The sequence below is a fragment of the Oncorhynchus masou genome, chromosome 23 (assembly GCF_036934945.1).
Source record: "Oncorhynchus masou masou isolate Uvic2021 chromosome 23, UVic_Omas_1.1, whole genome shotgun sequence".
NCBI lineage: Eukaryota > Metazoa > Chordata > Actinopteri > Salmoniformes > Salmonidae > Oncorhynchus > Oncorhynchus masou.
The window spans coordinates 6180766-6252167 of NC_088234.1; the positions used below are offsets into that span (position 1 = coordinate 6180766).

The 71402-nt window shown below is 47.8% G+C and overlaps 3 protein-coding genes across 3 annotated transcripts in view; all 3 read left to right on the forward strand.

Moving 5' to 3' along the window:
* cnpy3 (canopy FGF signaling regulator 3) overlaps window positions 1–4898 on the forward strand; it is a 9686-nt gene extending 4788 nt beyond the window's left edge. Inside the window, exon 6 of the mRNA XM_064931014.1 lies at window positions 4331–4898. Within this exon, the coding sequence (XP_064787086.1) occupies window positions 4331–4638 (308 nt within the window). The 3' untranslated portion in view covers window positions 4639–4898. The remainder of the gene's footprint in view (window positions 1–4330) is intronic.
* Window positions 4899–14014: 9116 nt separating this feature from the next.
* Window positions 14015–53947, forward strand: znf638 (zinc finger protein 638). The gene is given in 27 exon segments (XM_064932861.1): window positions 14015–14376; window positions 19770–21663; window positions 23014–23075; window positions 23376–23414; window positions 23967–24263; window positions 25634–25755; window positions 27559–27797; window positions 31301–31453; window positions 31842–31976; window positions 33505–33662; window positions 34728–34896; window positions 35353–35496; window positions 38780–38908; window positions 39014–39052; window positions 39236–39322; window positions 39324–39365; window positions 43873–44030; window positions 44335–45337; window positions 45740–45967; window positions 46086–46136; window positions 46326–48068; window positions 49380–49485; window positions 49932–50093; window positions 50418–50765; window positions 52098–52214; window positions 52299–52420; window positions 53674–53947. Coding segments are annotated over 26 exon segments (7569 nt in total). The 5' UTR covers window positions 14015–14376; window positions 19770–20013; the 3' UTR covers window positions 53740–53947.
* A 12302-nt stretch (window positions 53948–66249) lies between these two features.
* Window positions 66250–71402, forward strand: part of dysf (dysferlin, limb girdle muscular dystrophy 2B (autosomal recessive)) — a 272132-nt gene continuing 266979 nt past the window's right edge. Inside the window, 1 exon segment of the mRNA XM_064931015.1 lies at window positions 66250–66474. Within this exon segment, the coding sequence (XP_064787087.1) occupies window positions 66387–66474 (88 nt within the window). The 5' untranslated portion in view covers window positions 66250–66386.

Sequence of the window (71402 nt, forward strand, 5' to 3'; positions counted from 1 at the left end):
CAGATAACACACACACACAGAGATAACACACACACACACACACACAGATAACACACACACACACACAGATAACACACACACACACATATAATACACACATACACACACACACACAGATAATACACACATACACACACACACAGATAATACACACACACTCACACTCACAGATAACACACGCACGCACACACACTCACACTCACAGATAACACACGCACACACACACTCACAGATAACACACGCACACACTCACAGATAACACACACACACACTCACAGATAACACACGCACACACACTCACACTCACAGATAACACACGCACACACACACTCACAGATAACACACGCACACACACACTCACATATCACACACGCACACACACACTCACATATCACACACACACACTCACAGATATCACACACACACATTGTAACTTATTTGATCGTTTTGAATGTCTTAGTTATTAGAATGCTGGTTTAATTCCTCTTGTTCTCTGCCTCCCATCCCCTTCCTCTCCCCCTCCCATCCCCTTCCTCTCCCCCTCCCATCCCCTTCCTCTCCCCTCCCATCCTCTTCAGATCCCCCTCCCATCCCCTTCCTCTACCCCTCCCATCCCCTTCCTCTCCCCTCCCATCCCCTTCCTCTCCCCCTCCCATCCCCTTCCTCTCCCCCTCCCATCCTCTTCCTCTCCCCTCCCATCCCCTTTCTACCCCTCCCATCCCTTCCTTAGTTCCCCCTCCCATCCCCTTCCTCTCCCCTCCCATCCTCTTCCTCTCCCCCTCCCATCCTCTTCCTCTCCCCCTCCCATCCCCTTCCTCTCCCCCTCCCATCCCCTTCCTCTCCCCCTCCCATCCCCTTCCTCTCCCCCTCCCATCCCCTTCCTCTCCCCCTCCCATCCCCTTCCTCTCCCCCTCCCATCCCCTTCCTCTCCCCCTCCCATCCCCTTCCTCTCCCCCTCCCATCCCCTTCCTCTCCCCCCCCCCTCCCATCCCCTTCCTCTCCCCCTCCCATCCCCTTCCTCTCCCCCTCCCATCCTCTTCCTCTCCCCCTCCCATCCCCTTCCTCTCCCCCTTCCTCTCCCCCTCCCATCCCCTTCCTCTCCCCCTCCCATCCTCTTCCTCTCCCCCTCCCATCCCCTTCCTCTCCCCCTCCCATCCCCTTCCTCTCCCCCTCCCATCCTCTTCCTCTCCCCCTCCCATCCCCTTCCTCTCCCCCTTCCATCCTCTTCCTCTCCCCCTCCCATCCTCTTCCTCTCCCCTCCCATCCTCTTCCCATCCCCTTCCTCTCCCCCTCCCATCCCCTTCCTCTCCCCCTCCCATCCTCTTCCTCTCCCCCTCCCATCCCCTTCCTCTCCCCCTCCCATCCCCTTCCTCTCCCCCTCCCATCCCCTTCCTCTCCCCCTCCCATCCCCTTCCTCTCCCCCTCCCATCCTCTTCCTCTCCCCCTCCCATCCCCTTCCTCCCCCCTCCCATCCCCTTCCTCTCCCCCTCCCATCCCCTTCCCTCCCCCTCCCATCCCCTTCCTCTCCCCCTCCCATCCTCTTCCTCTCCCCCTCCCATCCCCTTCCTCTCCCCCTCCCATCCCTTCCCTCCCCCTTCCTCTCCCCCTCCCATCCCCTTCCTCTCCCCTCCCATCCCCTTCCTCTCCCCCTCCCCTCCCATCCCCCTTCCCCTCCCATCCCTTCCTCTCCCCCTCCCATCCCCTTCCTCTCCCCCTCCCATCCCCTTCCTCTCCCCCTCCCATCCCCTTCCTCTCCCCCTCCCATCCCCTTCCTCTCCTCCTCCCATCCCCTTCCTCTCCCCCTCCCATCCTCTTCCTCTCCCCCTCCCATCCTCTTCCTCTCCCCCTCCCATCCCCTTCCTCTCCCCCTCCCATCCTCTTCCTCTCCCCCTCCCATCCCCTTCCTCTCCCCCTCCCATCCCCTTCCTCTCCCCCTCCCATCCCCTTCCTCTCCCCCCCTCCCATCCCCTTCCTCCTCCCCCTCCCATCCCATCCCTCCTCCCTTCTCCCATCCTCTTCCCTCCCCCTCCCATCCCCTTCCTCTCCCCTCCCATCCCCTTCCTCTCCCCCTCCCATCCTCTTCCTCTCCCCCTCCCATCCCCTTCCTCTCCCCCTCCCATCCCCTTCCTCTCCCCTCCCATCCTCTTCCTCTCCCCCTCCCATCCTCTTCCTCTCCCCCTCCCATCCCCTTCCTCTCCCCCTCCCATCCCCTTCCCTCCCCCTCCCATCCCCTTCCTCTCCCCCTCCCATCCCCTTCCTCTCCCCCTCCCATCCCCTTCCTCTCCCCCTCCCATCCCCTCCTCTCCCCCTCCCATCCCCTCCCCCTCCCATCCCCTTCCTCTCCCCCTCCCATCCCCTTCCTCTCCCCCTCCCATCCCCTTCCTCTCCCCCTCCCATCCCCTTCTTCCTCCCCCTCCCATCCCCTTCCTCTCCCCTCCCATCCCCTTCCTCTCCCCCTCCCATCCTCTTCCTCTCCCCCTCCCATCCCCTTCCTCTCCCCCTCCCATCCTCTTCCTCTCCTCCTCTTCTCCCATCCTCTTCCTCTCCCCCTCCCATCCCCTTCCTCTCCCCCTCCCATCCCCTTCCTCTCCCCCTCCCATCCCCTTCCTCTCCCCCTCCCATCCTCTTCCTCTCCCCCTCCCATCCCCTTCCTCTCCCCCTCCCATCCCCTTCCTCTCCCCCTCCCATCCTCTTCCTTCCTCTCCCCCTCCCATCCTCTTCCTCTCCCCCTCCCATCCCCTTCCTCTCCCCCTCCCATCCCCTTCCTCTCCCCCTCCCATCCCCCTTCCCCCTCTCCCCCTCCCATCCCCCTTCCTCTCCCCCCTCCCATCCCCTTCCTCTCCCCCTCCCATCCCCTTCCTCTCCCCCTCCCATCCCCTTCCTCTCCCCCTCCCATCCCCTTCCTCTCCCCCTCCCATCCCTTCCTCTCCCCCTCCCATCCCCTTCCTCTCCCCCTCCCATCCCCTTCCTCTCCCCCTCCCATCCCCTTCCTCTCCCCCTCCCATCCCCTTCCTCTCCCCTCCCATCCCCTTCCTCTCCCCTCCCATCCTCTTCCTCTCCCCCTCCCATCCCCTTCCTCTCCCCCTCCCATCCCCTTCCTCTCCCCCTCCCATCCCCTTCCCTCCCCCTCCCATCCCTTCCTCTCCCCTCCCATCCCTCCTCTCCCCTCCCATCCTCTTCCCTCCCCTCCCATCCTCTTCCTCTCCCCCTCCCATCCTCTTCCTCTCCCCCTCCCATCCCCTTCCTCTCCCCCTCCCATCCCCTTCCTCTCCCCCTCCCATCCCCTTCCTCTCCCCCTCCCATCCTCTTCCTCTCCCCCTCCCATCCCCCTTCCTCTCCCCCTCCCATCCCCTTCCTCTCCCCCTCCCATCCTCTTCCTCTCCCCCTCCCATCCCCTTCCTCTCCCCCTCCCATCCTCTTCCTCTCCCCCTCCCATCCCCTTCCTCTCCCCTCCCATCCCTCTTCCCTCCCCCTCCCATCCCTTCCTTCCCCCCTCTCCCCCTCCCATCCCCTTCCTCTCCCCCTCCCATCCTCTTCCTCTCCCCTCCCATCCCCTTCCTCTCCCCCTCCCATCCCTTCCTCTCCCCCTCCCATCCCCTTCCTCTCCCCCTCCCATCCTCTTCCTCTCCCCCTCCCATCCCCTTCCTCTCCCCCTCCCATCCCCTTCCTCTCCCCCTCCCATCCCTCTTCCTCTCCCCCTCCCATCCCCTTCCTCTCCCCCTCCCATCCCCTTCCTCTCCCCTCCCATCCCCTTCCTCTCCCCCTCCCATCCCCTTCCTCTCCCCCTCCCCTCCCCTTCCTCTCCCCCTTCCCCCTTCCTCCCCCTCCCATCCTCTTCCTCTCCCCCTCCCATCCCCTTCCTCTCCCCCTCCCATCCCCCCTCTCCCCTTCCTCTCCCCCTTCCTCTCCCCTCCCTTCCTCTCCCCCTCCCATCCCCTTCCTCTCCCCCTCCCATCCCCCTTCCTCTCCCCCTCCCATCCCCCTTCCTCTCCCCCTCCCATCCTCTTCCTCTCCCCCTCCCATCCCCTTCCTCTCCCCCTCCCATCCCCTTCCTCTCCCCTCCCATCCCCCTTCCTCTCCCCCTCCCATCCCCTTCCCTCCCCCTCCCATCCCCTTCCTCTCCCCCTCCCATCCCCTTCCTCTCCCCCTCCCATCCTTCCTCTCCCCCTCCCATCCCCTTCCTCTCCCCCTCCCATCCCCTTCCTCTCCCCCTCCCATCCCCTTCCTCTCCCCTCCCATCCCCTTCCTCTCCCCTCCCATCCTCTTCCTCTCCCCCTCCCATCCCCTTCCTCTCCCCCTCCCATCCTCTTCCTCTCCTCCTCTTCTCCAGCCTGTCTGAAAGAGGAGTACTCTAAGAAGAAGGGAGATGCGGCAGCCATCGCCGAGGACAAGAAGAAGAAAAAGAAGAAGGGAACGAAGAGCAAAGACCTGGGAGGAGGAGGAGGAGGAGGAGGGAGTGAGGGCGGCAGGCAGGAAGGAGAGAAGACGATGAAGAAGAAGAAGAAGGAGAAGGTGAAGAAGAAGAAGAAGAAGGGGAAGGGAAAGGCCCTATCAGCTGAGAAGGAGAGGGATGGGGTCTCGTCAGATGAAGACATTCAGAAGAAGATGGCTCTGCCTGGGAAGAACACAGAGCTGTGAGACCCTGGTGGAATGGAGCCCTGGGCCAATTCCCCAAATGGCACACTATTCCCTACATAGCGCACTACTCCCTTGGTCAAAAGTAGTTCACCTAATAGGGAATAGGGTGCCGTTTTGGGACGCAGGCCAGGGGACTGGGATGACTGATCAGGGGCATAAAGGAGACATATGCAGCTCTGTCTCTTTCCACTTTCCTCCTAATTTTCCCCCAGTAATTATTTGATTTGGAGTCCCCCCCCCCCCCCCAGTGATTATTTGATTTGGAGTCCCCCCCCCCCCCCCAGTGATTATTTGATTTGGAGCCCCCCCCAGTGATTATTTGATTTGGAGTCCCCCCCCCCCCCCCCAGTGATTATTTGATTTGGAGTCCCCCCCCCCCAGTGATTATTTGATTTGGAGCCCCCCCCCCCCCCCCCCCCAGTGATTATTTGATTTGGAGTCCCCCCCCCAGTGATTATTTTATTTGGAGCCCCCCCCCCCCCCCCCCAGTGATTATTTGATTTGGAGCCCCCCCCCCCCTCAAGTGATTATTTGTTGAGCCCCGGAGTCCCCCCCAGTGATTATTTGATTTGAAGTCCCCCCCCCCCAGTGATTATTTGATTTGGAGCCCCCCCCCCTCAAGTGATTATTTGATTTGGAGCCCCGCCCCCCTCAAGTGATTATTTGATTTGGAGCCCCCCCCCCCCAGTGATTATTTGATTTGGAGCCCCCCCCCCCCAGTGATTATTTGATTTGGAGCCCCCCCCCCAGTGATTATTTGATTTGGAGCCCCCCTCAAGTGATTATTTGATTTGGAGCCCCCCCCCAGTGATTATTTGATTTGGAGCCCCCCCCCCAGAACCCTTTACTCTTGGTAGTTATGAATGGTTTTATTGACAATACTACTGAATCTATGGTCTCGTGTGTGTGTGTGTGTGTGTGTGTGTGTGTGTGTGTGTGTGTGTGTGTGTGTGTGTGTGTGTGTGTGTGTGTGTGTGTGTGTGTGTGCTGTTCTCAGACACATTCTTGTTGCTTTTACGTGTTTTTGCCTCATGCTTTGGTTACACGTGTTCAACAGATTTTTTTTGATACAAATAATAATAATAATATTGTTTTCTAATGGGGAGGAACATTACAAGGCCTCTATCGGCAAGCTCTCGACTGACTAGCTCTCAACTGACTGGCCTCTATCGGCAAGCTCTCAACTGACAAGCTCTCGACTGACAAGCTCTCGACTGACAAGCTCTCGACTGACTGGCCTCTATCGGCAAACTCTCACCTGACTGGCCTCTATCGGCAAGCTCTCAACTGACAAGCTCTCGACTGACAAGCTCTCACCTGACTGGCCTCTATCGGCAAGCTCTCACCTGACTGGCCTCTATCGGCAAGCTCTCAACTGACAAGCTCTCGACTGACAAGCTCTCAACTGACTGGCCTCTATCGGCAAGCTCTCAACTGACTGGCCTCTATCGGCAAGCTCTCACCTGACTGGCCTCTATCGGCAAGCTCTCACCTGACTGGCCTCTATCGGCAAGCTCTCACCTGACTGGCCTCTATCGGCAAGCTCTCAACTGACAAGCTCTCGACTGACTAGCTCTCGACTGACTGGCCTCTATCGGCAAGCTCTCGACTGACTAGCTCTCGACTGACTAGCTCTCGACTGACAAGCTCTCGACTGACTAGCTCTCGACTGACTAGCTCTCGACTGACTAGCTCTCGACTGACTAGCTCTCGACTGACAAGCTCTCGACTGACTAGCTCTCAACTGACTAGCTCTCGACTGACTAGCTCTCAACTGACTAGCTCTCGACTGACTAGCTCTCAACTGACTAGCTCTCGACTGACTAGCTCTCGACTGACTAGCTCTCAACTGACTAGCTCTCGACTGACAAGCTCTCGACTGACTAGCTCTCGACTGACTGGCTCTCAACTGACTAGCTCTCGACTGACTAGCTCTCGACTGACTAGCTCTCGACTGACTAGCTCTCGACTGACTAGCTCTCAACTGACTAGCTCTCGACTGACTAGCTCTCAACTGACTAGCTCTCGACTGACTAGCTCTCAACTGACTAGCTCTCGACTGACTAGCTCTCGACTGACTAGCTCTCGACTGACTAGCTCTCAACTGACTAGCTCTCGACTGACAAGCTCTCGACTGACTAGCTCTCGACTGACTGGCTCTCAACTGACTAGCTCTCGACTGACTAGCTCTCGACTGACTAGCTCTCGACTGACAGAAGGAGTTTTACTTTAGGTTAATCATTTTTTACAGACAACCGGTCATGAAGTGAAGCAACAGATTGGTATCTTCTTTTTTCCTTTTCAATATAAATATACTGTATATCAAAGAAAATGAGACTTTTTACGAAAACGGTATATTTATTTTAAATGTAGAATAACCCTTATGATTTATTCAAGCCTCATTGATTTGTCTTTAGTTTGTCCTTTTAATTTTTGTTGTAGTAGTCGGCTGAATTTTTGTTTCTTTTTGTAGTGTTTAAGATTGTTGTTATTCTCGGTCAGTGACTCAGCTGAGACTATTTATACTGAACAAAAATATAAACGCAACATAAAACAATTTAAAACACTTTACTGAGTTACAGTTCATATATGGAAATCAGTCAATTGAAATAAATGAATGAGGCACTAATCAGGGGATTTCACGTGACTGAGCAGGGGCACAGCCATGGCTGGGCCTGGGAGAGCATAGGCCCACCCACTTGGGAGCCAGGCCCACCCACTTGGGAGCCAGGCCCACCCACTTGGGAGCCAGGCCCACCCACTTGGGAGCCAGGCCCACCCACTTGGGAGCCAGGCCCACCCACTTGGGAGCCAGGCCCAGCCAATCAATTTGCTTTTCCCCACAAAAGTGCTTTATTCCAGACAGAAATACTCCTCAGTTTCATCAGCTTTCCAGGTGGCTGGTCAGATGATCCCTCAGGTGAAGAAGCCAGACGTGGAGGTCCTGGGCCTGCGTGGTTACACGTAGTCTGCAGTTGTGAGGCCTGTTGGAAGTACTGCCAAATTCTCTAAAACGACATTGGAGGATCCTTATAATAGAGAAATGGACGTTAAATTATCTGGCAACAGCTCTGGTGGACATTCCTGGAGTCAGCATCCCAATTGATGGCTCTTTCAAAACTTGAGACGTCTGTGGCATTGTGTTGTGTGACAAAACATTTCAGAGTGGCCATTTATTGTCCCCCAGCACAAGGTGCACCTATGTAATGATCATGCTGTTTAATCAGTTTCTTGATATGCAACACCTATCAGGTGGATGGATTATCTTGGCAATGGAGAAATGTTAACTAACAGGGATATAAACAAATTTGTGATGAAAAAAAAATACACTTTTTGTGCGTATGGAACATTTCTGGAATCTTCTATTTCAGGAACATGGGACCAACACTTTACATTTTATATTTAGTTTATATTTTTGTTTAGTATATATACTGCTTACTGTGTGTGTGTGCGTGTGTTTGTATGCGTGTGTGTGTGTGTGTGTGTGTGTGTGTGTGTGTTTTTAAGACCTTGTGAGGTGATGTTGTCAGGATTGTTGAGTGAGGGAAAGATGTTAGCTGTGGGTCTTGGTGAAACAGCAAGGTGTGTTAATAAAATCACTGCTGTTGAAATCCTGTCTTTCAATTACCAGTCAAGTCTCATTAATAAATGGTTCTAAAAAAAATATATTTTAATGAACTGGGTAGTTTGAGCTCCTGATTGGCTGACAGCTGTGATTTATCAGACCGTATATCACAGGTATGACAAAACATGTATTCTTACTGCTCTAATTACGGTGGTAACCAGTTTATAATAGCAGTAAGGCACCTCGGGGGTTTGTGGTGAATGGACAATATAAGGGCTGAGGTGAGAGGGGGTGTGGTTTATGGACAATATAAGGGCTGAGGTGAGAGGGGGTGTGGTTTATGGCCAGTATAAGTGCTGAGGCCAGAGGGGGTGTGGTTTATGGACAATATAAGGGCTGAGGTGAGAGGGTGTGTGGTTTATGGACAATATAAGGGCTGAGGTGAGAGGGTGTGTGGTTTATGGACAATATAAGGGCTGAGGTGAGAGGGGGTGTGGTTTATGGACAATATAAGGGCTGAGGTGAGAGGGGGTGTGGTTTATGGCCAGTATAAGGGCTGAGACCAGAGGGGGTGTGGTTTATGGACAATATAAGGGCTGAGGTGAGAGGGGGTGTGGTTTATGGCCAGTATAAGGGCTGAGACCAGAGGGGGTGTGGTTTATGGCTAATATAAGGGCTGAGACCAGAGGGGGTGTGGTTTATGGCTAATATAAGGGCTGAGACCAAAGGGGGTGTGGTTTATGGCTAATATAAGGGCTGAGACCAGAGGGGGTGTGGTTTATGGCTAATATAAGGGCTGAGACCAGAGGGGGTGTGGTTTATGGCTAATATAAGGGCTGAGACCAGAGGGGGTGTGGTTTATGGCTAATATAAGGGCTGAGACCAGAGGGGGTGTGGTTTATGGCTAATATAAGGGCTGAGACCAGAGGGGGTGTGGTTTATGGCTAATATAAGGGCTGAGACCAGAGGGGGTGTGGTTTATGGCTAATATAAGGGCTGAGACCAGTGGGGGTGTGGTTTATGGCTAATATAAGGGCTGAGAACAGAGGGGGTGTGGTTTATGGCTAATATAAGGGCTGAGGCCAGAGGGGGTGTGGTTTATGGCTAATATAAGGGATGAGACCAGAGGGGGTGTGGTTTATGGACAATATAAGGGCTGAGACCAGAGGGGGTGTGGTTTATGGCTAATATAAGGGCTGAGACCAGAGGGGGTGTGGTTTATGGCTAATATAAGGGCTGAGACCAGAGGGGGTGTGGTTTATGGCTAATATAAGGGCTGAGACCAGTGGGGGTGTGGTTTATGGCTAATATAAGGGCTGAGACCAGAGGGGGTGTGGTTTATGGCTAATATAAGGGCTGAGACCAGAGGGGGTGTGGTTTATGGCTAATATAAGGGCTGAGACCAGAGGGGGTGTGGTTTATGGCTAATATAAGGGCTGAGGCCAGAGGGGGTGTGGTTTATGGCTAATATAAGGGCTGAGACCAGAGGGGGTGTGGTTTATGGCTAATATAAGGGCTGAGACCAGAGGGGGTGTGGTTTATGGCTAATATAAGGGCTGAGACCAGAGGGGGTGTGGTTTATGGCTAATATAAGGGCTGAGGCCAGAGGGGGTGTGGTTTATGGCTAATATAAGGGCTGAGGCCAGATAAGGGCTGAGGGGGTGTGGTTTATGGCTAATATAAGGGCTGAGACCAGAGGGGGTGTGGTTTATGGCTAATATAAGGGCTGAGACCAGAGGGGGTGTGGTTTATTGCTAATATAAGGGCTGAGACCAGAGGGGGTGTGGTTTATGGCTAATATAAGGGCTTAGACCAGAGGGGGTGTGGTTTATTGCTAATATAAGGGCTGAGACCAGAGGGGGTGTGGTTTATGGCTAATATAAGGGCTGAGGCCAGAGGGGGTGTGGTTTATGGCTAATATAAGGGCTGAGGCCAGAGGGGGTGTGGTTTATGGCTAATATAGCCATCACTCTGATTGTAATTCCGATGGTGTCCACAAGAGGGCAGCAGTGTATGTGCAAAGTTTCAGACTGATCCAAGGAACCATTCTGTTCGAAATGCTTGGTTGGCAGGTAGCCGAGTGGTTAGAGTGTTGGGCCACTAACCGAAAGATATATAGATCAAATCCCTGAGCTGACAAGATAAAAATCTGTCGTTCTGCCTCAAACACGGCAGTTAACCCACTGTTCCTAGGCTGTCATTGTAAAAAATAATTTGTTCTTAACTGACTTGCCTAGTTAAATAAAAGACTGCCTAATTGGATCAATTAAATTGTGCACTCTCCTCAAACAATAGCATGGTAATCTTTCACTCTAATAGCTATTGTAAATTGGACAGTGCAGTTAGATTAACAAGAATTTAAGTTTTCTGCCCAAATAAGACATGTGTATGTCCTGGGAAATGTTCTTGTTACTTACAACCTCGTTCTAATCACATTAGCCTACGTTAGCTCAACCATCCCATGGGGGACTCTGATCCTGTAGAGGTTTAAGCTTTATTTTGGTGTATTGCACTTGTGATTTGATGAAAGTTAAATATTTCTAATAATTTAATTTGAATTTTGCGCTCTGCAATTTCACCGAATGTTGGCCAGGTGGGACGCTAATGTCCCACCTATTCATTGGGATGAGTTGGACCGCAGAGTGAAGGAAAAGCAGCCAACAGTGCTCAGCAAAGGTGGGAACTCCTTCAAGACTAGAAGAAAAGCATTCCAGGTGAAGCTGATTGAGACAAAGCCAAGAATGTGCAATGCTGTCAAGGCAAAGGGTACCTTTGAAGAATCTCAAATATATTTTGATTTGTTTAATATTTTTTTGGTTACTACATGATTCCATATGTGTTATTTCATATTTTAGATGTCTTGACTATTATTCTACAATGTAGAAAATAGTAAAAATAAAGCTTCAGCTTCACCTGGAATGCTTTTCTAACAGCCTTGAAGGAGTTCCCACATATGCTGAGCATTTGTTGGCTGCTTTACCTTCACTCTGCGGTCCAACTCATCCCAAACCATCTCAATTTGGTTGAGGTCAGGTGATTGTGGAGGACAAGTCATCTAATGCAGCACTCCACCACGCTCCTTCTTGGTAAAATAGCCCTTACCCAGCCTGGAGGTGTGTTGGGTCATTGTCCCACTTAGCCAGATGGGATGGCGTATCGCTGTAGGAATTTTTCTGTAAATATCCGAGACACGATTGTGTCGAGGCACAGATCTGGGAAGGGTACCAAAACATTTCTGTAGCATTGAAGGTCCCCAAGAACACAATGGCCTCCATCATTCTTAAATGGAAGAAGTTAAGAACCACCAAGACTCTTCCGAGAGCTGGCCGCCCAGCCAAACGGAGCAATCGGGAAAAGGGCTTTGGTCAGGGAGGTGACCAAAGAACCTGATGGTCCCTTTGACAGAGCTCCAGAGTTCTTCTGTCGAGGTGGGAGAACCTTCCAGAAGGACAACCATCTCTGCAGCACTCTACCAATCAGGCCTTTATGGTAGGGTGGCCAGATGGTAGCCACTCCTCAGTAAAAGGCACATGACAGCCCTCTTGGATTCTCTGGTCTGATGAAACTGAGATTGAACTCTTTGGCCTAAATGCCAAGCGTCACGTCTGGAGGAACCTGGCACCCTCCCTACGGGATGCAGGAGTGGCTTCAGGGCACGTCTCTAAATGTCCTTGAGTGGCCCAGCCAGACCCGGACTTGAACCCAATCTAACATCTCGGGAGAGACCTGAAAATAGCTGTGCAGCGATGCTCCCCATCCAACCTGACAGAGTTTGAGAGGATCTGCAGAGAAGAAATGGAGAAACTCCTCAAATACAGGTGTGCCAAGCTTGTAGCATCACACCCAAGAAGACTTGAGGCTGTAATTGCTGGAGAAGGTGCTGAAGTACTGAGTGAAGGGTTTGAATACTAATGTAAATGTGATATTTCAGTTTTTATTAATTTATAAATTAGCTTTGTTTTTACTCTGTCATTTGTTATTATTTGTGTTGAATAGCTTTGCTTTATCTTGGCCAGGTCGCAGTTGTAAATGAGAACATGTTCTCAACTGGCCTACCTGGTTAAATAAAGGTGAAATAAAAATAAATAAAAATGATGGGGCATTGTGTGTAGATTGATAAAAATTTTAAAAACATCTTAAATTTAGAATAAGGCTGTAACCTAATAAAACGTGGGAAAAGTCATGGGGTCTGAATACTTTCCTAATGAAACTAAGTCAGAAATACATTATTTAATTATTTGACATTTGAGTTTCTCAAAAAAATGCTACTTCCTCTTTTTTCCTCAGAGTGAGGTGGATATTTAGCGTTTTGCAACAAAACCTGATTATTTGTCTCTGAAATTAAACCCATGTAGTGATAGATTATAACACATATAATTTAACAACTATAACAAAAACACACCAATCATACGTTTTTTAAATTAAACAATAGCTAATTTCCCAAAATGTATAGCGTTTTGGAATGAAACTCATATAAATATATAAATATACATTCACCCACCTGTGGTGCTGTGCACCTTGCATATGACTTGTCCCATAGCTGTTTAAGTTCTTAACTGACTTGCCTAGTTTAAATAAACTAAATAAAGATTAAATAAATAAATAAATGATGTTAAACTTGGTAAATTATTCTGTGAATTTGGTGTTGATGTAGGACTAGGGTTCCCCCATCTGGCGAAAAATAGCTACTACAAGTGCCTCCAATCAACTCCTCTGTTTTCAGTGGGTCTATGACGTATTTCGGATGAGATAGTCAAATGCGCATGCGCAAATCATTTGGCGTCCGTGGAGCCGCCTGGAGAGAAAGTTCAATCAACAACTCTTGTTTTTTGTTTTTGTTTAAAAAAATAATGTTTTATTCATAATACAAAATCAGCTTACATTGATTGCTACATCAAACATGTCTAACAAAACAAAACACAGGTATTAACAAGAAAATACTCAAACTTAATAATAAATACAAAATAAATTATAAATAATACAAAAAATAAACAATTTTAGTGCATTTATATTCACTTTGAAAAGATCGTATTATAATGACTCAGGAAGATGTTATTCTTGGGTTAATGTTTTAACAAGATAATTCAAAATAATTAGAAAAATATGTCATTTTGGTATAGAGTGTATATGGAATTTTTGTTGGTGTATGTAGTATTTGGCAACAAGAATAAACAAATGAACAATCATTTCAATGGTCTTGTTATCATTGCAATAGTAAAATATTATATCTTTCATGTCAAACACATGGGCAGTGTTCATAATGGTAAATAAGTACTTTGTAAGGTTTTCCCAAAATTCAGACACAAATTTACATTCAAAGAACAAGTGAGTCAGATTCTCACCTTCTTTTATACAGAAAACGCAAATATCATCAATAGCCACAAATTTGGACATCATAGAATTACATGGATATATCTTATGCAAAATGTTGAAGTGCACTTCCTTAACTTTGTTTGTTATACAGTATTTGTAAGGCCTTAACCAGGCATTTTTCCAGACAAGGCCAGGAATGAGCATGTTCCAGAAAAACTTTCCTCTCGGTGTAAGTTGGTTTTGTGAATGAAGAATTTGTCTTATATATTTATTACAACAAGATCTCTCAAGTAAGCCCACGCCTTCCAATCTGAGTTCTGGATAAACTTTGTGATCATTCCCAAAATGAAGATGACTTTTCACAAGTGTAGTTAGATCGCTTTGATCACAGAAATAAACTCTCTGAAAGGTATTGGAAACTCAATGAATGCTAGAATATTACCCCTGTTGTCGAAAATATCAAGAACCAAAGTCAATATTCCTCTCATGCCAGCTGGTGAAGAACAATGACTGATTCCTTTCAGTTATGTCTGAATTATTCCACAGAAGAGCTTTATGTGGGGAAAAATTGTGCAGGAAACATATTTTCCAGGCCATTAAAGCTTGTTGGTGAAACCTAGCTAATTTAGCAGGTCATATTTCAGGAATATAATTATATTTCAGTAAAAATTGAAGACCCAATTTATTAAATACATTATCCAATCAACTGCTCTGTTTTCATTGGGTTAGGTCTATGACGTTGTTCGGGTGAGATAGTCGAATGCGCATGCGCAAATTGCCAGTCAAGCGTCCGTGGATTCGCTTGGAGAGAAAGACAAGTACGAGATTTCTCCATAGAAAATAACCGAAAATAACAGAAGGTATGTAACAAAAACCCTATTTCACAAGACAGAAGAGATGAGTTGTTGTTCATATGTGATTTAAAACGGGACAATACCGCTGGCTGGAAGTAGAAACTCGGGTTTATGTCCTCTGTCGCATGCGGCGCTTAATGCAACACGATACAGGAAATACAAAATGGAGGGCTGATGTTTTTCGGAAAGTCGAAGACGCAAAAGGCAGCTGTGATCTATCACGTCTTAGGGTGACCACATTTAACATGCCCAAATGCGGCACATTCCGTAGGACAGTGTAGCCTAGATACATATATATATATTTTGTGTGAAGCACCCCTCCCCCCTAAAATACAGCCCCTGCTCATGGTGTAACTCAAGAGAAAGAGGTGACGCGAGATGTTTCTCCACAGATAGAAGAATGAGACAGATATTTCACCGGATGTAATGTGAAGCATCCGCTTGGCGTTTTTTCACTCTTACCAAATATGGTAGTGAGAGGAAGCCCAGTGACCCCGCGGTGGGAGAAGAAGGAACCAGGTGGATTTGGGCCGATATTCTGCACATTTTGGCATCGGTGAAACATTTCATCTCAACACAGTTTTCTGTTACGAACAGACTAAGTTTTGTAAACGTTTTTTAACCTTTTGTCAAAGGTTTAAATGTTTCATTGTTAACTTTCCTGATCCAAATGCTAATTTGTTCCCGATGTAGAGAATTGAAATGAAATTCGACGTGAGGTTTCCGGGCCAGGCGGCGCTGGCTGTGTCTTTACCCGGATACTGAATCATCTGTCGATGACACTGTTTTCCCCACCTAAGAACCACATTGCGTTAGTCCCCGTCCCCGTGGTAACCAACAAACAATCTATTTAGACAACCAGGGCGGCGGCGTAGCCTAGTGGTTAGAGCGTTGGACTAGTAACTGAAAGGGTGCAAGTTCAAATCCCAGAGCTGACAAGGTAAAAATCTGTCGTTCTGCCGCTGAACAGGCAGTTTACCCACTGTTCCCAGGCCGTCATTGAAAATAAGAATCTGTTCTTAACTGACTTGCCTAGTTAAATAAAGGTAGAAATTTAAATGTAAAAAAAAATCTGTTGGTAAAATTAGAAATTTCAATAAAAATACGAATCTGTCGGCCAGGAAGACCAAGTCCAAACGCTGTTTTTTCCCCCTAAGAACATTTATCAAATGACACACATCTTTTAGCTCCACGTTTGTTTTGTTTTTTTGCCTTTTTATATTTAGTAGACAATTCAATGTTAGTCCCCGTCCCCGTGGTAACATGGCGTTAGTCCCCGTGGTAACATGGCGTTAGTCCCCGTCCCCGTGGTAACATGGCGTAGGTCCCCATGGTAACATGGCGTTAGTCCCGTCCCCGTGGTAACATGGCGTTAGTCCCCATCCCCGTGGTAACATGGCGTTAGTCCCCGTGGTAACATGGCGTTAGTCCCCGTGGTAACATGGCGTTGGTCCCCGTGGTAACATGGCGTTAGTCCCCGTCCCCGTGGTAACATGGCGTTAGTCCCCGTCCCCGTGGTAACATGGCGTTAGTCCCCGTCCCCGTGGTAACATGGCGTTGGTCCCCGTGGTAACATGGCGTTAGTCCCGTGGTAACATGGCGTTAGTCCCCGTGGTAACATGGCGTTAGTCCCCGTGGTAACATGGCGTTAGTCCCGTCCCCGTGGTAACATGGCGTTAGTCCCGTGGTAACATGGCGTTAGTCCCCGTGGTAACATGGCGTTAGTCCCGTCCCCGTGGTAACATGGCGTTAGTCCCGTCCCCGTGGTAACATGGCGTTAGTCCCGTCCCCGTGGTAACATGGCGTTAGTCCCGTCCCCGTGGTAACATGGCGTTAGTCCCCGTCCCCGTGGTAAGATGGCGTTAGTCCCCGTGGTAACATGGCGTTAGTCCCCGTGGTAACATGGCGTTAGTCCCCGTGGTAAGATGGCGTTAGTCCCCGTGGTAACATGGCGTTGGTCCCCGTGGTAACATGGCGTTAGTCCCGTCCCCGTGGTAACATGGCGTTAGTCCCCATGGTAACATGGCGTTAGTCCCAGTCCCCGTGGTAACATGGCGTTGGTCCCCGTGGTAACATGGCGTTAGTCCCCGTGGTAACATGGCGTTAGTCCCGTCCCCGTGGTAACATGGCGTTAGTCCCCATGGTAACATGGTGTTGGTCCCAGTGGTAACATGGCATTAGTCCCGTCCCCGTGGTAACATGGCGTTAGTCCCCATGGTAACATGGCGTTAGTCCCGTCCCCGTGGTAACATGGCGTTAGTCCCCATGGTAACATGGCGTTAGTCCCCTTCCCCGTGGTAACATGGCATTAGTCCCCGTCCCCGTGGTAACATGGCGTTAGTCCCCGTCCCCGTGGTAACATGGCGTTAGTCCCCGTGGTAACATGGCGTTAGTCCCCGTGGTAGCATGGCGTTAGTCCCGTCCCCGTGGTAACATGGCGTTGGTCCCCGTGGTAACATGGCGTTAGTCCCCGTCCCCGTGGTAACATGGCGTTAGTCCCCGTCCCCGTGGTAACATGGCGTAGGTCCCCATGGTAACATGGCGTTAGTCCCCGTCCCCGTGGTAACATGGCGTTAGTCCCCGTCCCCGTGGTAACATGGCGTTAGTCCCCGTCCCCGTGGTAACATGGCGTTAGTCCCCGTGGTAACATGGCGTTAGTCCCCGTGGTAACATGGCGTTAGTCCCGTCCCCGTGGTAACATGGCGTTAGTCCCGTCCCCGTGGTAACATGGCGTTAGTCCCGTCCCCGTGGTAACATGGCGTTAGTCCCGTCCCCGTGGTAACATGGCGTTAGTCCCCGTGGTAACATGGCGTTAGTCCCGTCCCCGTGGTAACATGGCGTTAGGTCCCGTGGTAAGATGGCGTTAGTCCCCGTGGTAAGATGGCGTTAGTCCCCGTGGTAACATGGCGTTAGTCCCCGTGGTAACATGGCGTTAGTCCCCGTGGTAACATGGCGTTAGTCCCCGTGGTAACATGGCGTTAGTCCCCGTGGTAACATGGCGTTAGTCCCGTCCCCGTGGTAACATGGCGTTAGTCCCGTCCCCGTGGTAACATGGCGTTAGTCCCGTCCCCGTGGTAACATGGCGTTAGTCCCGTCCCCGTGGTAACATGGCGTTAGTCCCGTCCCCGTGGTAACATGGCGTTAGTCCCGTCCCCGTGGTAACATGGCGTTAGTCCCGTCCCCGTGGTAACATGGCGTTAGTCCCGTCCCCGTGGTAACATGGCGTTAGTCCCCGTGGTAACATGGCGTTAGTCCCCGTGGTAACATGGCGTTAGTCCCCGTGGTAGTCCCCGTGGTAACATGGCGTTGGTCCCCGTGGTAACATGGCGTTAGTCCCCATGGTAACATGGCGTTAGTCCCAGTCCCCGTGGTAACATGGCGTTGGTCCCCGTGGTAACATGGCGTTAGTCCCCGTGGTAACATGGCGTTAGTCCCGTCCCCGTGGTAACATGGCGTTAGTCCCCATGGTAACATGGCGTTGGTCCCAGTGGTAACATGGCATTAGTCCCGTCCCCGTGGTAACATGGCGTTAGTCCCCATGGTAACATGGCGTTAGTCCCGTCCCCGTGGTAACATGGCGTTAGTCCCCATGGTAACATGGTAACATGGCATTAGTCCCCGTGGTAACATGGCGTCCCCGTGGTAACATGGCGTTAGTCCCCGTGGTAGCATTGCGTTAGTCCCGTCCCCGAGGTAACATGGCGTTGGTCCCCGTGGTAACATGGCGTTAGTCCCGTCCCCGTGGTAACATGGCGTTAGTCCCGTCCCCGTGGTAACATGGCGTTAGTCCCCATGGTAACATGGCGTTAGTCCCCGTCCCCGTGGTAACATGGCGTTAGTCCCCTTCCCCGTGGTAACATGGCATTAGTCCCCGTCCCCGTGGTAACATGGCGTTAGTCCCGTCCCCGAGGTAACCTTGCAGACAATCCGTTGAGACCAGGTGTTTGAAATGTGTGCTCTTTCCCAGCTATTAAAATGTTATTTAAGAGACGTTTCATTGGAAGTTTGACGGTTTTCCAACATTTGAATATGTTGCTGTTACAGAAGTTGTTGGTTTCATTGCTTAATGATGATGATGATGATAATAATAAAATGTTTGCTGCTGAAATATTTAGGTTTTCCATCAGGTCTTACAGGCCTTGTTCCACTCGTGATCACTGCAACGTTATAGAATAATCTATTGACATTAACTGCAAAAACATTATTTTCTTCTTTAAAAAAATCTTAGGTTGGCCTTCTTTTTTTTTTTACATTGTTATGCCAGTATTGGACTTGTTTTTGGTTTTGTCAAATGCAGTAGTTTGGGGCATGTGGTCAGCTCTGTTATCAGTTGATCTCTCTGTGTTTAATCACACGTGAAAACTCTACTGCCTTCATATCAGTATAGACTATTTTGTTGCAAAGATACATGAACATGATTTATATATACGAAGCCAATCAAAGTAGTAAACTGCTTAAAATTCAGGCTCGGGTACGTACGGGTTCTCCTTGCACCTATTTTACCCACTGTCTTTCTCTGCGGGTGGTGGTGATGGGTTCCCTTCTCTCAACTGGTTTTTATGAAGCAGGTTTTGAAGTTCAGCTTTCATGCCTCAACTCTTTGCACCATGACGTTAACGACTTTGAAAATAAACTGTTAAGAACATTATCTCGGCAATATTGTCGTAAAGTGTATTAGTGTGGGTTAGAGACATGAATTGGTTTAGTTGACTCTCAAGTGCAGTGTTCTGTTTGGTTATACGACTTGCAGATCGTTGTCTTGGGAAGTTCCGTTACAACTAACTAACCCTGACACCGTTTATTGATTTATGCATCCACGTAACCTTTCACATTTTGATTCCGTCTTCATTCGATAATCAATAGCTTACACTTAACCGTACTATAACTGATCTTTAGCGAAACTAGTAAGCCCCTTTTCATTACTGAATAAACTATTTCCCTTGGCAGTCTATCATCTTAAAAGTATGACTGTAAACCTTTTGTTTAAAAAAAAAAGCTGCTTGCAATCTTGCAAATTTCACTAAAGCAGTGCATGGAGTTTGTAAAATAATGTTGTATGTTTTTCACGATGACTACTTCTCCCCCTCCTGTCTGTTCCCTGTTTGCTTGCTGTTTTTCTTTCCTCCAGTGAAGATGCAGGAACTGTCTTCTTCTGCTCTGACCTAACCAACAGAACCCTGATGATGTTCTAGAAGCTGTTCTAGAACAGTTTGACACACAACTGATGTGAAAAGTGTTTCAGTGTGGAATTGACTGGAAACTGACCAAACCGATCAATCGCAGAAATCCAGTCTGCTTTCCTGTTTGATTACTACTGTCCATAGACCTGTCCCAGGGCGAGCCAGAGAGAAGACCAACCAGTAACCCTCCTGTGTGTTTCTCCTCTCCAACTCTTTCAGCTTTGCGTTGCTATTGGATCGTTGCGCTGCTCCCCTTTCCAGCCCGCTGAATCCGATTGGAGGGCTGGGAGTTGGAATCCCGCCCCTGCAGCTCCTCTTAGGCCACGCCTCCCTGCAGCTGGCCCAGCTCGTTACCGCTGCATCCGCCACTTCTGCCGCCAACCCCCCCCCCCCCACCACCCTACACTCACCTCCTCTCGCCCCCTTCATCAACCTCCTCACAGCAGCAGCGACCGTCAATAACATGTCCCGTCCCCTATATGACCCCTTAGGGGATCAGTACTCTTCACAGGCCCAGAGATCTGCCGCCCTGATGGGGCAGTACGGACTCACACAATCCCAGGCCGGAAGGGACCCTCTGGGGGCCTCCCGCCTTGGTCTGGGGTCTGGTGGTGGTGGTGGTGGTGGTGGTTCCTCCGGCCAGGGAGGCATGATGTCCTCGATGGTGGCCCAGCAGATGGGGTATGACCCGGGGCAGAGATCGACCGGGATGACCCCTGAGATGGAGACCTCCATAGACCACCACATCCGCGGGGCCAGAGAGGAGGTGAGGCTGCTCAGCCAGTTGATGCAGCAGAATAAGAAGCAGCAGGTCTCACTGGACGCCCAAGACCTTCGCCTAAGTCGTGACCCCATGGACGAGCTCTCGTCTGGGGGAGGGCTGGGAGGTTACACCCCTGGCCGGACCTCCAGCGACCAGCAAAGTTCCATGGACCCCTGGTCTGGCTTCCTGACCCAGTCTGCTTCCTCCAAACTCTTCTCCTCCACCCTTCCTGAGTACCAAAGCCAAACCTCTGGGTTTGGAGGTGCGGGAGTGCTGGGGTCCACCTCCAGGGGTTCCGAGGCACCCATGAGGGCCTCGTCCGCAGCCGCTCGTCCAGCACGGTACACGTCTGAGTCCGCCAGCAGCATCCTGGCGAGTTTCGGCTTGTCCAACGAAGACCTGGAGCTCCTCAGCCACTACCCAGACGATCAACTGACCCCAGACAACCTGCCCTTCATCCTCAGAGACATCCGCATCCGTAAGGCCAATAGAACTATGGATGTGGACCCTCGGCCCAAGGTAGGCGGTGGACCTGGCCCAGGGTCCGACCACGGTGGTGGAGGACAGAGCAAAGTGATCGATTACGAACATTCTCGTGCTACTAAATACGACAGTTATGATGATGGCGATAATAGCCAACCCGATAATTACAGCTCGCGCAATCCGCTCCCGAAAGAGAAGCCAAAATATGACATGGTCAGAGACTCGCTGAGCGGGTACGCCGGCCATTCCATGACCTCCGACCTTTCCAAGCAGCGTACCCAACAGCAGCACATCCACAGCCCTGCGGTCCAGAGCCCCATCCCCATGACAGACACAGGCTCTCGCATCGGCCTTCCTCCGCCTTCCAGCCAACCCCAGCAGACCCTCAAAACCCACGGCTCATCCTCTAAAGCAACATCCAAGCCCATGAACATCCCTGTCCGCAGCGGAGACCAAGGACTCAACCGACTCCTGGCGTCCCAGAATCAAGGCAACGCTCGGGGCCACGCTCAGCCCCGGTCCGGCCTGGTGGTTCTTGGTGGTGGAGCTGGGGTCGGAATTCCAGGACTCAGGGTTGGAGGTGTCCCGGTCGGGGTTCCTCCTCCCACGACACCCCCCATTTGGCCTTCCCTATTCCCCATCATGAACCCGTCAATCCCACCTCCTGGTCATGTCCCGGTGACATTTCCTCCGCCCCGGATTGGTCCGATGCCTTCCATGCACCAGCAGATGAACCTACCTCCCCCGTTGATGATGATGACGAAGAGGTTACCGACCCCGACCATGATGAGCGATTACTCCGCAGCTTCTCCCAGATTCTTTCCTCATACCTGTTCTCTCTGTAACATAGAATGTGCCCAGCTAAAGGTGAGTTTTTTTTTGCCATTCCTGTCTTGACCTGGATTCTAAATACTGTTTGAGATTGTTATACTTTGAGCACTGGTTGGTTTTTCTTTCCTGGAAGGCCAAAATACTCCTTTTATTTGTATGTTTCTACCTGGTATCCCATGTCTGTTTCAGTCCCGGATAATAGACCAGGTTTTTTAGCCCTCCAGAAACGGCTCCGACTGTTTCAATTTCAGGGGTTCAATCAAGTACATATAAAGTATTTGAAATCTCAAATAGTATTTGAACCCAGTTCTGAACCTCTCCAGACTGATTGTGTGCCTTTAAAAAAAAATATATATATATTGTTGAACCTCATGTTGTAACTCAAGACTTTTGCTTCTTGTTGAATCCGTTTTTGTTTATTCAAACACTTGATTGTCTCATGTATTTCACGGTGAGTTGAGACGTTCTAAAATGGATGAAAATCATTAAATAAAACAGAAAAGCTTATTTTTTTTAGTATAAAAAATGTTTTCTCCTCTGGATATGAAGACATCGAATCCTGGACTGAATTCAACATTATTCTATTGTCGTTATGGAAAATTGTGTAATGTCATGAGATTTTTTTTAAATTGACTTTTTTTTATTTTTACCTTGAAATATTGTCATTTGTTTGTAAAAATTTAAGACATTCCGTTATAAAATGCAGTTTTATTTGTGACTTTCGATGACCGGGATTTGTCTTGAGGAGGACGGAGTGCTCGAAGACGATACAACCAATGACAAGATGAGAAGCTGCCAGAGAACAACCATCAATCAATCAATCAAATGTATTTATAAAGCCCTTCATGTCCAGAAACAAGGAAGTTTAGGCTCCATCTCTAGACATCGACCGTTGTGAATTAATGGACTATTTACGCCACCTATTTTTTTAATATTTTTTTTACTCAAACCCTGATATCATTGTATTATACCCTTGTGTTTAAACCAGTGACACAACACACTACTTACTGCGTTTAATTTTACAATTGATTTAGTCACTTTGGGAAGTACGTTGTTTTTTGGGAAGAAGATGGCTGCTGAGAGGATCCGTTCCAGAGAAGAACCCCGGAATATTCCAGATGCTGCCTTTTTTTTCCAGCATCAGACTTTTGCCGTTAATCTTTTTCTTGGTAGAACAGAGAGACTATTTTTACCATGTTATTTTTTCCCCTACATTGTATAAATCAACTCCTGTTATGAAAGCAGAAAGAAATTGGACTCAAATTGTATTGAAAGTGCTTGATTTAGAGGAGTTTGGGGGTTATTGGTGATGTTGAGAGGTGAGGAGGAGGAGGAGGATGATGAAGACCCAGACTGATTGTCTCTGTTTGCTGTTTTGATCAACAGAACTGGATCGAGCATCAAAACACCGGTCTCCACGTTGAGAATTGCCGTCTACTCAGGAAAACGTGAGTCTTCTTCTCTCTCTTTTTATATATCACTTCTCCCTTTCTCTTTTCTCAGCCTCCCCCCCTCATCTCCTCCCCTCAGTCCCTTGTATCCTCTCCCCTCATCTCCTCCTCAAAAAACCCACTGGAGGAAAAAGTCTGGAGTGGGGAGGGCGTTGATATCTTGTCCAATACAGTTGAGAATAATGAGCGGAGATTTGGATGCGAGGAAAATCGCGGAAATAGGAATTGAAATCTACGTCCACTGATGACCTCACGTTGTAGCTTGTACCAGTCACCTGTTCCATTTCCTCCTTCCAGGTATCCCGACTGGAAAGTAGAAACTGTCGCTGTATCAAGGTGAGTCCCCTACCTGTACTGTGCTCTATAATAGAAGGTAATTAAATGTCCCTTCGATTTAGGTCACTGCTGACTGAATGGTTTTATAAGTTGAGTCTTAGCGTCTGTTGGAAGTATGTAAACACTCCCCTTTCCATCCTTTACGTTACCAACCAGAATAACTTCATCAGCCTGACCCTCTTCCTTCTCTCATCCTCCCCCTCTCTCTCCTTTCGTCCCCCTCTCTCTCTTTTCCTCCCCCTCTCTCTCCTTTCCTCCCCCTCTCTCTCTCCTTTCCTCCCCCTCTCTCTCTCCTTTCCTCTCCCCCTCTCTCTCTCCTTTCCTCCCCCCCTCTCTCTCTCCTTTCCTCCCTCTACCTCTCTCTCTCTCCTTTCCTCCCTCTACCTCTCTCTCTCCTTTCCTCCCTCTACCTCTCTCTCTCTCCTTTCCTCCCTCTCTCTCTCCTTTCCTCCCTCTCTCTCTCTCCTTTCCTCCCTCCCTCTCTCTCTCTCTCTCTCTCTCTCCTTTCCTCCCCCCCTCTCTCTCTCTCCTTTCCTCCCCTGCTCCTAGTAGAAATGAAAGCAGCCAGCTGTCCAAGCGCCGTCGGACAACACGCTCCGCCTCCCGTTCTTCATCCTGGTCTCGCTCTCCTTCTCCTCCTCGCCCCTTCTCCTACTACACCCCTTCCTCCTCTACTCGCCGACCTCGATCCAGGGAACGATCCCGCGAACGTCGACACGACACCACCACCCGGCGTTCCCGGTCTCCGGGTTCACTTCGGGGCAGGGAGAGAGAACGTGACCCTCCGACCTCGTCGTCTTCCCACCGGGATCAGGAACGTCGACCTCAGACAGCCTCTTCATCCCGGAGGTAAGATAACAGACTTTTAAATTAGTTAATATGTTTGAATATTCCTCTTTTAAATTAGTTAATATATAAATATACAAGTATTTTACACCATTTTAAAGATACTCTTGTTGTAAATCCAGCCACACTTTCCGATTTCAAAAAGGCTTTACTGCGAAAGCACACCAAACAATTATGTTAGGTCACCACCTAGTCACAGAAAAACACAACCATTTTTCCAGCCAAAGAGAGGAGTCACAAAAAGCAGAAATAAAGATAAAATGAATCACTAACCTTTGATGATCTTCATCAGATGACACTCATAGGACTTCATGTTACACAACACATGCATGTTTTGTTCGATAAAGTTCATATTTATATCCAAACATTTCAGTTTACATTAAAGCGTTATGTTCAGTAGTTCCAAAACATCCGGTGATTTGATCCGCCACATCAATTTACAGAAATACTTATAAATATATAATATTCATAAACACTGATAAACTCCCAGGAATCCCAGTTCCACAATAAATGTTTGTTTTTGTTCGATAATGTCCATGTCCAAATGCCTCCCTTTTGTTCGCATTTAGTACACAAAAGTTCTGTTACAGTTTGTAGAAACATGTCAAACGATGTATAGAATCCATCTTTAGGATGTTTTTAACATAAATCTTCTAACGTTTTCAACCGGAGAATTCCTTCGTCTGTAGAATTGCAGTGAAACGCAGGTCCCTCTCACATGAACGCGCGTGACACTTTGGCAGACCTCTGACTCGGTCCCCCTCTCATTCGCCCTTCACAGTAGAAGCCTGAAACAAGGTTTGAAAGACGGTTGACATCTAGTGGAAGCCTTAGGAAGTGCAATTTGACACCATAGCCACTGTGCATTCGATAGGGAATGTGCCTATGACCTGATAGAAACTGTATATTCGATAGGCAATGAGTTGGAAAAACTACAAACCTCAGATGTCCCACTTCCTGGTTGGATTTCTTCTCAGGTTTTCGCCATATGAGTTCTGTTATACTCATATACATCATTCAAACAGTTTTAGAAACTTCAGAGTGTCCCCCCCCCCTCAAATCTACTAATTATATGCATATTCTAGCTTTTATGACTGAGGTAGTTTACTCTGGGTACTCTGGTTCATCCAAGCTACTCAATAATGCCCCCCAGTGCCAAAGAAGTTAAATGAGTTAATATGTATGAATATTCCTCTCTTTAATGAGTTAATATGTATGAATATTCCTCTCTTTAATGAGTTAATATGTATGAATATTCCTCTCTTTAATGAGTTAATATGTATGAATATTCCTCTCTTTAATGAGTTAATATGTATGAATATTCCTCTCTTTAATGAGTTAATATGTTTTAATATTCCTATTCCTTCATCCAGGTCGCGCTCTAGGAGCTATGAGCGGGAGAGAGCGAGGGAACGTCGGGAGACGACGAGGAGGAGCAGCCTGCCGAAGTCTAACAGTGCTGAGAGACTGGCCAAGAAACTACTGGAGTCATCTGGTGAGACACACACACACACTGGAGTCATTTTTCATTTTAAGAAAAATAAAATAACAAATAATTACAGAGCAGTAAATAACAACAGTGAGGCTATATACAGGGTATTACGGTACAGAGTCAATGTGGAGGCTATATACAGGGTATTACGGTACAGAGTCAATGTGGAGGCTATATACTGGGGGTACGAGGTAATTGAGGTAATACTGGAGTATGACAGTATGTGGGATTGGAGTTGGAGGCTATATACAGGGTATTACGGCAACAGAGTCAATGTGGATCTATATTCAGGGTGGGCCAAAATTACAGCAACAGAGTGAAAATGTGGAGGCTATATACAGGTGGTACCGGTACAGAGTCAAAGTGGAGGCTCTATACAGGGTATTACGGTACAGAGTCAATGTGGAGGCTATATACAGGGGGTACCGATACAGAGTCAATGTGCTGTGGCATCGGTTAGTCGAGGTAATTGAGGTAATACAGTATTGACAGTACTGTCATTGGAGTTGAAATTCCATGTTGCCCAGCAACAGCCCCAAAACATCACTGCTCTAGAGGAGATCTGTATTGAGGAATGGGCCAAAATACCAGCAACAGTGTGAAAACCTTGTGAAGACTTACAGAAAACGTTTGACCTCTGTCATTGCCAACAAAGGGTATATAACAAAGTATTGAGTCACTTTTGTTATTGACCAAATACTTATTTTCCACCATAAATTGCAAATAAATTCATTAAAAACCTACAATGGGATTTTCTGGATTTTTTTTCTTCTCATTTTGTCTGTCACAGTTGAAGTGTACCTATGATGAAAATTACAGTCCTCTCTCATCTTTTTAAGTGGGAGAACCTGCACAATTGGTGGCTGACTAAATACGTTTTTGCCCCACTGTGTGTGTGTGTGTGTGTGTGTGTGTGTGTATATACACACACACACACACACACAAGTGACTATGCAGAGATAATAACAGGGTAGCAATGCAAATAGCCATTTTGACGAGATGTTCATTAATCTTATGTCTTGGGGGTAGAAGATGTTTAGACGCCTCTTGGACCTCGACGTGGTGCTTCTGTAGAGAGAACAGGCTGTGACTGGGTCACCCACACAGTGGTTTGTTAGGGTAATATTAGTTTTGTAGGCCCAAACCATTCTGACGCTACAGATATTTTTGCGAGTGGATGGATTTTCGGGATGTTCTCCTGGACTGGACAAACAGCTGTGTAGTTCTGCCACAGGTGCAGAAGGCTGCAAACAAAATTGGCTCATGCCTAAACAGACCGATGTTGATGGGGATTTTTTTAATGTTCATTTTAGTGTTTTCCCCTCCCGTTCCAGCTGGCCTCTCTCTGTAACCCATGTCTCCCCCTCCCGTTCCAGCTGGCCTCTCTCTGTAACCCATGTCTCCCGTTCCAGCTGGCCTCTCTCTGTAACCCATGTCTCCCCTTCCAGCTGGTCTCTCTCTGTAACCCATGTCTCCCCTTCCAGCTGGCCTCTCTCTGTAACCCATGTCTCCCGTTCCAGCTGGCCTCTCTCTGTAACCCATGTCTCCCCTTCCAGCTGGCCTCTCTCTGTAACCCATGTCTCCCCTTCCAGCTGGTCTCTCTCTGTAACCCATGTCTCCCCTTCCAGCTGGTCTCTCTCTGTAACCCATGTCTCCCCTTCCAGCTGGTCTCTCTGTTACCCATGTCTCCCGTTCCAGCTGGTCTCTCTCTGTAACCCATGTCTCCCCTTCCAGCTGGCCTCTCTCTGTTACCCATGTCTCCCGTTCCAGCTGGCCTCTCTCTGTAACCCATGTCTCCCGTTCCAGCTGGCCTCTCCCTGACGGAGAACACCAGTCTGGAAGTTATGATGCAGTCCCTCGCCCCCGCCCTCCTGGCAGAGCTCGCCAAGAAGAAGGGAGCCGCCTCCTCTTCCTCCTCGAAGGGAGGTGCCTCTCGGAAAACTGAAACGGGAATGTCCAAGTCGGGAAGCAAGCTCGGATCTGGAAGGTCATCAACCAGGAAGTCGTCCTCTCCCTCCAAGTCATCCAGCTCCACTTCTACCAAGGTGTGTATTTTGTCTTCCAGACGTTTAAATGAAACTGTTAAAACCTCTTGAAGCTAGGGGGCACTATTTGTATGTTTGGAAAAATAACGTTCCCAAAGTAAACGGCCTATTTCTCAGGACCAGATGCTAGAATATGCATATAATTGTCAAATTAGGATAGAAAACACTCTATAAAGTTTCCAAAACTGTCAAAATATTGTCTGTGAGTATAACAGAACTGATATTGCCGGCGAAACCCTGAGGAAAATCCAATCAGGAAGTGCTTCTTATTTTGAAACCCTTCTGTTCCTATGCATGCCTATCCTCCATTTAAAGGGATATCAACCAGATTCCTTTTTCTATGGCTTCCCTAAGGTGTCAACAGTTTTTAGACATAGTTTCAGGCTTTTATTTTGAAAAATGAGCATGAAAGATCACATTGCGTAAGTGGATAGGAGGGGGCTCTCAGAGTGAGTTGTCGTGACCGCTCTTTCCTGTGGATTTCTAAACATAAGCAACAAACAGAGGTATTTTGGATATAAAAATTATCTTTATGGAACAAAAGGAACATTTGTTGTGTAACTGGGAGTCTCGTGAGTGAAAACATCCGAAGATCATCAAAGGTAAACGATTAATTTGATTGCTTTTCTGATTTTTCGTGACCAAGCTTCCTGATGCTTAGTGTACATAATGCTATGCTAGGCTATCGATAATCTTACACAAACGCTTGGATTGCTTTCGCTGTAAAGCATAATTTCAAAATCTGAGACGACAGGTGGATTAACAAAAGGCTTAACTGTGTTTTGCAATATTGCACTTGCATATGAATATTTTTTAGTAATATTATTTGACTGTTGTGCTCTGCTATTCAGCGGTTGCTGACAAATGATCCCGCGACACGGTTGGGTAGCGTCAAGAAGTTAAGAACACTGGCAGGGACAGTAGAGAGCTGATGATAATCTGCTACGTTCGCTCCCCCAAACCGTAGAATGGCCAGTATTTTCTTCACTCCCCCAAACCATAGAATGGCCAATATTTTCTTCACTCCCCCAAACCATAGAATGGCCAATATTGTCTTCCCTCCCCCAAACCATAGAATGGCCAATATTGTCTTCCCTCCCCCAAACGCTCTGTTCTGCAGCTCTAAACATGATCATCTACTAACATAACTGAAGCCCCTTGTTGATGCGGTGAAGGTCTGTTGTTGCTTTTGTTTTCAGATGTGCTTTGTCACAAGTCCAACACCAGATTACGATTCCCAGTTCACCTGGGGGGTGGGGTTAGTACCTTTGGGGGTGGGGTTAGTACCTTTGGTGGTGGGGTTAGTAACTTTGGGGATGGGGGTTAGTACCTTTGGGGATGGGGGTTAGTACCTCTGGGGGGTATTAGTACCTGGGGGGGTGGGGTTAGTACCTGGGGGGTTGGGGTTAGTACCTGGGGGGGTGGGGTTAGTACCTGGGGGGCGTGGGTTAGTACCTGGCGGGCGGGGTTACTTCCTTGGGGGTGGGGGTTAGTACCTGGGGGGCGTGGGTTAGTACCTGGCGGGCGGGGTTACTTCCTTGGGGGTGGGGGTTAGTACCTGGGGGGTGGGGTTAGTACCTTTGGGGGTGGGGTTAGTAACTTTGGGGATGGGGGTTAGTACCTTTGGGGATGGGGGTTAGTACCTTTGGGGATGGGGGTTAGTAACTTTGGGGATGGGGGTTAGTACCTTTGGGGATGGGGGTTAGTACCTTTGGGGATGGGGGTTAGTACCTCTGGGGGGGTGTTAGTACTTCCTTGGGGGTGGGGGTTAGTACCTGGCGGGCGGGGTTACTTCCTTGGGGGTGGGGGTTAGTACCTGGGGGTGGGGGTTAGTACCTGGGGGCGTGGGTTAGTACCTGGCGGGGGGGGTTACTTCCTTGGGGGTGGGGGTTAGTACCTGGGGGGTGGGGGTTAGTACCTGGGGGGTGGGGGTTAGTACGCGGGGGGGTTACTACCTGGCTCCTCGTGATATTTCCCCACGGGATCTACGCTCAGCTGCCATTCGTTCGTGATACTGTCATCACCTGCTGTCTGTTGGACTCAATGCCAAAGAAGAAGAAGCAAGGCAAGCAGGGAGAAATATCTATGGCAACATCGCATGTCTGTGTGAATGTTTCTTCTCATTAATCATTACTAGTGAGGAGTGACTGCTTCTCTGACATTCTTCTGTTCTTACCCCCAAACTGTCAAATGTACTCATGTATTTATATATTTATTTATTATTATGTATTTATATATTTATTTATTATTATGTATTTATATATTTGTTTATTATTATGTATTTATATATTTATTTATTATTATGTATTTATATATTTATTTATTATTATGTATTTATATATTTATTTATTATTATGTATTTATATATTTATTTATTATTATGTATTTATATATTTATTTATTATTATGTATTTATATATTTATTTATTATTTATTTATATATTTATTTATTATTATGTATTTATATATTTATTTATTATTATGTATTTATTTATTTATTTATTATGTATTTATTATTATGTATTTATATATTTATTTATTATTATGTATTTATATATTTATTTATTATTATGTATTTATATATTTATTTATTATTATGTATTTATATATTTATTTATTATTATGTATTTATATATTTATTTATTATTATGTATTTATATATTTATTTATTATTATGTATTTATGTATGTATTTATTATTATTTATTTATTTATTATGTATTTATTATTATGTATTTATATATTTATTATTATGTATTTATATATTTATTTAATATTATGTATTTATATATTTATTTATTATTATGTATTTATATATTTATTTATTATGTATTTATTTATTATGTATTTATTTATTATTATGTATTTATATATTTATTTATTATGTATTTATTATATTTAGCTCTTTTTTTACGTCAGCAGATGTCCAACCCTCATAACATGTTCAATAATATGTTTCGCCTGAGACACTCAAGGACACTCAGTGTCCTCTCTCCTCCTCTGTCCTCTCTCTCTCTCTTCCTCTGTCCTCTCCCTCTCTCTTCCTCTGTCCTCTCCCTCTCTCTTCCTCTGTCCTCTCCCTCTCTCTTCCTCTGTCCTCTCCCTCTCTCTTCCTCTGTCCTCTCCCTCTCTCTTCCTCTGTCCTCTCCCTCTCTCTTCCTCTGTCCTCTCTCTCTCTTCCTCTGTCCTCTCTCTCTCTCTTCCTCTGTCCTCTCTCTCCCTCTTCCTCTGTCCTCTCTCTCCCTCTTCCTCTGTCCTCTCTCTCTCTCTTCCTCTGTCCTCTCTCTCTCTCTCTTCCTCTGTCCTCTCTCTCTCTCTCTTCCTCTCTCTCTCTCTCTTCCTCTCTCTCTCTCTCTTCCTCTCTCTCTCTCTCTTCCTCTGTCCTCTCTCTCTCTCTTCCTCTGTCCTCTCTCTCTCTCTTCCTCTGTCCTCTCTCTCTCTCTTCCTCTGTCCTCTCTCTCTCTCTTCCTCTGTCCTCTCTCTCTCTCTTCCTATTTTCTCTAGACTAAGAAGAAACGAGGCCCAGGGACCCCAGCTCTGTTAAGACTAAAGAATATACCCTACACACAGCTAATTAACAGTACCTCTCTCTCCTCTCTCTCTCTCTCTCTCTCTCTCTCTCTCTCTCCTCCTCCTCTGTCCTCTCTCTCTCCTGCTGTTTTCTCTAGACGAAGAAGAAACGAGGCCCAGGGACCCCAGCTCTGTTAAGACTAAAGAATATACCCTACACACAGCTAATTAACAGTACCTCTCTCTCCTCTGTCTCTCTCTCTCTCTCTCTCTCTCTCTCTCTCTCTGTCTCTCTCTCTCTCTCTCCTCCTCTGTCCTCTCTCTCTCTCCTCCTATTTTCTCTAGACTAAGAAGAAACGAGGCCCAGGGACCCCAGCTCTGTTAAGACTAAAGAATATACCCTACACACAGCTAATTAACAGTACCTCTCTCTCTCTCTCTCCTGCTTTCTCTCTCTCTCTCCTGCTTTCTCTCTCTCTCTCTCTCTCTCTCTCTCCTCCTCTGTCCTCTCTCTCTCTCCTCCTGTTTTCTCTAGACTAAGAAGAAACGAGGCCCAGCTCTGTTAAAACTGATGAATATCCCTCAGCACACAGCTCATGATGAGGTGATGAAGGCCGTGGAACCCTTCGGAAAGATCAACAACATCATCCTGCTCAAGTCCATACAGCAGGTACATTAGATGTAGAGTACCCCATTCCACCTGTTAGTACCCCTTATTGTCTCTATTTCAATGTAGAGTACCCCATTCCACCTGTTAGTACCCCTTATTGTCTCTATTTCAATGTAGAGTACCTCTTATTGTCTCTATTTCAATGTAGAGTACCCCATTCCACCTGTTAGTACCCCTTATTGTCTCTATTTCAATGTAGAGTACCCCATTCCACCTGTTAGTACCCCTTATTGTCTCTATTTCAATGTAGAGTACCCCATTCCACCTGTTAGTACCCCTTATTGTCTCTATTTCAATGTAGAGTACCCCATTCCACCTGTTAGCACCCCTTATTGTCTCTATTTCAATGTAGAGTACCCCATTCCACCTGTTAGTACCCCTTATTGTCTCTATTTCAATGTAGAGTACCCCATTCCACCTGTTAGTACCCCTTATTGTCTCTATTTCAATGTAGAGTACCCCATTCCACCTGTTAGTACCCCTTATTGTCTCTATTTCAATGTAGAGTACCCCATTCCACCTGTTAGTACCCCTTATTGTCTCTATTTCAATGTAGAGTACCCCATTCCACCTGTTAGTACCCCTTATTGTCTCTATTTCAATGTAGAGTACCCCATTCCACCTGTTAGTACCCCTTATTGTCTCTATTTCAATGTAGAGTACCCCATTCCACCTGTTAGTACCCCTTATTGTCTCTATTTCAATGTAGAGTACCTCTTATTGTCTCTATTTCAATGTAGAGTGCCTCTTATTGTCTCTATTTCAATGTAGAGTACCCCATTCCACCTGTTAGTACCCCTTATTGTCTCTATATCAATGTAGAGTACCCCTTATTGTCTCTATTTCAATGTAGAGTGCCTCTTATTGTCTCTATTTCAATGTAGAGTACCCCATTCCACCTGTTAGTACCCCTTATTGTCTCTATTTCAATGTAGAGTACCTCTTATTGTCTCTATTTCAATGTAGAGTACCCCTTATTGTCTCTATTTCAATGTAGAGTACCCCTTATTGTCTCTATTTCAATGTAGAGTACCCCATTCCACCTGTTAGTACCCCTTATTGTCTCTATTTCAATGTAGAGCACCTCTTATTGTCTCTATTTCAATGCAGAGTACCCCTTATTGTCTCTATTTCAATGTAGAGTACTCCATTCCACCTGTTAGTACCTCTTATTGTCTCTATTTCAATGTAGAGTACCTCTTATTGTCTCTATTTCAATGTAGAGTATCTCTTATTGTCTCTATTTCAATGTAGAGTACCCCTTATTGTCTCTATTTCAATGTAGAGTACCCCTTATTGTCTCTATTTCAATGTAGAGTACCCCGTTCACCTGTTATTACCCCTTATTGTCTCTTTATCATGATGTCCCAGTCCTTCCCCTTGTTGGTGGACCCCCCCCCAGTCCCCACAAGGAGGTTAAAACTGGACACTTACATAGACACAACTAATCAACCACAAATACATCTCTCTCTCTGTCCCTCTCTGGCCTGGTCCCTCCCTCTCTCCACCCCCACCCCCCCCCCCATAGGCGTCAGTAATGTTTGAGAAAGAGGAGGATGCCAGACTGCTGGCTAGCTGTAAGACCCTGACCATCAGAGGCCAGGTCGTTATCATACGGATGGAGGAAGAGACTCTGCTGGAGGACTCAAAGGAACTGGACCGGGCCAAGAAGTCTTCTTCTGAAAGGTAACAGAATTAGTTAACTCTATACATCCACTATGACATCATTAGTTAACTCTATACATCCACTATGACATCATTAGTTAACTCTATACATCCACTATGACATCATTAGTTAACTCTATACATCCACTATGACATCATTAGTTAACTCTATACATCCACTATGACATCATTAGTTAACTCTATACATCCACTATGACATCATTAGTTAACTCTATACATCCACTATGACATCATTAGTTAACTCTATACATCCACTATGACATCATTAGTTAACTCTATACATTCACTATGACATCATTAGTTAACTCTATACATCCACTATGACATCATTAACTCTATACATCCACTATGACATCATTAACTCTATACATCCACTATGACATCATTAACTCTATACATTCACTATGACATCATTAACTCTATACATCCACTATGACATCATTAACTCTATACATCCACTATGACATCATTAGTTAACTCTATACATTCACTATGACATCATTAACTAACTCTATACATTAACTATGACATCATTCACTCTAAAATATATATATATATATATATATATACACATAGTGCCTTGCGAAAGTATTCGGCCCCCTTGAACTTTGCGACCTTTTGCCACATTTCAGGCTTCAAATATAAAGATATAAAACTATATTTTTTTGTGAAGAATCAACAACAAGTGGGACACAATCATGAAGTGGAACAACATTTATTGGATATTTCAAACTTTTTTAACAAATCAAAAACTGAACAATTAAGCTCTTTCCCTCCCCCTCTCTTTCCCTCCCCTCTCTCTTTCCCTTCCCCTCTCTCTTTCCCTCCCCCTCTCTCTTTCCCTCCCCCTCTCTCTTTCCCTCCCCCTCTCTCTTTCCCTCCCCCTCTCTCTTTCCCTTCCCCCCCCTCTCTCTTTCCCTTCCCCCCCCTCTCTCTTTCCCTTCCCCTTCCCTCTCTCTTTCCCCTCTCTCTCTCTCTCTCTTTCCCTTCCCCTGCCTCTCTCTTTCCCTCTTCCTCTCTCTCTCTCTCTCTTTCCCCTCTCTCTTTCCCCTCTCTCTCCCTCAGGAAAGCGACAGCAGCCCAGTCCCAGACCAGCACCACCAAGTCAACTAAAACATCTACCAAGTCTTCAACGACCGCAACTAAACCGCAAACTGCCGGTACCAAGAACGCGCCCAAGGTGTGTGGATCTAATACCAAGTCCAAGGGGAAGAGTCCCCTCGGTCCTCAGCAGGTACGTTTTGGGCTTCTTCTTCTCTATTCTTTACACAAGAGCGCTGGTGTCTCTCCAGGGAGTGTTTGTGAGCTCCAGATCTCTAGACACTAAGGACTTGTAGCGAGCAGGTAGGAGGAGTAAACGAGCCAAAGTCCCAGCAGCCTTTGTCAGGGCGTGTTCAGCGAGGCAATATGCCAGGTCACTGGAGCAGGGCCCAGGAGGTGTTTAGGTCGCGCACCGGGCCAGATCTCTATTTGAAACGTGCCCTATGTTTTCAGTTGCCTGGCCCTAAATAAAGTCATATTTGTCCGTGTAATTAGAATTATAAAAACGTCATTAGGAAATATGTCTTTCGGCTTCACGACATTAAAAACAGAGAAACATGAATCACATTATCGGTGACTCTGAACCTGGGTCTATGGGGTCAGAAACTAACTGATCCGTCCTCCTCCCTCTCCTCTTTTCCGTGTTTAGCCTGACATTGCGAATAATAGGTTTGTGAAGATCGAAGGTTTACCAGAAACTGGATATACAGAGGAAGATGTTCTGGCTCTGGTGAAGCCTTACGGATATAAACCTGGACTCTACAACTGTTTCATTCTGCCCAACCAGAGATGGGTAGGTTGGCTGTTTGTCTCTCTGTCCCTGTCTGTCTCTCTGTGTCTGTCTCTCGTGTCTGTCTCTCTCTGTGTGTCTGTGTCTGTTTCTCTGTCTGTGTGTCTGTGTCTGTCTCTGTGTGTGTGTGTGTGTGTGTGTGTGTGTCTCTCTCTCTGTGTGTCTGTAATGTTTTCATGGCTCAAAAAGGGGGGGCGTGGCACAGTCGCCATGGCTGGAGTTGGAGAGAATTTATAGTCCCTCAACTTGGCAGTGTTGAGGAATTCTTTCATTTTAAGCCAATTTCTCCATGGAGCTGAACCATTTCAGTTGTTTTAAAGCTAATTTGTGGTTATTTTACTATACATAATAACAAAATCAAGACGGCTAAATAGTTGTTGATGCAGTACCATAACGGGGGTGTCTGTTGTTGATGCAGTACCATAACGTGGGTTGTTGTTGTTGTTGATGCAGTACCGTAACGTAGGTGTCTGTTGTTGTTGTTGATGCAGTACCATAACGGGGGTGTCTGTTGTTGATGCAGTACCATAACGTGGGTGTTTGTTGTTGTTGTTGATGCAGTACCGTAACGTAGGTGTCTGTTGTTGTTGTTGATGCAGTACCGTAACGTGGGTGTTTGTTGTTGATGCAGTACCGTAACGTAGGTGTTTGTTGTTGTTGTTGATGCAGTACCGTAACGTAGGTGTCTGTTGTTGTTGTTGATGCAGTACCGTAACGTGGGTGTTTGTTGTTGTTGTTGATGCAGTACCGTAACGTAGGTGTCTGTTGTTGTTGTTGATGCAGTACCGTAACGTGGGTGTCTGTTGTTGATGCAGTACCGTAACGTGGGTGTTTGTTGTTGATGCAGTACCGTAACGTGGGTGTTTGTTGTTGATGCAGTACCGTAACGTGGGTGTTTGTTGTTGATGCAGTACCGTAACGTGGGTGTTTGTTGTTGATGCAGTACCGTAACGTAGGTTGTTGTTGTTGTTGTTGATGCAGTACCATAACGTGGGTTGTTGTTGTTGTTGATGCAGTACCGTAACGTGGGTGTCTGTTGTTGTTGATGCAGTACCGTAACGTGGGTTGTTGTTGTTGTTGATGCAGTACCGTAACGGGGGTGTTGTTGTTGATGCAGTACCGTAACGTAGGTGTCTGTTGTTGTTGATGCAGTACCGTAACGCGGGTTGTTGTTGTTGTTGTTGTTGATGCAGTACCATAACGTAGGTGTCTGTTGTTGTTGTTGTTGATGCAGTACCGTAACGTAGGTGTCTGTTGTTGTTGTTGATGCAGTACCGTAACGTGGGTGTTTGTTGTTGTTGATGCAGTACCATAACGTGGGTGTCTGTTGTTGTTGTTGATGCAGTACCGTAACGTGGGTTGTTGTTGATGCAGTACCGTAACGGGGGTGTCTGTTGTTGTTGTTGATGCAGTACCGTAACGTGGGTGTCTGTGGTTGTTGTTGATGCAGTACCGTAACGTGGGTTGTTGTTGTTGTTGATGCAGTACCGTAACGGGGGTGTCTGTTGTTGTTGATGCAGTACCGTAACGCGGGTTGTTGTTGTTGTTGTTGATGCAGTACCGTAACGTAGGTGTCTGTTGTTGTTGTTGTTGATGCAGTACCGTAACGTAGGTGTCTGTTGTTGTTGATGCAGTACCGTAACGCGGGTTGTTGTTGTTGTTGTTGTTGATGCAGTACCATAACGTAGGTGTCTGTTCTTGTTGTTGTTGATGCAGTACCGTAACGTAGGTGTCTGTTGTTGTTGTTGATGCAGTACCGTAACGTGGGTGTTTGTTGTTGTTGATGCAGTACCATAACGTGGGTGTCTGTTGTTGTTGTTGATGCAGTACCGTAACGTGGGTGTTTGTTGTTGTTGATGCAGTACCATAACGTGGGTGTCTGTTGTTGTTGTTGATGCAGTACCGTAACGTGGGTGTTTGTTGTTGTTGATGCAGTACCGTAACGTGGGTGTCTGTTGTTGTTGTTGATGCAGTACCGTAACGTGGGTTGTTGTTGTTGTTTTTGTTGTTGTTGATGCAGTACCGTAACGTAGGTGTCTGTTGTTGTTGTTGATGCAGTACCGTAACGCGGGTTGTTGTTGTTGTTGTTGATGCAGTACCATAACGTAGGTGTCTGTTGTTGTTGTTGTTGATGCAGTACCGTAACGTAGGTGTCTGTTGTTGTTGTTGATGCAGTACCGTAACGTAGGTGTTTGTTGTTGATGCAGTACCGTAACGTAGGTGTTTGTTGTTGATGCAGTACCGTAACGTAGGTGTCTGTTGTTGTTGTTGATGCAGTAACGTAGGTGTCTGTTGTTGTTGTTGATGCAGTACCGTAACGTGGGTGTTTGTTGTTGTTGATGCAGTACCGTAACGTGGGTTGTTGTTGTTGATGCAGTACCGTAACGTGGGTTGTTGTTGTTGATGCAGTACCGTAACGTGGGTTGTTGTTGTTGATGCAGTACCGTAACGTGGGTGTCTGTTGTTGTTGTTGATGCAGTACCGTAACGTGGGTGTCTGTTGTTGTTGTTGATGCAGTACCGTAACGTGGGTTGTTGTTGTTGATGCAGTACCGTAACGTGGGTTGTTGTTGTTGATGCAGTACCATAACGTGGGTGTCTGTTGTTGTTGATGCAGTACCGTAACGTGGGTGTCTGTTGTTGTTGATGCAGTACCGTAACGTGGGTGTTGTTGTTGTTGATGCAGTACCGTAACGTGGGTGTTGTTGTTGTTGATGCAGTACCGTAACGTAGGTGTTTGTTGTTGTTGATGCAGTACCATAACGTGGGTGTTTGTTGTTGTTGATGCAGTACCGTAACGTGGGTGTTTGTTGTTGTTGATGCAGTACCGTAACGTGGGTGTTTGTTGTTGTTGATGCAGTACCGTAACGTGTGTGTTTGTTGTTGTTGTTGATGCAGTACCGTAACGTGGGTGTTTGTTGTTGTTGATGCAGTACCGTAACGTGGGTGTTTGTTGTTGTTGTTGATGCAGTACTGTAACGTGGGTGTTTGTTGTTGTTGTTGATGCAGTACCGTAACTTAGGTGTCTGTTGTTGTTGTTGATGCAGTACCGTAACGTGGGTTGTTGTTGTTGTTGTTGATGCAGTACCATAACGTGGGTTGTTGTTGTTGTTGTTGATGCAGTACCGTAACGTGGGTTGTTGTTGTTGATGCAGTACCATAACGTGGGTTGTTGTTGTTGTTGTTGTTGATGCAGTACCGTAACGTGGGTTGTTGTTGTTGTTGATGCAGTACCGTAACGTGGGTGTTTGTTGTTGTCGTGATAATGAGTGTATTTGACCCAACAGGCCATAATCCGTATGGAGAGAGAACAGAAGAGCTTTGCTATGTTGACCAACTACACAAAGTCTCCTCCTAAACTACTAGACTGTCCCCTCACCTTCACGCTGACCCGCCCTGATACAAACCTCCTCCAGGTAACACACACACACACACACACACACACACACACACACACACACACACACACACACACACACAGACAGTCCAGTCATCATAGGTGTCTGTTGTTTCTGTTTCAGGAGGGTGTGTACACCACTCTGAAGGGCCTCACCACTACGGTAAGTTCATAGATTTAACTAGAAAGGTGACGTTGTTGTGTCCCCCAAACCAGTTATCTTCACTGCTCTCATTACGTTGGTAACCAGATTAGAAAAGCATTGAGGCACCTCGGGGGGTTTGTGGTGTATGTAACCCCGTTATAACCTGTTAATAACCCTTTATAACCCTCTGTCTGTTAACAGGATCCAACGTTGAAGGAACGTCTTCTGATTGTCAGTAACGTCCCCGCAGGGACTGCAGCAGCCCAGGAGGTTCACGACCTTGTTGTCAAACGTCGGCTCCTACCTCGACTCGCTGTCTCTGATCAACAGGGTAGGGACAGACACCGGGAGGCCTTAGGCAGCTGTTTGAAAGTAGCCTGTTGACTTTTGTTCCGATGTTGAAAATCAAGTCACCTACCTGGGTTGGAAAGATAGGTATTTCTCAGAATGAGAATGAATTAACCAATTCCTTTTTATAAATGTATTTTTTTGTTGTTGTTGTTGCTTCTTCCACGTTTATTAGACAGCTAGCACGTGACGTGACGCTGCTAGCAGTACGTAGTACCACAAAAGATGGACAAGTGGACACAGCTCAGAAGGAAACGAGACCATAAAGAGACATAAAGTATCGTTTATTTAAAATAACTGGATTCGTACCATAAAAGGGCATTTGGGAACGTCGCGCCAAAAGCTGAATAGATCCATGGTGATATCCAGAGGTGAAGATACGAAATGAACCGAGCAGTTTGTCACGTACGCCGCTGATGGGTGCTGTGAAATGTGTTGTTTTACGGGGTCAACCGTAGATGGTACGATACACGTCAAATACCTTCCTTATTTCTTTCAATACCGTGATATATTTAACTTCTTGAAACTCCCCATACCGGATCCGGGTTTGTGACTAAAGCCTCAGGCTCATTAGCATAACGCAACGTTAACGATTTCTGAAAATCGCAAATAAAATGAAAATAATGCGTCTGCTCTCAAGCTTAGCCTTTTCTTAACAACACTGTCATCTCAGATTTTCAAAATATGCTTTTGAACCATAGAAATTGACTAATTTGTGTAAGAGTATGCAAAGCTAGCATAGCATTTTGAGTAGCATGTAGCACGCAACATTTTCACAAAAACCAGATAACCAAATAAATAAAATCATTTACCTTTGAAGAGCTTCTGATGTTTTCAATGAGGAGACTCTCAGTTACATACCAAATGCGCAGTGTTTCCTGAAAGCGTCTGTGTGTAGGAAAAATTGTTCCGTTTTCTACATTGCGTCTGGCTACCGAAACGAACCGAAAATTCAGTCACCTACAACGTAAAACCTTTTCCGGATTAACTACATAATATCGACCGAAACATGGCAAACGTTGTTTGGAATCAATCCTCAAGGTGTTTTTTCACATATCTCTTCATTGACATGCAGTTCGTGGAAGCTTGCTTTCCTCTCTGTATCGCATGGAAAAATACTGGCAGGTGACTTTTGCGCACCAATTTCGGCGCAGGACACCGGGCGGACACCTGGTAAATGTGGTCTCTTATGGTCAATCTTCCAATGATCTGCCCACAAATACGTCACAATGCTGCAGACACCTTGGGGAAACGACAGAAAGGGTTGACTCACTCCTCTCGCATTCACAGCCATATAAGGAGACAATGGAAAACAGAGCCTCAAAAATCCTTGTCATTTCCTGGATGCCATCTCATCTTGGTTTTGCCTGAAGCTCACGTTCTAGGGCACGCACAGAGAATATCTTTGTATTTCTGGACACGTCAGAGTGTTTTCTTTCGAATGGTAGCAATTATATGCATAGTCGAGCATCTTTTTGTGACAAAATATCTTGTTTAAAACGGGAACGTTTTTCATCCAAAAATGAAATAGCGCCCCCATAGATGTAAGAGGTTAAGCCATATCGCCCTACTTTGATACTCATCAGTGGGGATTTAAGAAATAAGTTTCCCAATGCAAAGAATACCACAACAACAACAAAAGCACAACAAATTTCCCTTGACAAACAAGCTGGTTATTATTGAAATGCTGCCCCCTATCCCTAAGAGGTTTTAATTAACCTCCACAGCTTGATGAAAGACAGTCATGTTTTAGTTCAATCACATTGCATCATTTAACACAACACAGAATACCACAACAACAAAAACACAATACATTTCCTTTGACAAACAAGCTGGTTATTATTGCCAAGTAGGCAGCGCAGTGTGAAACTACACAACCGCTGACGACAACAACCGCTGAACGAATCCAGTTTACGAGTTATTAAACGAATCCCGTCTCTTTATGGTCTCGTCTCCTTCTGAGCTGTGTCCACTTGTCCATCGTTTGTGGTACTACGCACTGCTAGCAGCATTTTAGCCACATCACGTGCTAGCTGTCTAATCTGTTTAACCTCCACAGCTTGATGAAAGACAGTCATGTTTTAGTTCAATCACATTGCATCATTTAAAACACAGAATACCACAACAACAACAAAAACAAAAACACAACAAATTTGTGTAAAACTACACAACTGCTGACGACAACAACCGCTGAACGAAACGGGTCTATACCATCGGACAGATTCCTCAGCAGCAGGCGAGTGATAATATGGGAACGAATCTGTCACAGAGAGAATGGATGAAGTGTTGAGTCCCACAGTCCGACTGGCTCCCACTCAAAGGATGCAAGTCCCAAGTGGATTCAAGACCGTGGTCAGCGCATCGGCCCGGACTCCAAAGGATGCAATCTGCAGTCCCAAGTGGATTCAAGACCGTGGTCAGCGCATCGGCCCGGACTCCAAAGGATGCAATCTGCAGTCCCAAGTGGATTCAAGACCGTGGTCAGCACATCGGCCCGGACGCCAGTTTGACGCTGGATTGGAATATGCGATAAACAGCTTTATTGGACAAAGACACGTAGAAGAATAGAAAGCCTGTTCAGGGACAGAAAGACAGATTTGTACCTTGTCAGCTCAGGGATTCGAACTTGCAACCTTTCGGTTACTAGCCCGACGCTCTAACCACTAGGCTACCCTGCCGCCCCATTATAGTCCACCTGTGGTAAATTCAGTTTATTGGACATGATGATGAAGAAGAAGAAGAATAGAAATCCCAGCAAGTTTCTTTAAACTTTTTGCCACGTAAACAGCCACACACGATACAAAACACTGTGATTATAACCAATTAGATCCCTGGCTTGTACCATGTGATTATAACCAATTAGATCCCTGGAACCAACCACTCTAGGCTTGTACCATGTGATTATAACCAATTAGATCCCTGGAACTTTTTTTTATGTTTGCTAATTTATTGAAATATTAAAAACAGATACATACATTATTTACATAAGTGTCCAGACCTCTGCTATGAGACTTGAAATTGAGCTCAGGTTAATCTTGTTTCCATGAATCATCCTTGATGTTTCTCCAACTTGATTGGAGTCCACCTGTGGTAATTCAATTGATTTGAACATGATTTGGAAAGGCACACACCTGTCTATATAAGGTCCCACAGTTGACAGTGCATGTCAGAGCAAAAACCAAGCCATGAGGTCGAAGGAATTGTCTGTAGAGCTCCGAGACAGGATTGTGTCGAGGCACAGATCTGGAGAAGGGTAAGATAAAAATGTCTGCAGTATTGATGGTCCCCAAGAACACAGTGGCCTCAATCATTCTTAAATGGAAGAAGTTTGGAACCACCAAGACTCTTCCTATAGCAATCGGGTAAAGGGCTTTGGTCAGGGAGGTGACCAAGAACCGGATGGTCACTCTGACAGAGCTCCTTTGTGCCGATGGTTGTCCTTCTGGAAGGTTCTCCCGTCTCTGCAGCACTCCACCAATCAGGCCTTTATGGTAGAGTGGCCAGACGGAAGCCACTCCTCAGTAAAAGGCACATGACAGCCTGCTTGGAGTTTGCCAAAAGACACCTAAAGACTATCAGACCATAAGAATCAAGATTCTCTGGTTTGATGAAACCAAGATTGAACTATATGGCCTGAATGCCAAGTGTCACGTCTGGAGGAAACCTGGCACAATCCCTACGGTGAAGCATGGTGGTGGCACATTATGCTGTGGGGATGTTTTTCAGCAGTAGGGACTGGGAGACTAGTCAGTATCGAGGCAAAGATGAACGGAGCCAAGTACAGAGTGATCCTTGATGAAAACCTGTTCCAGAGCGCTAAGGACTTCACAGTGGGGCAAAGGTTCACCTTCCAACAGGACAACGACCCTAAGAACACAGCCAAGACAAGGTAGGGGTGGCTTCGGGACAATCTCTGAATGTCCTTGAGTGGACCAGCCAGAGCCCGGACTTGAACCCGATCGAACATCTCTGGAGAGACCTGAAAATAGCTGTGCAGCGACGCTCCCCATCCAACCTGACAGAGTTTGAGAGGATCTGCAGAGAAGAAATGGAGAAACTCCCCAAATACAGGTGTGCCAAGCTTGTAGCATCACACCCAAGAAGACTGGCAGCAATTACATCCTAGAAAGGTTCTTCAACAAAGTACTGAGTAAAGGGTCTGAATTCTTATGTACATGTAAAATTTCATTTTTTCATTTTTTTTTTGGTAAATTTGCAACAACAAAATTCTGTTTTTGGTTTGTCATTACTGGGTATCGTTTGTAGATTGATGTTGGGGAAAAAACAACATTTTTATAATAAGGCTGTAACAAAACAAAATCTGTTTAAAAATCAAGAGGTTCGGCTTTCTGAAGGCTCCGTGTAACCAATTAGAACCCTGGAACCTCCGACTGCATTTTTTAAAAAACATTTCTGATTCGTCAGAAGACACAGATAACAAATCAGATGAATTGATTTGTTTAATATATATGTTTCTCTCTCTGTCTCAGATCTATTTTGAGATGGAGTCGTCGTCGGTGGCGATGACCGTGTGTCTTCATTTCCAGAAGTCCCCCAGTGTAGTTCAGAACATCCCTCTGAAGTTCAACTTGCTGGACAAGGATCAACAGGCACCGCAGCCCCCAGCCCAGAAGACATCTGTTGTCAGGTAAATATCTTAACTCAACCTTTCATTAACTTCCTAGATTTTATCCATCAGTCCATCCAATCCAATCATTGTATTAACCTCTAGCGACGAGCAATCCCGTACCCGATATCCAACTAAAATACCGCCCCCTAACTACCGCCCCCTAACTAGTTAACGTCCTGTTTTCTAAGGACACAGGGTACAATTAGTTGTTTTTCCTCGTCAGGGAACAACTCCTGTCCCATGTGTTCCTCTGGAGACCTTTCAGACTGATCTGGGCATGTAAACATCACTTATTTTATAATCTACATGTTTGTTATTTCAGCACCAAAAGGAGAAGAAGAAAACCAATCAAAGGCAAGAAGCCTGTTGCAAAAGATATCACAACCCCAGTTAAACCTGTTACTCCCACTACTACCAGCACCAATGCTACGGTCTCATCCTCTCAGCCTGTTGCTGTGGCGACCAAGCAACCAGGAAGTGACGTCGTGGTGATGAATTCCGACGGAAAGGCAACGGTGGCGGAGTCTGGAGGGAAAGAGGGTGGGATTTCCTCGCCAAAAGATGGGAAGAAGAAGAACGCTCATCCTCCCAAAGAGGATGGAGGGATGGAAACTGAGGAGGAGGCAAAAGGAAACCAGGAAGACACTGCGACCGTCGACACCGTCGTTTCCGCCTTGTTACCTACGGTTGCCGTGTCTGCTCCCGAGGAAGAGGTCGCCATGGAAACCCAGAGCACCGACGGCGTCGCCTCGACCAATGAGGTTGCAGCAGAACCCGAACAGGTTCTCGCTGCGGTCCCACAACAGGGCGGTGATGTCATTGCGTTGGCTAGTGAAACCGTGACGACTGTGGCCACAACAGAACCTCGTCTGATCTCCGCTGTGGAGGGAGCTGATAACGTGGCCAATCCCGTCGACTCTGACACCGTTGCTGCCTTGGTACCGGCACAAACACCGGCTCCCGTCCCGGTAGCGTTCAATGTTGAAGACAAACCTCAGGACTATCCTCCGGTCACCGAGGAGATCCTCAAGGCCCTGGAGGCAGCGGTGCACCAACACCGTATGGGGAGACTGGCGGAGGAACAGGCTAAACAGGAACACAACCAGGGAGAGGGGATCCAGGCCAAGCCTCTACCCAACCAGGAGAGCCCTGCAGCTGGGGAGACGGCGGAGAGAAGGACCACGGCTGAGTCAGAAGAGAAGACTGGGGAGAAAGAGACGACGAAGAAAGAGGAGCCACGACCAGAGAAGAAGTCACAGCCGGACAAGAAGACCACCGACACGAAGAAGACACCTTCAGGATCTGGCCAACCAGACCACAAGAATGTACGTATCATAATAATAATGTGAATTTAAGGGACAGATATCATTTAAACCTTGACAGATTTGAATCGCTGACAGTCTGATTCATTGCACCTTAGTGTAACCGGTGTGAAATGGCTAGCTAGTTAGCGGTGGTGCGCGCTAATAGCGTTTCAGTCGGTGACGTCACTCGCTCTGAGACTTGGAGTAGTTGTTCCCCTCTGCAAGGGCTGCGGCTTTTGGGGAGCGATGGGAAACGATGTGTCCAGGGGGGCTGCTTCGAGGGAGCCCATGTCGGGCCGAGGAGAGGGATGGAAGCAATACTGTTACGTTAGCTTCTGCTAATATTTGAACGTATGTACTGGACTCTAATGACTGAGGCAACTCATTATGTGTTTAAATGTCTAATAAAATGAATTCATCCAGGGGAAGACCGAGGCTTCCGGAGGGAGAGGCCGGCGCCCTTCCCCAGAAAGGAGAGACTCTTCAAGGCATAGAAGCAGCCGGGCTCCTTCCGAGGAGGAGCAGGATCCTTCCACGTCTAGACAGGGTAACTCCTCCGGCTCCTCTTCTGGCTCCCGCAGGAGCAGCAGACCCGACGGCAGCCCCGCCAAGAAGAAGGGGAGGAAAGAAGAGGAAGAGGAGAGAACCAAGGTATGAGAAGGAGAGAAGCAAGGCGTGATGCTGAATGACAATTCTATCTTTTTTTTATGATTTGATTCTATTTCTGAGCGAGAAATGATCCTGGTAAATGTTTCTGTTGGTTCCACAGAGCCTCGGCAGTAAAACGACCCCCTCCTCTAGGAGCAGGTCTAAAGACACGGTGAGCCAACGATGCTTTCCAAACGCGAACATTTCTTTAAAAAGAATCTATAACCTCTACAGTCTGTTGTAGCAAACTCTCATACATCTGATTTCAAACTACAGAACTTCTGTTGAACTTGTGGACGATTTGATTTTGATTAATTAATTCTTTGGATTCATCCTTCTCTCCCTCTCTCTTTACCTCTAGTTAAAGCAAATAGTTAGTTGCTACGCGGGAGATGAGTTTACATCTGACGTCATCCCTGATGAAGCCAACTCCTTCGATCTGGACCAGTTCAACATGGACCAGTTTGTTACTGTGGACGAGGTGGAAGGGGATGAGGCTGAGAACACCGACCCACCGCAGTCATCCTCATCTTCGTCACACAAGACACAAGATAAGGCCTCGGAAAGGTCAAAACGATCGTCCAAACGCAGGAGGGGTACCCCAGATACCCCATCTCCGAAATCTAGCCTGGAGCACAAGGAGACACCCACGGCCTCCTCCTCTACCCCGCCTGCTCAGAAGACTCCACGAAAAGCCGCAGCAAAAAAGGCAGCAACTAAACCTCAACCACCTGCCACCTCTGGACGCAAGACCAGGTCATCAGCAGCTGTTGTTGTAGCAACCGAAGCCGCAGAAACCCAGGAAGCTGCCGACGACAACACCAGCATAGCCGATACGGAGGCGGAGCCTGTTCCCTTGGAGACTCGGTCTCAGTCGGAAGAGGAAGTCGTAGTGGTCACTAAGGGATGTGACACAGATGATGTAGTACCGTCATCCCACCACAAGATGTCAGTGTTGGACACTGCAGTGACCGACAACAAGGAAGAGAAAAGTGCTGTGTCAGAAAGCGATATGGAGACGACCGCTGAAAAACCTCCAGAGCTAGAGGGGAGCGAGGAGACGACCCAGGCTGAAAACGGTTCCTCGATTCTGGGTACCGAGGCACAGAGTGGAGCCTGTCCCCTGGAGCTTGGTCTGACCCATCCGTCTGCCTCAGCCAAGGAGCAAAACCTTCAGAAGGCCCTGCGACTACAAGAGGTGGAGACGGTGTCGGGTCACCAGGTGCCCCAATCACTTATTGATAAAGTACCTGATGATGATGGTGAATTCCAGATACTCGACGAAGCTGTGGACGATGACACACCTAGAGACGGAGAAGAGGGCAGTCAAGAACAGTCCGGATCTCTATCTCTGGGTGACCAGGCGCCTGCAGCCTCCAAATCTACAGGTTCCCAGGTGCCTCAAGCTACACTAGAGGAACACGAAGAGATCTCCAACGACGAAGATTCTGCTTTCCAGATCCTCGACTCTCTAGAAGACACTGAAGACAACATGGCCGACTCCTCTCTCGCAGGCCAAGGGGGCCGAAGAGATTCTCTACCTGGAGAGATGGAGGGGTTCCAGATACTAGATTCAGTCGACGATCAGACGGAAACGACCCAAGTTCTGGACAACCATACGACTGACTCGAAATGTCAGGGGGGCTCCAAGCCTCTCAAGGGGGGTAAGAAGACACCCCAAAAGAAGGGGAAAAAGGAGATTAAGAAGGGATCCAAAACTCAAGAGGAGACCAAGACCCCAACAGGAGAGTCCGAGGGGGGTACACCGAAAAAGAGTAACCTTGTCACCTTGGATGAGGTGAGCGAGGAGGAGGAGGATTACCCAGATGACGCCGCCGAAGAGGAAGAACTTATTAAGAAACAAAAACTGGTGAAGGAGAAGCAGCAAGAGAAGGACAGAGGGAAGGAGAGAGAGAAAGGGCGGAGGAGGAGTAGAGAGAAGGAACGGACAAGGGAGGAGGAGAGAGAGGAGAGGGTCGGAGTGGATACTGAGGGCTTGGTGACTTTGGATGAGATCGGAGAGGATGAAGGAGCGGAGGGGCCTTGCCTGGAGCCACACCCCTTCAGCCAGGAGGACGAATCAGGAGACACCTTCAACCCAGAGGTCAGGAAATATCTGCTGCTTGCTTTCTCCGCTCTCTCCTCTCTGTCGTCTCTCTCTCCTCTCTGTCGTCTCTCTCCTCTCTCTGCCGTCTCTCTCCTCTGTCTGCCGTCTCTCTCCTCTGTCTGCCGTCTCTCTCCTCTGTCTGCCGTCTCTCTCCTCTGTCTGCCGTCTCTCTCCTCTGTCTGCCGTCTCTCTCCTCTGTCTGCCGTCTCTCTCCTCTGTCTGCCGTCTCTCTCCTCTGTCTGCCGTCTCTCTCCTCTGTCTGCCGTCTCTCTCCTCTGTCTGCCGTCTCTCTCCTCTCTCTGTCATCTCTCTCCTCTCTGTCGTCTCTGTCGTCTCTCTCTTCTCTCTCTGTCGTCTCTCTCTTCTCTCTCTGTCGTCTCTCTCCTCTCTCTGTCGTCTCTCTCCTCTCTGTCGTCTCTGTCGTCTCTCTCTTCTCTCTCTGTCGTCTCTCTCTTCTCTCTCTGTCGTCTCTCTCCTCTCTCTGTCGTCTCTCTCCTCTCTCTGCCGTCTCTCTCCTCTCTGTCGTCTCTCTCCTCTCTCTGCCGTCTCTCTTCTCTGTCGTCTCTCTCTTCTCTGTCGTCTCTCTCCTCTTTGTCGTCTCTCCTCTCTCTGTCGTCTCTCCTCTCTCTGTCGTCTCTCCCCTCTCTGTCGTCTCTCTCTTCTCTCTCTGTCGTCTCTCTCTCCTCTCTCTGTCGTCTCTCCTCTCTCTGTCGTCTCTCTCCTCTGTCGTCTCTCTCCTCTGTCGTCTCTCTCCTCTGTCGTCTCTCTCCTTTGTCGTCTCTCTCCTCTCTGTCGTCTCTCCTCTCTCTGTCGTCTCTCCTCTCTCTGTCGTCTCTCCTCTCTCTGTCGTCTCTCTCCTCTGTCGTCTCTCTCCTCTGTCGTCTCTCTCCTCTGTCGTCTCTCTCCCCTCTCTGTCGTCTCTCTCCCCTCTCTGTCGTGTCTCTCCTCTCTGTTGTCTCGCTCTTCTCTCTCTCTGTCGTCTCGCTCTTCTCTCTCTCTGTCGTCTCGCTCTTCTCTCTCTCTGTCGTCTCGCTCTTCTCTCTCTCTCTGTCGTCTCGCTCTTCTCTCTCTCTCTGTCGTCTCGCTCTTCTCTCTCTCTCTCTGTCGTCTCGCTCTTCTCTCTCTCTCTGTCGTCTCGCTCTTCTCTCTCTCTCTGTCGTCTCGCTCTTCTCTCTCTCTCTGTCGTCTCGCTCTTCTCTCTCTCTCTGTCGTCTCGCTCTTCTCTCTCTCTGTCGTCTCGCTCTTCTCTCTCTCTGTCGTCTCGCTCTTCTCTCTCAGTCACACACCCTTTGACCTCTCTCCTATCAGACTCTGGTAACCCTGGATGAGGCTGGAGGTGATGGGGAGGATGATGAGGAGGAAGAGCAGAACAAGAGTCCTGAACCAGCGCAGAACCAGCAAGCTGACCACACAGGTCTGAAGGGGGGGGTGTGTATCGGGACAGAAGGGGGGTGTGTATCGGGACAGAAGGGGGTGTGTATCGGGACAGAAGTGGGGGGGGTGTGTATCGGGACGGAAGTGGGGGGAGTGTGTGTATCGGGACGGAAGTGGGGGGAGTGTGTGTGTATCGGGACGGAAGTGGGGGGAGTGTGTGTGTGTCGGGAGGGAAGTGGGGGGGAGTGTGTGTGTGTATCGGGACGGAAGTGGGGGGGGGGTGTGTGTATCGGGACGGAAGTGGGGGGAGTGTGTGTGTATCGGGACGGAAGTGGGGGGGAGTGTGTGTGTATCGGGACGGAATGGGGGTGTATCGGGACAGAATGGGGGGGGGCGAAGTGTATCGGGACAGAATGGGGGGGCGAAGTGTATCGGGACAGAAGGGGGGGGTGTCCTCTCGTCCTCTAAACCATTTCTCTCCTCCAGCTGATGCTACAGGGTCTCCTGGTGCAGAGGACGACGGCAGGGGCATGGAGGAAATCAGGAGAATGAACTTTGTGACTGTGGATGAAGTGGGAGAGGAGGAGGAGGAGGCTGTTACCACAAGGAGAGGAGCCAGGGGGAGGAAGAGGGCCCGACAGACCTCTGGTGAGATAGAGGGACACACACACTCACACTCAGAGACACACACACACACTCGGAGACTCACACACGCACTCGGAGACACACACACTCGGAGACACACTCAGAGACACACACGCACTCGGAGACACACACAGAGACACACACACTCACACTCAGAGACACACACACACAGAGACACACACACTCACACTCAGAGACACACACACACAGAGACACACACAGAGACACACACACTCAGAGACACACAGAGACACACACACACTCGGAGACACACAGGATTTGAGTTATAATGTTGCAGCTGTATTTCTTCATCTTCTCTCATCACAGCCAGGAAATCGGTGAAGGTGAAGAAGGTGAGCGTTAAAGACAAGGAAGAGGAGGAGCCTCGGGCAGATACGACTCCTCCCACTGACACAGCTTCCGTTGACGCTGCCTCCTCATTGCTCCAAGTCGCTGTGACCTCAGAGGTGGACGCCCAATCAGCTGCCTCGGTCCCAGACCTCCAGGAGAAAGAGAGGAAGGCTGACACCCCTGCAGACCAACCCAGCCTGGAGGCCTCCTCAGCGGGGCAGGAGAGGCACACGGACCCCCCTGAGAACCAGAGTCTGGAGGGGAAACAGGAGACAACAGATATCAGTGTTGGAAAGGCTTGGACTGACTCCACAACACCACAAGGTAGAGAGAGAACAACGTTAGATGTTGTTCAGTAGTTCATGAGACACCAGCCAGCCTCGTAACGTCACTGAGGTGTCACATTCCCGTGGAGGAGTTTTATTTTTGAATCGTATGCGTCATCTTTTTCAAATGTGACCACAGCCTGAGTCATTTTTGCTTGGCTGGTATCTGTATTCCAGGCGGGATGAATATCAGGTCCTCCCTGGACTTCCCTAATGGGCACGTGGTCATGAAGACGTGTGTTTGATAGGAACATAATGACATGATATCTGGACTCTGTGTTCTTGCTGCCAAATTAATCTGTTTTCTCCCTTCGCCTTTGTTCTTCCTGACTCCTCATCTCCACATTTCTCTCTCTCTCTCTCTCTCTCCACATTTCTCTCTCCACATTTCTCTCTCTCCACATTTCTCTCTCTCTCTCTCTCTCTCCACATCTCTCTCTCTCCACATCTCTCTCTCTCCACATTTCTCTCTCTCTCCACATCTCTCTCTCTCCACATCTCTCTCTCTCTCCACATCTCTCTCTCCACATCTCTCTCTCTCTCCACATCTCTCTCTCCACATCTCTCTCTCTCCACATCTCTCTCTCCACATCTCTCTCCACATCTCTCTCTCCACATCTCTCTCTCTCTCCACATCTCTCTCTCCACATCTCTCTCGCTCTCTCTCCACATCTCTCTCTCCACATCTCTCTCTCTCCACATCTCTCTCTCTCCACATCTCTCTCTCTCTCTCCACATCTCTCTCTCTCTCCACATCTCTCTCCACATCTCTCTTTCTCCACATCTCTCTCCACATCTCTCTTTCTCTCTCCACATCTCTCTCCACATCTCTCTCTCTCCACATCTCTCTTTCTCTCTCCACATCTCTCTTTCTCTCTCCACATCTCTCTCTCTCCACATCTCTCTTTCTCTCCACATCTCTCTTTCTCTCTCCACATCTCTCTTTCTCTCTCCACATCTCTCTTTCTCTCTCCACATCTCTCTCCACCTCTCTCTCTCTCTCTCCACATCTCTCTCTCGCTCTCCACATCTCTCTCTCCACATCTCTCTCTCTCTCTCCACATCTCTCTTTCTCTCTCCACATCTCTCTTTCTCTCTCCACCTCTCTCTCTCTCTCTCCACATCTCTCTCTCGCTCTCCACATCTCTCTCTCCACATCTCTCTCTCTCTCTCCACATCTCTCTCTCGCTCTCCACATCTCTCTCTCCACATCTCTCTCCACATCTCTCTCTCTCCACATCTCTCTCTCTCCACATCTCTCTCTCTCCACATCTCTCTCTCTCTCTCCACATCTCTCTCTCTCCACATCTCTCTCTCCACATCTCTCTAGAAGACAGTGAACAGAGAAGAGAGGAGGAAGAGGAGCCTGAGTTAAAACGTTGTCGTTCTGAGTCTCCTCTGATCACAGACTTCAAACTGCCTCCCTTCAGCCCTCACAACCCTATAGGTGATACTGACAGACACACTCCCCGACAGACACACACCATTTCTCATCAGGTTTAACTGACCCCCCTCTCTCTCTCCTCTCCAGGCCAGGACTTTGTGGTTCCTAAGACAGGGTTCTTCTGTAAGTTGTGTTCTCTGTTCTACGGGAGCGAACACACAGCCATGAAGACCCACTGCAGCAGTCTGCAACACTATCAGAACATGCAGGTATCAACATCACTATACCAGTTAGTTAGGGGGGGTGGAGGAGGGGGAGGAGAGCCCGGGTGGGGGGGACTGACTGACATCACTATCCCAGTTAGTTAGGGGGGGGGAGGAGAGCCCGGGGGGGGGGGACTGACTGACATCACTATCCCAGTTAGTTAGGGGTGGGGGAGGTATATTGCGTCATATTTTTAGACCTGTTAGTTTGATACATTGGAATTGACAGGTTTCATTATTAAATAACCAGTTCTGTAGGACAACTAGCAATGATAATAACCTCTACCTGTCACCTCCATCCCCATCTCTCTCTCTCTCTCTCTCTCTCTCTCTCTCTCTCTCTCTCTCTCTCTGTCTCTCTCTCTCTCTGTCTCTCTCTCTCTCTCTCTCTCTCTCTCTCTCTCTCTCTTTCTCTCTCTCTCTCTTTCTCTCTCCTCTCTCTTTCTCTCTCTATCCCCTCTTTCTCTCTCTCTATCCCCCTCTTTCTCTCTCTCTATCCCCCTCTTTCTCTCTCTTTCCCCCTCTTTCTCTCTCTTTCCCCCTCTTTCTCTCTCTTTCCCCCTCTTTCTCTCTATCCTCTCTCTTTCCCCCTCTCTCTCTCTTTCCCCCTCTTTCTCTCTCTCTATCATCTCTCTCTCTGTGTCCCTCTTTCTTTCTCTCTCTCTCTGTCCCCCCTCTCTCTCTCTCTGTCTCTCTTTCATCTCCATCCCCCTCTCTCTCTCCCCTCTCTCTTTCTCTCTCCTTTCTCTCTCCCCTCTCTCTTTCTCTCCCCTCTCTCTTTCTCTCTCCTTTCTCTCTCCCCTCTCTCTTTCTCTCTCCCCTCTCTTTCTCTCTCCCCTCTCTCTTTCCCTCTCCCCTCTTTCTCTCTCCTTTCTCTCTCTCCTCTCTCTTTCTCTCTTTCTTTCTCTCCCCTCTCTCTTTCTTTCTCTTTCTCCCCTCTCTCTTTCTTTCTCTTTCTCCCCTCTTTCTCTCTCTATCCCGTCTCTCTTTCTCTCTTTCTATCCCCCCTCTCTCTCTCTATTCCCTCTCTCTTTCTCTCTCTATCCCCCTCTTTCTTTCTCTATCCCCCTCTTTCTTTCTCTCACTCTCTATCTCCTCCTTTCTTTCTCACTCTATCCCCCTCTTTCTCCCCCCCTCTCTCTCTCGCTCTTTCCCCCCTCTCTCTCTTTCCCCCTCTCTCTCTCTTTCCCCCTCTCTCTCTCTTTCCCCCTCTCTCTCTCTTTCCCCCTCTCTCTCTCTCTCTCTCTCTCTCTCTCCAGAAATATTACCTGAAGCGTCAGAAGCAACAAGCAGGAAGTTCTAGCCTCGGCTCCGTCTCCAAATGACCCCCTTGACCCTGGATGTGTCCCAAATGTAACCCTATTCCCTACATAGTGCACTACTTTAAGACCAGAGCCCCGTAGTGCCATTTGACCCCCAACTCAATCAATCTATATTTTCTAATTTGTGTGTCTGAAACAACTGTAAGTCTGGTCATAATACTACACCCTATAACTATATGGACTGGGGGGGACTGATCTATAACAATATGGACTGGGGGGGGGGGACTGATCTATAACTATATGGACTGAGGGGGGACTGATCTATAACTATATGGACTGGGGGGGGACTGATCTATAACTATATGGACTGGGGGGACTGATCTATAACTATAAGGACTGGGGGGGGGGGACTGATCTATAACTATATGGACTGGGGGGGACTGATCTATAACTATATGGACTGGGGGGGGGGATCTGAGTACAGGAGTGTTGATCCAGGATCCCCCCCCAGTCCATATAGTTATAGATCAGTCCCCCCCCAGTCCATATAGTTATAGATCAGTCCCCCCCCAGTCCATATAGTTATAGATCAGTCCCCCCCCAGTCCATATAGTTATAGATCAGTCCCCCCCCAGTCCATATTGTTATAGATCAGTCCCCCCCCCAGTCCATATAGTTATAGATCAGTCCCCCCCCAGTCCATATAGTTATAGATCAGTCCCCCCCCAGTCCATATAGTTATAGATCAGTCCCCCCCCAGTCCATATAGTTATAGATCAGTCCCCCCCCAGTCCATATTGTTATAGATCAGTCCCCCCCCCCCAGTCCATATAGTTATAGATCAGTCCCCCCCCAGTCCATATAGTTATAGATCAGTCCCCCCCCAGTCCATATAGTTATAGATCAGTCCCCCCCCAGTCCATATAGTTATAGATCAGTCCCCCCCCCCCAGTCCATATAGTTATAGATCAGTCCCCCCAGTCCATATAGTTATAGATCAGTCCCCCCCCAGTCCATATAGTTATAGATCAGTCCCCCCCCTGTCCATATAGTTATAGATCAGTCCCCCCCCCCAGTCCATATAGTTATAGATCAGTCCCCCCTGTCCATATAGTTATAGATCAGTCCCCCCCCCCAGTCCATATAGTTATAGATCAGTCCCCCCCCAGTCCATATAGTTATAGATCAGTCCCCCCCCCCCAGTCCATATAGTTATAGATCAGTCCCCCCCCAGTCCATATAGTTATAGATCAGTCCCCCCCCCCCCAGTCCATATAGTTATAGATCAGTCCCCCCCCCAGTCCATATAGTTATAGATCAGTCCCCCCCCCAGTCCATATAGTTATAGATCAGTCCCCCCCCCAGTCCATATAGTTATAGATCAGTCCCCCCCCAGTCCATATAGTTATAGATCAGTCCCCCCCCAGTCCATATAGTTATAGATCAGTCCCCCCAGTCCATATAGTTATAGATCAGTCCCCCCCCAGTCCATATAGTTATAGATCAGTCCCCCCCCCCAGTCCATATAGTTATAGATCAGTCCCCCCCCAGTCCATATAGTTATAGATCAGTCCCCCCCCCCAGTCCATATAGTTATAGATCAGCCCCCCCCCCCCCAGTCCATATAGTTATAGATCAGTCCCCCCCCCCAGTCCATATAGTTATAGATCAGCCCCCCCCCAGTCCATATAGTTATAGATCAGTCCCCCTCCCAGTCCATATAGTTATAGATCAGTCCCCCCCAGTCCATATAGTTATAGATCAGCCCCCCCCAGTCCATATAGTTATAGATCAGTCCCCCTCCCCCAGTCCATATAGTTATAGATCAGTCCCCCCCCAGTCCATATAGTTATAGTTCAGTCCCCCCCCAGTCCATATAGTTATAGATCAGTCCCCCCCCCCAGTCCATATAGTTATAGATCAGTCCCCCCCCCCAGTCCATATAGTTATAGATCAGTCCCCCCCCAGTCCATATAGTTATAGATCAGTCCCCCCCCCCAGTCCATATAGTTATAGATCAGTCCCCCCCCAGTCCATATAGTTATAGATCAGTCCCCCCCCCAGTCCATATAGTTATAGATCAGTCCCCCCCCAGTCCATATAGTTATAGATCAGTCCCCCCCCCAGTCCATATAGTTATAGATCAGTCCCCCCCAGTCCATATAGTTATAGATCAGTCCCCCCCAGTCCATATAGTTATAGATCAGTCCCCCCCCCCCCCCCAGTCCATATAGTTATAGATCAGTCCCCCCCCCCAGTCCATATAGTTATAGATCAGTCCCCCCCCCCAGTCCATATAGTTATAGATCAGTCCCCCCCCCCAGTCCATATAGTTATAGATCAGTCCCCCCCAGTCCATATAGTTATAGATCAGTCCCCCCCCCAGTCCATATAGTTATAGATCAGTCCCCCCCCAGTCCATATAGTTATAGATCAGTCCCCAGTCCCCCCCCCAGTCCATATAGTTATAGATCAGTCCCCCCCCAGTCCATATAGTTATAGATCAGTCATATAGTTATAGATCCCCCCCCAGTCCATATAGTTATAGATCAGTCCCCCCCCAGTCCATATAGTTATAGATCAGTCCCCCCCCAGTCCATATAGTTATAGATCAGTCCCCCCCCCAGTCCATATAGTTATAGATCAGCCCCCCCCTCAGTCCATATAGTTATAGATCAGTCCCCCCCCAGTCCATATAGTTATAGATCAGTCCCCCCCCCCCCCCAGTCCATATAGTTATAGATCAGTCCCCCCCCCAGTCCATATAGTTATAGATCAGTCCCCCCCCCAGTCCATATAGTTATAGATCAGTCCCCCCCCAGTCCATATAGTTATAGATCAGTCCCCCCCCCAGTCCATATAGTTATAGATCAGTCCCCCCCAGTCCATATAGTTCTAGATCAGTCCCCCCCCCCCAGTCCATATAGTTATAGATCAGTCCCCCCCCAGTCCATATAGTTATAGATCAGTCCCCCCCCAGTCCATATAGTTATAGATCAGTCCCCCCCCAGTCCATATAGTTATAGATCAGTCCCCCCCCAGTCCATATAGTTATAGATCAGTCCCCCCCCCAGTCCATATAGTTATAGATCAGTCCCCCCCCAGTCCATATAGTTATAGATCAGTCCCCCCCCAGTCCATATAGTTATAGATCAGTCCCCCCCGTCCATATAGTTATAGATCAGTCCCCCCCCCCAGTCCATATAGTTATAGATCAGTCCCCCCCCAGTCCATATAGTTATAGATCAGTCCCCCCCCCCCAGTCCATATAGTTATAGATCAGTCCCCCCCAGTCCATATAGTTCTAGATCAGTCCCCCCCCAGTCCATATAGTTATAGATCAGTCCCCCCCCCCCAGTCCATATAGTTATAGATCAGTCCCCCCCCAGTCCATATAGTTATAGATCAGTCCCCCCCCAGTCCATATAGTTATAGATCAGTCCCTCAGTCCCCCCCCCCCCCCAGTCCATATAGTTATAGATCAGTCCCCCCCCCCCCCCCCCCAGTCCATATAGTTATAGATCAGTCCCCCCCCAGTCCATATAGTTATAGATCAGTCCCCCCCCCAGTCCATATAGTTATAGATCAGTCCCCCCCCCAGTCCAGTTATAGATTATAGATCAGTCCCCCCCCAGTCCATATAGTTATAGATCAGTCCCCCCCCCAGTCCATATAGTTATAGATCAGTCCCCCAGTCCCCCCCCCAGTCCATATAGTTATAGATCAGTCCCCCCCCCCAGTCCATATAGTTATAGATCAGTCCCCCCCCAGTCCATATAGTTATAGATCAGTCCCCCCCCCCAGTCCATATAGTTATAGATCAGCCCCCCCCCAGTCCATATAGTTATAGATCAGTCCCCCCCCAGTCCAGTATAGTTATAGATCAGTCCCCCCCCAGTCCATATAGTTATAGATCAGTCCCCCCCCCAGTCCATATAGTTATAGATCAGTCCCCCCCCAGTCCATATAGTTATAGATCAGTCCCCCCCCAGTCCATATAGTTATAGATCAGTCCCCCCCCAGTCCATATAGTTATAGATCAGTCCCCCCCAGTCCATATAGTTATAGATCAGCCCCCCCCCAGTCCATATAGTTATAGATCAGTCCCCCCCCCAGTCCATATAGTTATAGATCAGTCCCCCCCCCAGTCCATATAGTTATAGATCAGTCCCCCCCCAGTCCATATAGTTATAGATCAGTCCCCCCCCAGTCCATATAGTTATAGATCAGTCCCCCCCCCAGTCCATATAGTTATAGATCAGTCCCCCCCCAGTCCATATAGTTATAGATCAGTCCCCCCCAGTCCATATAGTTATAGATCAGTCCCCCCCCAGTCCATATAGTTATAGATCAGTCCCCCCCCCAGTCCATATAGTTATCAGATCAGTCCCCCCCCCCCAGTCCATATAGTTATAGATCAGTCCCCCCCCCAGTCCATATAGTTATAGATCAGTCCCCCCCCAGTCCATATAGTTATAGATCAGTCCCCCCCCAGTCCATATAGTTATAGATCAGTCCCCCCCCAGTCCATATAGTTATAGATCAGTCCCCCCCAATCCATATAGTTATAGATCAGCCCCCCCCCCAGTCCATATAGTTATAGATCAGTCCCCCCCCAGTCCATATAGTTATAGATCAGTCCATATAGTTATAGATCCCCCCCAGTCCATATAGTTATAGATCAGTCCCCCCCCCAGTCCATATAGTTATAGATCAGTCCCCCCCCAGTCCATATAGTTATAGATCAGTCCCCCCCCAGTCCATATAGTTATAGATCAGTCCCCCCCCAGTCCATATAGTTATAGATCAGTCCCCCCCAGTCCATATAGTTATAGATCAGTCCCCCCCCAGTCCATATAGTTATAGATCAGTCCCCCCCAGTCCATATAGTTATAGATCAGTCCCCCCCCAGTCCGTATAGTTATAGATCAGTCCCCCCCCAGTCCATATAGTTATAGATCAGTCCCCCCCCCAGTCCGTATAGTTATAGATCAGTCCCCCCCCAGTCCATATAGTTATGATCTTAAAGGCTGATCCAGGATCAACACTCCTCCTCTGAAAGGCTTTGTGAATGTGGGCCCCAATGTGTATCAGAACAGTTTCATGGTTGTTTTCTGTTTTTTTGGTAGGATTTGGATGTATTTTAATTTAACTAGAGAAGAGAAACTTTAGTCTGCAGAGATTTACAAGGAGAAAATAATAAATTTGATTAGAAGTTAAAACATTTCTGTGTCCGTTGTGATTTGTGAGTGGAGCATTAACACACACACACACACACACACACACACACACACACGGCACAGATAATGACAATACATTGGTGTCTCAAGGTCAGCACCACGTCATTAGTGCATATATACAATACCAGTCAAAAGTTCTAGAACACCTTCTCATTCAAGGGTTTTTCTTTATTTTTACTATTTTCTACATTGTAGAATAATAATGAAAACATCAAAACTGAAAAAATACAAATTAAATCATATAGTAACCAAAAAAAGTGTTAAACAAATCAAAAAATATCTGAAATTCTTCAAATAGCCACCCTTTTGCCTTGATGACAGCTTTGCACACTCTTGGTATTATCTCAACCAGCTTCACCTGGAATGCTTTTCTAAAAGTCTTGAAGGAGTTCCCACATATGCTGAGCACTTGTTGGCTGTTTTTCCTTCACTCTGCGGTCCGATTAATCCCAAACCATCCCAATTGGGTTGAGGTCAGGTGATTGTGGAGGCCAGGTCACCTGATGCAGCACCCCATCACTCTCATTGGTCAAATAGCCTTTACACAGCCTGGAGGTGTGTTGGGTCATTGTCCTGTTGAAAAACAAATTATATTCCCACTTAGAGCAAACCAGATGGGATGACGTGTTTCTGTATGAATTTTTCTGTAAAGGTCTGAGACACGATTTGTGATCTAGGGAAGGGTACCAAAACCTTTCTGCAGCATGGAAGGTTCCCAAGAACACACACAAGTTCGGGAACCAGCAAGACTTCCTAGAGCTGACCACACTGAGCAATCGGGAGAAGGGCTTTGGTCAGGGAGGTGACCAAGAACCTGATGGTCACTCTGACAGAGCTCCAGAGTTCTTCTGTCAGGTGGGAGAACCCTCCAGAAGGACAACCATCTCTGCAGCACTCCACCAAACAGGCCTTTATGGTAGAGTGGCCAGACGGAAGCCACTCCTCAGTAAAAGGCACATGACAGTCTGCTTTGAGTTTGCCAAAAGGCAGCTGAAGACTCTCAGACCATGAGAATCAAGATTCTCTGGTTTGATGAAGCCAAGATTGAACTATTTGGCCTGAATGCCAAGTGTCACGTCTGAAGGAACCTGTCACCATCCCTACGGTGAAGCATGGTGGTGGAAGCATCATGCTGTGGGGATGTTTTTCAGCAGTAGGGACTGGGAGACTAGTGAAGCATGGTGGTGGAAGCATCATGCTGTGGGGATGTTTTTCAGCAGTAGGGACTGGGAGACTAGTGAAGCATGGTGGTGGAAGCATCATGCTGTGGGGATGTTTTTCAGCAGTAGGGACTGGGAGACTAGTGAAGCATGGTGGTGGAAGCATCATGCTGTGGGGATGTTTTTCAGCAGTAGGGACTGGGAGACTAGTGAAGCATGGTGGTGGAAGCATCATGCTGTGGGGATGTTTTTCAGCAGTAGGGACTGGGAGACTAGTGAAGCATGGTGGTGGAAGCATCATGCTGTGGGGATGTTTTTCAGCAGTAGGGACTGGGAGACTAGTGAAGCATGGTGGTGGAAGCATCATGCTGTGGGGATGTTTTTCAGCAGTAGGGACTGGGAGACTAGTGAAGCATGGTGGTGGAAGCATCATGCTGTGGGGATGTTTTTCAGCAGCAGGGACTGGGAGACTAGTGAAGCATGGTGGTGGAAGCATCATGCTGTGGGGATGTTTTTCAGCAGTAGGGACTGGGAGACTAGTGAAGCATGGTGGTGGAAGCATCATGCTGTGGGGATGTTTTTCAGCAGCAGGGACTGGGAGACTAGTGAAGCATGGTGGTGGAAGCATCATGCTGTGGGGATGTTTTTCAGCAGTAGGGACTGGGAGACTAGTGAAGCATGGTGGTGGAAGCATCATGCTGTGGGGATGTTTTTCAGCAGCAGGGACTGGGAGACTAGTGAAGCATGGTGGTGGAAGCATCATGCTGTGGGGATGTTTTTCAGCAGTAGGGACTGGGAGACTAGTGAAGCATGGTGGTGGAAGCATCATGCTGTGGGGATGTTTTTCAGCAGTAGGGACTGGGAGACTAGTGAAGCATGGTGGTGGAAGCATCATGCTGTGGGGATGTTTTTCAGCAGTAGGGACTGGGAGACTAGTGAAGCATGGTGGTGGAAGCATCATGCTGTGGGGATGTTTTTCAGCAGTAGGGACTGGGAGACTAGTGAAGCATGGTGGTGGAAGCATCATGCTGTGGGGATGTTTTTCAGCAGCAGGGACTGGGAGACTAGTGAAGCATGGTGGTGGAAGCATCATGCTGTGGGGATGTTTTTCAGCAGTAGGGACTGGGAGACTAGTGAAGCATGGTGGTGGAAGCATCATGCTGTGGGGATGTTTTTCAGCAGTAGGGACTGGGAGACTAGTGAAGCATGGTGGTGGAAGCATCATGCTGTGGGGATGTTTTTCAGCAGTAGGGACTGGGAGACTAGTGAAGCATGGTGGTGGAAGCATCATGCTGTGGGGATGTTTTTCAGACTAGTCAGAATCTCCTTACAGGATGCAGGATTGACTTCAGGACTCTGAATGTTCTTTAGGGGCCCAGCCAGAGCCCTGAACCTGATCTAACAGATCTGGAGAGACCTAAAAATCGCTGTGCAGCGACGCTCCCCATCCAACCTGACAGAGCTTGAGAGGATCTGCAGAGAAGAAATGGAGAAACTCCTCAAATACAGGTGTGCCAAGCTTGTAGCATCACACCCAAGAAGACTCTCGGATGTAATTGCTGGAGAAGGTGCTGAAGTACTGAGTGAAGGGTTTGAATAATAACGTAAATGTGATATTTCAGTTTTTATTAATTTATAAATTAGCTTTGTTTTTGCTCTGTCATTTGTTATTATTTGTGTTGAACAGCTTTGCTTTATCTTGGCCAGGTTGCAGTTGTAAATGAGAACTTGTTCTCAACTGGCCTACCTGGTTAAATAAAGGTGAAATAAAAATGATGGGGCATTGTGTGTAGATTGATAAATTAAAAAAAAACATCTTAAATTTAGAATAAGGCTGTAACATAATAAAATGTGGGAAAAGTCGTGGGGTCTGAATACTTTCCTAATTCAGAAATACATTATTTAATTATTTGACATTTGAGTTTCCCAAAAATGCTTCTTCGTCGAATAAGGCGGATGTTTTGCAACAAAAACCTGATTTTTTTGTCTCTGAAATTCAACCCATGTAGTGATAGTTGTTAAATTACATGTTTTATAATCTAACAAACACCAATCATACTTTTTTTTTTACATTTCACAATAGCTCATTTACCAATAATGTTTAGTGTTTTGTTTTGGAATAAAACTCCTATATACAGTTGAATTCGGAAGTTTACATACACCTTAGGCAAATACATTTAAACTCAGTTTTTCACAACTCCTGACGTTTTAATCCTAGTAAAAATTCCCTGTTTTAGGTCAGGATCAATATTTTATTTTAAGAATGTGAAACGTCAGAATAATTGTAGAGAGTGATTTATTTCAGATTTGATTTCTTTCATTACATTCCTGGTGGGACAGAAGTTTACATACACCCAATTAGTATTTGGTAGCATTGCCTTTAAATGGTTGAACTTGGGTCAAACGTTTTGGGTAGACTTCCACAAGCTTCCCACAATAAGTTGGGTGAATTTTGGCCCATTCCTCCTGATGGAGCTGGTGAAACAGAGTCAGGTTTGTAGGCCTCCTTGCGCGCACACGCTTTTTCAGTTCTGCCAACAAATTTACTATAGGATTGAGGTCAGGGCTTTGTGATGGCTACTCCAATACCTTTGTTGTCCTTAAGCCATTTTGCCACAACTTTGGAGTATGCCTTAGGGTCACTGTCCATTTGGAAGACCCATTTGCAACCAAGCTTTATCTTCCTGATTGATGTCTTGAGATGTCGCTTTGATATAGCCGCAATTGTCCTTCCTCATGATGCCATCTATTTTGTGAAGTGCACAAGTCCCTCCTGCAGCAAAGCACGCCACAACATGATGCTGCCACCCCCGTGCTTCATATACCTTACATATGATATTTCCCATAGCTGTTTAGTTAGTGGTTTCCTACCAGAATACACTGTTTTCTAGGAGACACAGCTTGTCAAACCTCCCCGGATGTTTCTGGAATCCTGCTATATTTTGTGTTCCAGATTCCATTCTAAGAATGATGGAACTTTGTGAGAGTTCTATGGAAGTTCCATTAAAGCCAGAACACACGGTGTGTCACAGGGGGACAAGGAACTAGCGTGGCTAACTCTCATGCATCGCTGGAAGTTGGATTCAGTTAGTCAGCTCCGATAACCAACCATCACTACAGAGTCATCTCCGATAACCAACCGTCACTACAGAGTCCGCTCAGATAACCAACCGTCACTACAGAGTCAGCTCAGAAAACCAACCATCACTACAGAGTCCGCTCAGATAACCAACCATCATGAGAGTCCGCTCAGATAACCAACCGTCACTACAGAGTCAGCTCAGATAACCAACCATCACGACAGTCTGCTCAGATAACCAACCATCACGACAGTCTGCTCAGATAACCAACCATCACTACAGAGTCATGTGACATCAAACATTTTCATTGACTCACTGACTTCTTTTTAGGAAACTGTCTCCCTCTCATCCCCCTGTTCTGTCTCCCTCTCATCCCCCTGTCTCCCTCTCATCCCCCTGTTCTGTCTCCCTCTCATCCCCCTGTCTCCCTCTCATCCCCCTGTTCTGTGTCTGTGTCTCCCTCTCATCCCCCTGTTCTGTCTCTGTCTGTGTCTCCCTCTCATCCCCCTGTCTCCCTCTCATCCCCCTGTTCTGTCTCTGTCTGTGTCTCCCTGTCTCCCTCTCATCCCCCTGTCTCCCTCTCATCCCCCTGTCTCCCTCTCATCCCCCTGTCTCCCTCTCATCCCCCTGTTCTGTCTCTGTCTGTGTCTCCCTGTCTCCCTCTCATCCCCCTGTTCTGTCTCTGTGTCTGTGTCTCCCTGTCTCCCTCTCATCCCCCTGTCTCCCTCTCATCCCCCTGTCTCCCTCTCATCCCCCTGTCTCCCTCTCATCCCCCTGTTCTGTCTCTCTCTGTGTCTCCCTGTCTCCCTCTCATCCCCCTGTTCTGTCTCTCTCTGTGTCTCCCTGTCTCCCTCTCATCCCCCTGTTCTGTCTCTCTCTGTGTCTCCCTGTCTCCCTCTCATCCCCCTGTCTCCCTCTCATCCCCCTGTCTCCCTCTCATCCCCCTGTTCAGCCTCTCTCTGTGTCTCCCTGTCTCCCTCTCATCCCCCTGTCTCCCTCTCATCCCCCTGTCTCCTCTCATCCCCCTGTCTCCCTCTCATCCCCCTGTCTCCCTCTCATCCCCCTGTTCTGTCTCTGTGTCTGTGTCTCCCTGTCTCATCCCCCTGTCCTCTCATCCCCCTGTCTCCCTCTCATCCCCCTGTCTCCCTCTCATCCCCCTGTTCTGTCTCTCTGTCTGTGTCTCCCTGTCTCCCTCTCATCCCCCTGTTCTGTCTCTGTGTCTGTGTCTCCCTGTCTCCCTCTCATCCCCCTGTCTCCCTCTCATCCCCCTGTTCTGTCTCTCTGTCTGTGTCCCCCTGTCTCCCTCTCATCCCCCTGTTCTGTCTCTCTGTCTGTGTCTCCCTGTCTCCCTCTCATCCCCCTGTTCTGTCTCTGTGTCTGTGTCTCCCTGTCTCCCTCTCATCCCCCTGTCTCCCTCTCATCCCCCTGTCTCCTCTCATCCCCCTGTTCTGTCTCTCTGTCTGTGTCTCCCTGTCTCCCTCTCATCCCCCTGTTCTGTCTCTGTGTCTGTGTCTCCCTGTCTCCCTCTCATCCCCCTGTCTCCCTCTCATCCCCCTGTCTCCCTCTCATCCCCCTGTCTCCCTCTCATCCCCCTGTTCTGTCTCTCTGTCTGTGTCTCCCTGTCTCCCTCTCATCCCCCTGTTCTGTCTCTGTGTCTGTGTCTCCCTGTCTCCCTCTCATCCCCCTGTCTCCCTCTCATCCCCCTGTCTCCCTGTCTCCCTCTCATCCCCCTGTCTCCCTCTCATCCCCCTGTTCTCCCTCTCTGTGTCTCCCTGTCTCCCTCTCATCCCCCTGTCTCCCTCTCATCCCCCTGTCTCCCTGTCTCCCTCTCATCCCCCTGTCTCCCTCTCATCCCCCTGTCTCCCTGTCTCCCACTCATCCCCCTGTCTCCCTCTCATCCCCCTGTCTCCCTGTCTCCCTCTCATCCCCCTGTTCTGCCTCTCTCTGTGTCTCCCTGTCTCCCTCTCATCCCCCTGTCTCCCTCTCATCCCCCTGTCTCCCTGTCTCCCTCTCATCCCCCTGTCTCCCTCTCATCCCCCTGTCTCCCTCTCATCCCCCTGTTCTCTCTGTGTCTGTGTCTCCCTGTCTCCCTCTCATCCCCCTGTCTCCCTGTCTCCCTCTCATCCCCCTGTTCTGCCTCTCTCTGTGTCTCCCTGTCTCCCTCTCATCCCCCTGTCTCCCTCTCATCCCCCTGTCTCCCTGTCTCCCTCTCATCCCCCTGTCTCCCTCTCCTCCCCCTGTCTCCCTCTCATCCCCCTGTCTCCCTCTCATCCCCCTGTCTCCCTCTCATCCCCCTGTTCTCTCTCTCTGTCTGTGTCTCCCTGTCTCCCTCTCATCCCCCTGTTCTGTCTCTGTGTCTGTGTCTCCCTGTCTCCCTCTCATCCCCCTGTCTCCCTCTCATCCCCCTGTCTCCCTGTCTCCCTCTCATCCCCCTGTCTCCCTCTCATCCCCCTGTCTCCCTCTCATCTCCCTGTCTCCCTCTCATCCCCCTGTCTCCCTCTCATCCCCCTGTTCTCCCTGTCTCCCTCTCATCCCCCTGTCTCCCTCTCATCCCCCTGTCTCCCTCTCATCCCCCTGTCTCCCTCTTTGTGTCTCCCTGTCTCCCTCACATCCCAGCATGCACATTCTTTCCCTTCTGGTCCCCACACACTGTTGCCCTTTCAAAGAGAATGTATTGTTACAAAGTGTGTGTGTGTGTGTGTGTGCTCCCTAGTGACGCAGCGGTCTAAGGCACTGCATCTCAGTGCTAGAGGCGTCACTACACTGGTTCGATTCCAGGCTGTATCACAACCATAATAAATATAATTTATTTTTGTGTTTCCCTGTCTAAATATAATAATATAATAAATATAATCTATTTTCCATTATGAGGTGACCAACTTCAACATTGATGTGACTGCCTGTGTGTGTCTCTGCTCGATGCGTGACAGAGAGAGCATTTGGTCCTCTGGCCCTTTAAGAGACTGGCAGCTGGGGATTGGTGTGTGTGTGTGTGTGTGTGTGTGTCTTTCCATAAGTCAGCTGGTTGGTGTGTGTGTGTCAGAGGAGCAGTCCCATACCGTCTCAATCTCTCTCTCTCTCTGTGTCTCTCAGTGGACAGTAAGGATACCGCTTGGAATACTCTTCCTCTGTTTCTCTCTTACTTCCAGCAGGTTCTGTTCAGGAACGCAGCCAGGTGACGGTGTGTGTGTCGGGCCGGGCGGTCCAGGTCTACACAGTGTGTGTGTACAATGCTGCGAGTGTTTGTCCTGTGTGCTGAGAGGCTTCATACAGAAGACGATGACGTCAGTGATGCCTACTGCAGAGTCGTCTATGAAGGTAAGAGGGGTGTGTGTGTGTGTGTGGGGCACAGCAATGCAACAGGACTGACAGGAGGTGTGTGTGTGTGTGTGTGTGTGTGTGTGTGTGTGTGTGTGTGGGGCACAGCAATGCAACAGGACTGACAGGAGGTGTGTGTGTGTCCCTTGCATGCAGTAATGGTATAGGTTCTGGCTGCCAGAAGGGGACATTTTACCGGTAGGAATGTTTCATTTTTTTTCTCTTCCCTTGTTTCGCTTTCTCACTCCAGCTGTCTCTCCACCTCAATATCTCTCCCATGTTCTTCTGCCAGCAGCTGAAGTTATTATTGGATGTGCGCTGGTAATGAATGTGGCATAAGAGTGCTCTGGCGTTTGGTGCAGAGAGGGAGAGGAAGAGGGAGAGAGGGAGGGGGAGAGAGGGAGAGAGACGGACAGAGAGAGACAGACGGAGACAGACGGAGAGAGAGAGAGACAGAGGGAGACAGAGGGAGACAGAGGGAGACAGAGGGAGAGAGACTAGAAAAGGGTGTTTGGTGCAGAGGGAAGGTGCAGGGGGGGGTATTTTGATTTGGGGAAAACCTTTATCAGCACACTTAAAATAATCTAGGAAAAAAACAATGCCAAAGTACAAATAGAGAAAGGTTGAGAAAGAGAGAGAAACATAGAGGTTTCAGTTTGAGGGAGAGATTGAGAGAGAGAGAGAGAGAGAGAGAGAGGAAGACAGAGAGGGAGAGAAAGACAGAGAGGGAGAGAGAGAGACAGAGAGAAGGACAGAGAGGGAGAGAAAGACAGAGAGAGAGAGAGAGGGAGAGAGAGAGAGAGAGGAAGAGGAGTCAGGTTTCAGTTCGAGGGGGGTTGTCCTGCTGCAGCCATGGTGTTAGTCAGTACCAATACATCCTTATATCTCTGTCTTTCTCTCTCTCCCTTTCTCTCTCTCTCTCTGTCTCTCTCTCTCTCTCCCTTTCTCTGTCTTTCTCTCTCTCTCTGTCCTTCTCTCTCTCTGTCCTTCTCTCTGTCTCTCTCTCTCCCTCTCTGTCTTTCTCTCCCTCTCTGTCCTTCTCTCTGTCTCTCTCTCTCCCTCTCTGTCTTTCTCTCCCTCTCTGTCTTTCTCTCTCTCCCTCTCTGTCTTTCTCTCTCTCCCTCTGTCTTTCTCTCCCTCTGTCTTTCTCTCCCTCTCTGTCTTTCTCTCTCTCTCTCCCTTTATCTCTCTATCCCTATTCCCCCCCTCTCTCTCTCTCTCTCTCTCTCTCTCTCTCTCTCTCTCCCCCCCCTCTCTCTCTCTTCCCCCTTTCTCTTTCTGTCTCTCCCTCTGTCTCTAGTTAATTTTAGAAAGGCACTACCAGTAATGAACGTAGCTGCCCAGCATTTAGTGCAAGGTAGAGAGAGAGACAGATAGAGGGAGGCTGAAGATATCTGTGTATATATATACAATTGAAGTCAGAAGTTTACATACTTAGGTTGGAGTCATTAAAACTCCCTTTTCAACCACTCCACAAATTTCTTATTAACAAACTATAGTTTTGGCAAGTCGGTTAGGACATCTACTTTGTGCGTGACACAAGTAATTTTCCCCAAAATTGTTGACAGACAGATTATTTCACTTATAATTCACTGTATCACAATTCCAATGGGTCAAAAGTTTACATACACTAAGTTGACTGTGCCTTTAAACAGCTTGGAAAATTCCAGAAAATGATGTCATGTCTTTAGAAGCTTATGATAGGCTAATTGACATCATTGAGTCAATTGGAGGTGTACCTGTGGATGTATTTCAAGGCCGACCTTCAAACTCAGTGCCTCTTTGCTTGACATCGTGGGAAAATCCAAATAAATCAGCCCAGACATCAGAAAAAAAATTGTAGCCCTCCACAAGTCTGGTTCATCCTTGGGAGCAATTTCCCAACACCTGAAGGTTCCACGTTCATCTGTACAAACAATAGTACGCAAGTATAAACACCATGGGACCACGCAGCCGTCATAACGCTCAGGAAGGAGACGCGTTCTGTCTCCTAGAGATGAACGTACTTTGGTGTGAAAAGTGCAAATCAATCTCAGAACAACAGCAAAGGACAACCTGTGAGAGCCAGAAATCTTGCTTGTTTGTAGGTGACCAAATACTTATTTTCCACCATAATTTGCAAATAAATTCTTTAAAATTCCTACAATGTGATTTTCTGGATTTTTTTCCTCATTTTGTCTGTCATAGTTGAAGTGTACCAATGATGAAAATTACAGGCCTCTCATCTTTTTAAGTGGGAGAACTTGCACAGCTGGTGGCTGACGAAATACTTTCTTGCCGCACTGTATATATGTATGGTGAGAGAGGTAAAGATATACCGTGCCTTGCGAAAGTATTCGGCCCCCTTGAACTTTGCGACCTTTTGCCACATTTCAGGCTTCAAACACAAAGATATAAAACTGTATTTTTTTGTGAAGAATCAACAACAAGTGGGACGCAATCATGAAGTGGAACGACATTTATTGGATATTTCAAACTTTTTTAACAAATCAAAAAGTGAAAAATTGGGCGTGCAAAATTATTCAGCCCCTTTACTTTACTTTCAGTGCAGCAAAATAACGATGCATAGAGAGAGAGAGGTAAAGATGCATAGAGAGAGAGGGGTAAAGATGCATAGAGAGAGAGAGAGAGAGGGAGAGGTAAAGATGCATAGACGATAACACCACGGCATGCTGCAGCCAAACTGAAACCTCTTCCTCTCTCTCCCTTATTCTCTCCCTCAAACGGAAATCTCTCTCTCTCTTTCTCTTTCTCTTTCTCTTTCTCTCTCTCTCTCTCTCTCTCTGTCTCTCTCTCTCTGTGTCTCTCTCTCTGTCTCTCTCTCTGTCTCTCTCTCTGTCTCTCTCTCTCTGTCTCTCTCTCTCTCTATCTCTTCTCTCTTTCTCAACCTTTATCTCTCTATTTGTACTTTGACATTGTTATTTTTGTAGATAACCTGAAGTCTGCTGATGAAGGTTTCCTCCCAAATCTTTGACAATCTGGTAAAATGGTCAACTTTAATCTCCATGTGAATGATACTGTTACGTTTGCCCAGACTGCTGACCTGGCTGTGTCACAACTCCACTCTGATTGTATAGCAAAGCAGGAAGCTGATTTAAAACGCCTGAAGAGAAGCTTCACTTTGATAAAAAAGGTTGAATGAATAATCTGCTTTTTACTGAAAGACACAATCAGTTTTTTTTGTGTAGAAAAAAAGCCAACCTTCAAATCTTAGCTTCTTTTTATTTATTTATTTGATCTTTATTTAACCAGGTAGGCCAGTTGAGAACAAGTTCCCATTTACAATTGCGACCTGACCAAGATAAAGCAAAGCAGTTCGACACATACAACAACACAGAGTTACACATGGAGTAAAACAAACATACAGTCAATAATACAGTATAAACAAGTCTATATACGATGTGAGATAAGGCAGGTAAAGGCAAAAAAAGGCCATGGTGGCGAAGTAAATACAATATAGCAAGTAAAACACTGGAATGGTAGATTTGCAGTGGAAGAATGTAGAGATAGAAATAATGGGGTGCCAAGGAGAAAAATAAATAAATAAATAAATACAGTAGGGGGAGAGGTAGTTGTTTGGGCTAAATTATAGATGGGCTATGTACAGGTGCAGTAATATGTGAGCTGCTCTGACAGCTGGTGCTTAAAGCTAGTGAGGGAGAACCAGCTTCCAGAGTGCCTTCAGTATTTACATAAGTATTCAGACCCTTTGCTATGAGACTCAAATTGAGCTCAGATGCCTTCTGTTTCAATTGATCATCCTAGAGATGTTTCTACAACTTGATTGGAGTCCACCTGTGGTAAATTCAGTTGATTGGACATGATTAGAAAAGGCACACACCTGTCTATATAAGGTCCCACAGTTGACAGTGCATGTCAGAGCAAGAAACAAGCCATGAGGACGAAGGAATTGTCAGTAGAGCCCAGAGACAGGATTGTGTCGATGAACAGATCTGGGGACGGGCACCAAAATATTTCAGCAATATTGAAGGTCCCCAAGAACACAGTGGCCTCCATCACTCTTAAATGGAAGAAGTGTGGAACCACCAAGACTCTTCCGAGAGACGGCCGCCCGGCCAAACTGAGCAATCAGGGGAGAAGGGCCTTGGTCAGGGAGGTGACCAAGAACCGGATGGTCACTCTGACAGAGCTCCAGAGTTCCTCTGTGGAGATGGGAGAAACTTCCAGAAGGACAACCATCTCTGCACCACTCCACCAATCAGGCCTTTATGGCAGAGTGGCCAGATGGAGTCTGGTTTGCAGAAAAAACAGGTACAAACTGTTCCTCTCTTTAGAGACCTGAAGTCCCTCCAATAGACCAGTATAGGTTGAAAAGAGGTTCTGTGTTCCTCTCTTTAGAGACCTGAAGTCCCTCCAATAGACCAGTATAGGTTGAAGAGAGGTTCTGTGTTCCTCTCTTTAGGGACCTGAAGTCCCTCCAATAGACCAGTATAGGTTGAAGAGAGGTTCTGTGTTCCTCTCTTTAGAGACCTGAAGTCCCTCCAATAGACCAGTATAGGTTGAAGAGAGGTTCTGTGTTCCTCTCTTTAGAGACCTGGGCTGAAGTCCCTCCAATAGACCAGTATAGGTTGAAGAGAGGTTCTGTGTTCCTCTCTTTAGGGACCTGAAGTCCCTCCAATAGACCAGTATAGGTTGAAGAGAGATTCTGTGTTCCTCTCTTTAGGGACCTGAAGTCCCTCCAATAGACCAGTATAGGTTGAAGAGAGGTTCTGTGTTCCTCTCTTTAGGGACCTGGGCTGAAGTTCCTCCAATAGACCAGTATAGGTTGAAGAGAGGTTCTGTGTTCCTCTCTTTAGAGACCTGGGCTGAAGTCCCTCCAATAGACCAGTATAGGTTGAAGAGAGGTTCTGTGTTCCTCTCTTTAGAGACCTGGGCTGAAGTCCCTCCAATAGACCAGTATAGGTTGA